General features: G+C 36.2%; 3 protein-coding genes across 3 annotated transcripts; all 3 read right to left on the bottom strand.

The window, feature by feature from the left end:
- Nucleotides 1–1375: 1375 nt before the first annotated feature.
- LOC139136343 (monocarboxylate transporter 13-like) lies at nucleotides 1376–10034 on the bottom strand. Its single transcript, XM_070704068.1, has 4 exons — nucleotides 9821–10034; nucleotides 9247–9390; nucleotides 5277–6104; nucleotides 1376–3460 (listed from the first exon to the last, which is right to left on the bottom strand). The coding sequence occupies exons 1-4, from the start codon at nucleotides 10032–10034 to the stop codon at nucleotides 3150–3152; spliced, it is 1497 nt and encodes a 498-aa protein (XP_070560169.1). The 3' UTR covers nucleotides 1376–3149.
- Nucleotides 10035–23493: 13459 nt separating this feature from the next.
- LOC139136342 (monocarboxylate transporter 12-like) lies at nucleotides 23494–51009 on the bottom strand. Its single transcript, XM_070704067.1, has 6 exons — nucleotides 50796–51009; nucleotides 47938–48081; nucleotides 46710–47234; nucleotides 44325–44537; nucleotides 27186–27480; nucleotides 23494–23572 (listed from the first exon to the last, which is right to left on the bottom strand). Exons 1-6 carry the CDS (start codon nucleotides 51007–51009, stop codon nucleotides 23494–23496), a joined length of 1470 nt encoding a protein of 489 aa, XP_070560168.1.
- Nucleotides 51010–65326: 14317 nt separating this feature from the next.
- Nucleotides 65327–67295, bottom strand: LOC139136341 (monocarboxylate transporter 12-like). Its single transcript, XM_070704066.1, has 2 exons — nucleotides 66662–67295; nucleotides 65327–65412 (listed from the first exon to the last, which is right to left on the bottom strand). Exons 1-2 carry the CDS (start codon nucleotides 67293–67295, stop codon nucleotides 65327–65329), a joined length of 720 nt encoding a protein of 239 aa, XP_070560167.1.
- Nucleotides 67296–71698: the final 4403 nt, after the last annotated feature.

Raw genomic sequence — 71698 nt, 5'->3', positions numbered from 1 at the left:
TGTACAAATGTGCTGATGACATGATCTTGCCAGTTGACTACGCTCATCACTATGCAGTCAAAATTCTGAGTGAAACATTATCCCATTCCTGACCCTATTTTTCGTTAGCAGCGCAGTGAGCAGCAGAAATGGGTCAGGGAACCGGACTACTTGTCCAGTTCCCTGCCCCTTTCTACCGCTGGCTGTGCTATGCTCACAAAAAGGGTTAGCTATGCGCAGGCGCCAGAAGTTGCAACTGTTAATGTCCAAGGGCCAGGGCTACCCTCAGGGCAGCTCAGAGCGGACCCAGTAAACATGCGCACAACATTCAATGACGTCACAAATTATTTGAAAATATTCCTAGTTCGCATACCAATCTGCCCTGAGTGCAGCAATATATCAGAGTTGCCCTCAGGGCAGACATAGATTTCCTATCCAAACTATTCATTTCCTATACAGCATTGCTCAGTGTATATCAGAGCTGCCCCCAGGGCAGACATACATTCATTATCCTATCTACCAATCTGCCCTGAGTGTAGCAATATTTCAGAGCTGCCCTCAGGGCAGACACACATTTTGTATCCTTACAGCATTGCATAAGTGTATATCTACCACAGGGAAGCAAGTAAAAACAAACAAACAAACAAATAAATTAATTAATTAATTAAAAATAAAAACAAACAGACAAATGAATAAACAAAAAGTATACAAACATACAAACAAGCGTACAAATACATAAATAACAAGCAAACATACAGACAAACATAAACAAACAAACTATATCATGAATAAATAATAAACATACAAACAGATAAACATCTCTCTCTCTCTGTATATATATTATATATATATATATATATATATATATATTATATATATATATATATATATATATATATATATATATATATATATATATGTAATAGACAACATCATATAAAAAAAGACTGAAATAATTGACTGAACCGCTCATGCCACATATTCCACCATGGCGGTAACACTCCTCCCTGTCTTCTACGTGGAAGTATAGGGAAGAGTGGTTCCTGCTTTCCACTATTTTGTTTATCTTTAAGTCCGATCACAAATAAAAACCAGTCACTGGTATGCAAACAGCAAACTGCCTCTGGTTTAGCAAGGTGTGAATGACGTCCCATACAGAGATACAACTATGGCAAAATTCTTCGCAAAGTCCAACTGAGAATGTTTGCACTTACAATGTTTACCAACTGAGTCTTTAGCTGTGTGAGAGGTCAGAAATTAATAGAATGCTGCCCTAGTCCACGTCTGTGCATTTCAATCTGCCCTCTCAATCTTCACCAATATTCTGTGCTCATGTTCTATGCCTACAATTCTATACTTTTGATCACTAAAAAACTCACATTTGCAAAACTGTTTGTCAGTGATGTTAGTATTTTTCTTTATTTCATTTGTCAATATGAAATAATTTGATATGTTAAAACAACAAAAATGGCATAATAATTCAATACTGACAGTTTTTCCAATATTTGCATACATCTAAGATCATTAGGTCGCACTACAAATGAGCGCAAAGCTCAACATCTGGTCTTCAAGCCATCAACCCTGGTTTCAAACATCGGCCTTGATTGGCCATTCAAATGGATGACAACACTCGTGTCCAATTTTTCATTTCTGCCATTAACCAATCATTCTCAAAACAACTGTATTTTAAAATCATTTAGTCCCTATGTTGACAGATATGAATCAGTGTGCCTTTAGGATTATTCTTTGTTACAGTATAGGAAGTTAATGTAAAGTTTTACATAATTTATAAAAAATGTAGCATATCTAATTAAAACTTATAATTTGTCTTGATCTCTTAATCATGAAAACAATTCATAAAATAAATTCACCTTTCAATTATCACACAAAATATAGAGCTTGTACAAAGGTGAGATGATATTAACACAAGAATAAAGACTCTATTATAAAAATTTCCCAACATATATACCATATTTTTGTAGTATATTCAAAAATGTCACATGAGATGTTTTGATAGTTCAAAAAGGATTGAAGCCTGTATATATCATCTAAGTTGTTGCAAACGAATAGCAGGTTTAATATTTTCCCGTCACTGAGGAAAATGTTGCTTGTTTTCTGTGATTTTATCAAGTCACAACTTGAAGACAAGGATTTTTCCATTAGACAAAACAGCAGAAGACTATTTTTCATTGTAAGGAATAATTTGATGTTAACTATGAGATCACACTAGGGTCTGTGTTGTATGCGTTGTACATTCAGCAAAAAAATTCTGCTAGTTTTTAAACATTTTGAATCTACAAACATTTTCTCGCCACAGAAATTTGGTCTGTGTTTATATTTCACCAGTTTTGTCACTTTCAAATCATTACAAGACTTTGCTAAATAAATGCTTCAACAATGATCATCAGTTGCGGTACTGCCACCATTTTAAAATTTTTGATACACACAAGGGATGTTGGGATACATTGTGCATACATATCAACAGATCTGCTGTATGGGTCATCCATAGATGGGCACAAACCCCTCCCTTTATTGCTTCCCAATACATGTATCTGTGGTTAAAAAAATTCAAAATATCAAGACACAGAAAAGTAAGAATACACAAAATTTTCAAGCCTAATAATGGCGTTTTTGAGTAAATAAAATTTTTAATTATAACAAGAAAATTCAGTCTCGCCAATTGCGAGGAATAACATTCAGGTGGAACCTATGGATGATTAAATATTTGGGCAAGGAATGGCAAGAATGCACAGTGCCTGCAGTTAGAATAATTATTATTTAATGATTACTTGAACGGTAGTTTTGAAATTTTAATTGAAATATCTTAACTGACTTTTACTATGCAAAGTAAAACAATATTTTAGATGCTTCATATCACTGCATTTATCTGGACCAGAAAACAGAAAAGTTATTGGCAAACAAACCGTCATCAATGCAAATCAAACAAGATTGTATGTACTTTTATGTTCTGTGCCTTTAATTCCAAGAATTGTTTGCCAGCAAAGCGCAGCTTATTGGTGTCCGACTAACTGTTACATGCAGGTCTGATAACCACATACCTTATGGCTCAGATTGCCACACTGTTATCCGTGAACAAGATGCTCATTGTCTGCAGGCTGAACTTGCCACATTTGCATACTTGCAAATATGACCAGTTTAAGAATTTCTTTTTAATTATCTGTATGCCTCTCACTGATGAAGGGTGAATCTAGAATCCAATTTGTGTTTGTGTTATTATCATCAACAAAATCACTGATAAATGTCTGACTAGTAGCATCTTTCATCACAAAACCATCATGCATTGGATCTACGATCGCCTGGTCATCCACTTGGCTGGTAGATTTATCTCCTCCTGTAAGCTTCTTGTTCCTGTGCCAAGTGATACATCGTCCGAGGATGCAAATGAACGCACCAAGTAAATGAAAGCCACCCATGGTGAAAAACGAGTAGTCATAATTACCGGTGACGTCATATATCCATCCTGTCAGGGAAGAAATTAATCAGGGTATTGCGAAAATGCTCAGCACAAGTCTGTTCGTGGAAAATAATGTTTATTTCAACAATGGCCCCATTGCGAGAAGATGTAGATGAAATCTGTGTAAAAGCACAAAATGTAGGACTAGCTTACCTTTTCCTGCCAGACAGTATTACTTCCCCATCAGCCAAGTCAGTAAAAAGCGGTATTGAGCCAAAACACAACGCATTTTCACCCACTTGGCTTCGTATGTTATAGCATCTTTAGTCCAAAAAATCAAGTTTACAGTATTTTTGTTTTCAACAGCCTTCAAATGTACAGTATTATGTTAATATATACACAATATGGAATATGTTGTGTTTCATTAATTTTGACCTGATGGTGAAATATGGACTTGGCAGGAAAAGGGAACATGTACCGTATTTCGAAAATCAAACTTGACTGTAAACCCATTTGTATGCTCACATGCCAATGTATTAATATGGAAGGGAGTATATTTGCATAGTTAAGGCACTTGCTGGATTTTGTGTTGTATTTTACGGAGTCGAGTCATGTTCAGACTTACAAGGCCAAAAATTGTGTATTTTTCTTTGATCTCTTTCCTCTTAGTCAGAAAAATGCTGACATTTCGGTTAAATACGGCCATTTACACTGTCAACAAATGCCCTGGACAAGTACCTCCAATGACTGAAATGTATCAGTCATTAAAGAATCGATAGTCATGGCTTGAGTTAATCCAACTCTGGCCCGCATGGCACTTGCTGAAGAGCACACTTAATGATGATCATACGAGAGTATGCAAATTGTGAATTCCTGAAGTGCCAAATAGTAAAATATTCAACATGGTGACCTACCGAACAAAAGTATATTTTCAAAAGTACAAGACATAATATAAACTTAGATGTACTAAAAAAACTTGATCGAAGCTAATTTGGGACATTTGGATGGTAAAGTAATGTCAGTTTCATCTGCAAATGTTAGCTCGTCTGCTTTTCTTTTTAAGTTAAACACTTGTTTTTATGAGTAATTTATAATATTGTAACATTCAGCTATAGGGCACCTGACACTTTTGAGAAATTTGAAAAACTGAAGATCCAATTATCCAGAATTAGTTCCTCTTGTGTTGTTTAACAAAGTCGATAACTCTGGAAGGGTAAAAAACCCATCAAATGTACATTTTAATCTCTGAACTTTTTGGTGTTATTATGACAAATTTGGTGAAAAATATGTAATTCCATTCAGTCACGCTTACTTTTGTGTTATTTTACGATGAGAATATGAAAATTTTATTCATTTCATGAACTTGAAATGAATGGTTTCACGTACTATTTTTAAATAATTTTCGGGTTAATCAGTGACTTTTATTTTTTGATTTGTAGAAAATTAAGCATGATGACCCATCCGGTTTTTAATATTTGATTATTTTGATATGCCAGAATTCAAAAGTCAGGGATACACTCAGTATCAAGTCTCCCGGTCTTCCATGTATCGCTCTCTGGCTGATCTTGTGTTCGAGTATAGTTCACTTTCATGAGCGTCATTTGACCAAAACTCTTCTTCCACTACATTAGAGTCAGAGCTAACACTGTTTCTGCCGGTATGCAGCTTTCACTTTCGTACTGGCATTTTTCACTCTAAACATCTCGAAAAGTATACATGTTTATTTTCTCATAATCAGTCTGTCTGCCACTCTTGTTCATTGATGCATTGTTTGTTTGAGATATTAGTCCACGCCCTCTCTTTGTATATTCTCATTCGGATTCATCAATTCTGTAATATATTTTGTAACGTTGTCTAGTAATTAGTGCAATTGAATACAAACCTGCCAGTGGCGGCCCTAAAAGGAAACCAATCCCTGCTGGAACATACAAAGTTGCCAAACCGATGAGCATGTTATTGATCCCGATGTATTCTCTCGTGCAAACAGCAGACATAGACATGTAGACTCCCGATCCCAATCCCATGACAAGGCTTAGTACAACAAAGCCACCATAGGTGTCCGCAAGTTGAGGTATGAGAAAAGCGACCCCAACGGCTAGGATGCTAAGGATGTATATGTTTGTGGCCGATATTAATCTATGTTGAACAAGGAAAGCGCCACCCACTCTACTTGCAATGCTCCCAATACCAACGATAGAGACAAGCCAAGCAGTTTGCTGTAGAGTTCCCACTCCTTCAACTTTTGCACGGGCTTGCATATGTACCGATCCGCCGAACATTCCCAAAGCCACGAAAAAGAAAGAGATGACGAGAATCGTGAATCTCAAATAGGTAAAGAAAGCAATATACATGAAATGAGAACAAGTAAACCTTCGCTTAGATGTTTTGTTCTCGTCCTGCTCGCCAATGGCATCTTGTGTGTCAGGAGGTGCCTGGGACAGATCACCATCCTCATGCTTTGCTTTGCCGGCCTTTCTAAGAGGTCGAAGTAGTGCACCACTGACGACAGAATGAGCGCAAAAGGCTGACATTATAAGCACAGAGCCCCGCCATCCATATCTGTCAATGCAGGCCTGAAGCAAGGGAGGTATTACAAATATACCCATGCCACTACCAAAAAATGCAATACCATTTACAAGTGAGTGCTTCTTTGGAAAGTATATCGCAAGCATTGTCAGAGCTGGGGTAACGCTTATCCCAAGTCCAGTCCCTGAACAAAAACAAAATCATAGAGAGATAAACAAATTATATAGACATGAACCGCCCTAAAGGCGCTTGAGATGTTGACTAGTTGCAATGCAAGTGTCAGCAATAGATATAAATTTCAATGTAAAGCAACATTTATTTCTTTAAATTGTTGATGTTTTTCATAACGTCTGTCAATAAAAACTGAGAGAATAAATGCCATCAAGCGTTAACAAAATGATGACGGAAAAATGATGGCAGGCCGGGTTGTTCACACAAATTTAGGCTGCATTCACAAACACCTATAGAGGGGGATTCCAAAAAGTTTTCTGATTTGTTCAAATACCCCCCTACAAACTCACAATTTCTTCAAGTCACCCTTTCTGACTTGCTATAATTTATAGTCCCCCTCAAAGGAAGTCAAAATGCAGCGTATATAATGCTTTGTCCAAAATATCAAATCATAATACGTAGGAGTCTATTGGGCAAGCTATTAACGTTTCCCCATGAAAACATGCTATATCTCTGAATTTGTGAGTTTGATAATTCATCTAAATGTACTTTGCTTGAAGTGGCAAGTAAAAAAGTGCAGGTGTGTACAAAAAAATAATTTTTGGATTTCATTGATAATGTTGATTCAAAAACATGGTGGTCCATGAGAAAATCATGCACGCGTATTTTCTAATAAAAAACCAGAAATATGTGTTCATCTATAGACGTTTGATAACTGATATAAATTGTACTTGATTAGCATGGTGTGTTTACAAGTGAATAAGAAATTTAATTTTCGAATTTTGCCGAAACTATTGATCCCCTATATATTGTTGTCGATGAAAAAAGCTATGAATAATTTTACGATAGAAAATTAGCAAAATATGTTTTTATAGACGTTTTATAATTGATATTAATGTACTTCATTAGAATAATATGTGTATTTACAGACGTTTGATGATTGATGTTAATGTAGTTTATTAGAATAATATGGTTACAAGTGCATGGGCCTGCAAGAAATATTTGAATTGCACTGAAATGTTGTTTCGCTATACATTGTAGTCTACGGGGAAACTACAAGTAGCACATAGGTGATAATCTCCCAAATTGTTATTAAAAGGTTGTTTGACCTGAAGCATCCAGTTGTAATTGATAAACTATATGCACCATCGAAATAATTTGTATTGAGTCAAAGTCCTAAATAAAATAAAAATGTACGAACGACAACATGAATCATCGACACTGACCTAGACCCAAAGTGTTGTCAATGGGAAAATGTTATCATATACGTTATCTCCCAAATTGTTATTGAAAAGTTAGGTTGGAACTTTCAGTCATTATAGAGGGCAGTTTTGCACAATAGTGGGGTTGGGTAAGTAATCATGGCAAGCTAAATCTTTTGCCTCAAGGTGGCTTCCAGGATCATCAATAAAGTGTTAAAACTTGGGCCCGAAGGGCGCGACGAAAATTGAAACGGCAGGAATTGAAAGTGCTAGAAATATTTGAAAAGGAATTTCATTTTCAATAAAGTTTCAAGTCCCCCTCCTTGAAATGTCAATTTTTCAGATCACCCTGGCTTGTTGTAAATCATTTCAAGTCCCCACCTGAAATCCCCTCCAGAGGTGATTGTGAATGCAATGTGATCGAGAGTGCACTGACCATCATCTTTAATCCGATTTTGCGCCAGATTTAATGACAAGTCTTCAAAAAAATATACAATGATATGGTCAATGAAGTTTTGATGTTGTCAACATTTGGAGGTTACTCATATAATGTCACCCGTTCCTGTGTCTTATAAGCATGATGATCATTTGTTCTCCGCCAGACACCAGATAAAGTCGAGTGTCTGACGCAACACAAATCACACGAATGCTGATATGACACAAAAACAGGCAACGTTGAGTAATAACATATTATATCATATACCCATGCTTAGAATTTTACAAATCACGGGGAAATTACAATTTTTTTTCTGGTTCTACTTTTACCTCATTAGATATAATATTCATAGATACCGAAGCGGGCCGACAAAGATTGCCGACAAAGATGGCCGCAAATTACATATAGCGGGGAAATTGTGCTTACTTTTATGCGGATTTGCAAGGAACTAGATAAAAATTTACAGTGCAATTTAATACTGAGTTAAAGGCATCATTTTGCTTGGGATGAATTATGTAACATCATTCCTTTTCAGTGATATTTGTGTAAACCGGCTTCATTCATAAATTTCCGAGTCCATTTCACTACGCCAGCAAACTCCTCATCATCGAACGGAAGAACTATTTACGGTCAAATAGAGTCCGACAAATTCTGTTCCTCTATAACTTTCCCCTGATTCAATATCTTCCTAATTTCGATTTCTCAGATACGCCAAACAGAGGAGAGATTGGCGGTCATTTTGTTACGTTTGTTCAGGGAAGTCGCCACGCAACCGGTATAGCACGACACTTCACTGTCACACCACATGCTAACAAACTGATAATATTTGCTTTTGACGGTACCTTGCAAACCGTAGAGTGTTTGCTTGAGCTTGTACACAACAAATGACAAGAACTTAAACTAAACTACGACAAAAGAGTAACATTAAAAGATTCAACCTATTGATCTTGTATTTGTATGTCTTCAACATTACATAGTAGGCAGAGTGGCGGCTGTTGTGTTGGTACTTTGTTTACATGCAAGTTGCGAAAAAAAACACACTCCAACACTGATGACGATAAACGTGCATATGTTGACATTGACCTAAAAAATACAGCTGGTATTTTACACGAAACGTCACCAGAATGGACTGGTTATGGGCATGGACGTATGATCATATCAATCAATCAATTCAACTTTATCCATCCCTTAAGGGCAATTCAGATTGGCGGACAACACACAAAATATCACAATAAACAACAAAACAAGACTAAAACTAAAAAAAAGTGACAACACACAACGACCGTTACGATACATCATTTAAAAACCGCTGTTTTTGCTGTGTAACTGAAAAGTTATGTCCATTTACCAGTCAACGGAAATCTTAATTCTACATCTTGATGAAACAAAACTACTTCGATGCAAAAGATTAGAGTTTCAACGTTAAATTCAAACTTTCCGTATTGTTAAGTACATTCAGCATAACAGAGAAAATATTTGAATTCGTGTCATTATCCGGAATGAAACCTCATACGTACCCACGAGGAAGCCTATGCTTCCATACAAGTAAACTAGGCTGGTTGCGAAGTAACTGATGAAGAATCCAGACGAAGCTAACAATCCACCGATCATTACAGCAAGACGATGTCCGAACAATTTTGCAGCGACTGCACCCAAAATACCTAAATAGTCAAAACCATAATAACAAACACAGGTTAAATATGGCCACTTGAGGTCATCGTTCTTTCTATGTCAAAATACAGAAAATGCAAAGTGATGAAGAGATATGAGAATGTTATAGAACTGACAGCCTACAGAGAAAGACTGTATCGAAGCCCATTACTTGGTAGTGGCATGTGATCGGAGTACTTCCTGAATTTAATTTTCAAAACAGGAAACAGTTTACCACTGTCCACAATACGTCAAGGATGGTAAATTCTTGCAAAACCCAAATAGAAAATCTTTGCTTGTTCTCGCTTTGCGAACAAGGAAGGGCGGGGCCTGTATCACGATACGCTGCTGGGCCGACTAAATCAAGTTGACATAACACGTGCCTCCATTAATAATGTGTTCGATCACCACGCCGAAGACGTTAGAAATAAAAATCCTTACTTGTGAAAAACGGCATCGCAAATGCGATAGAAAGTACCCATGATGTTTCGGCGGAGCTGGATCCAAAGTAACGTTTCATATCAATATATAGCGGGCTAAGTGACTGTAGTAAACCACCGCCCATGAACTTGACGACGAACCCAGCACCAACAACCAACCATCCCCATCCACCATCAGGTCCTGTGCGGTTTTGATCAGTTTCTCGACCATGCATATCTAAAACATTAAAACAATGTTTAATACTAAGGGTTTTCTGTAAGTTTTTTGAGAATATCACTTTCTGTTGATTTCAACCAAATGTGATGTGGCTGCCAGGTCAAGTGATGAATTGAAGGTCAATTATATATCAAGTATTGGTCCTTCTAATCCCGAACAAGATGTGAAGTTTCGTGATGTTATGAGCGGTAGTTTCTGAAATTGAAACTCGCTTTTTAAAGACCAGAAACAAACATCTTGCTAATCACCAGATCATTATCAATATCGCATTTCATCACGTCAAATGAATGGAAATTTTACCTGCGATAGGTATTTGCAACGTATAACAAATTAAAACAAACATTCAATTCACTTTCGTCCAAATAGAGTAGCGCATCTCGTGGCAGCAATTGTTCCGATGAAGAAATAATTTATTTCAGTCTGGTCGGACGAACGCATTATGAGGGACAGTCATGTGTACAAAAAGATGGCTGAAAAGACTTTGCAAATTGGGCTACATAGAACAGCCCTGCAGTGCCACCGGAAGATCAAGGCACTGAAACTCAAGTACAAGCTTCAGGAAGTTGTGGACAGCAACAGGCGAAATGGTAGCGGGAGAATGTCGTATCGTTTACATCTACCATCATGTTACATTGTTTCATGCTTGGTCATGTACACCTTTTGAACTCAAGAGAGCGATAGGGCCCAATCCCATTTGACGTTGGCCCCTTGGAAATCTTCTTCAGCAGAATCAACCAAAATAGGCAAGTAAGATACCACAATATTCGTTCAACTTTTGATGACCTCAGACCTGTAGACTGTCATGTAACTTAGTATCTGCAAGGGTGATATATTTTTTGTTTTTGTTGTACATTGGTCAGGTTTGGACCGTTTTTCTCCAACATCATGTAGGATTAACACGATTGGAACTAAATTGGGATAATTGGATAGGCAGAATTTCTCAAGAATTTTAGAAATTTCTCTAATTTTACACCATATTTGCTTACCATTTTTAAAATTTTATTCAAAATTTACGATGCTGTTGAAATGTTATGAGTAAGAATCAGTGCATGATAGTATCTAATGCAATATTGTTCAAAACATGTGAACAATATTCATATTTGAATGAAAATATGAGAGCTTGTCTGTAGTTTCTTCTTTACTGAAACACTAGTAATAATCTCAATTTGTCATTTTTCCTCGACCAAAATGAAGTTTATCGATTGATTTACAGTTAAGTCAGTCAGGGTCTTTCAAAATGTGCCCTGACTCAATTTAATGTTTATGAAGCCTTAAATTCATGAAAAAGTCAGGGACATTTCAAAAGTGCCCTGACTCAAAATTCGTCAATTAGAGAAATTTTAAGCATTTTGTCTCGTTTCTTCAGTACATTTACACAAAAATGAACTTATTTTCATAAAATTGAATCCGATGAAAGAGGTATGCAATAATCGTTGTATTTTCGTTGTTTTGTCCGATGAGAACAATATTTCAAATTTTACACTATTCTATCATTTTGTAAAATTTCAGCTGTAAAAATTTCGATTTCGTTACATTTTCCTAATAATTACTCTCATCCAATTTTCCCAAATTAGTTCCAATCGTGTTAATTACTTTTGGTGACCTTGACGAATTTTGATGTATTTTCAGTAAAGTCTTCATGGGATTTGAACATACTATGTGCGGCACCAAGTTACCTAGTGAGGACTTAGCTTTTGCACTGCACTGCACACTTGTCGCCCTTCGTTGCGACAGAAAGATTGACTCGTGTTATTTTTTCAAACTTTATTTATATGTGTTCTTGTGTGTCTTACATAGTGTACCGATTTTATCAAACTAATACTTACGCCGTAGCGTAGTACAGTGCAGGCTGTCATCGACAGTGTGTTCCGAATGCAAGAGTATCGACTAGTCTAGACTCCGGGTCTAGACTACAGTACAGTGGAGGTCACGCAACCGGGAGGTTGAAATTCTATGCACCACTAATCTCACCTCTGTATTATAGAACCAGCAAAAAAGAAAAGAAAAGCGAAGTCTAATGTCAGTCAACTTATGCTGACCGGACCGGCCGTGGTCGTATGCAGTGAAAACGTAATTTCAGATAGTTCATGAAGTTCCGCAAAGCATGAATACAAAATTCTTACTCTCTTCTGAGTATACATTTGACTTGCGTGAAATCAACCTCTTACAGCACAAATTGCTAGTTTCGGCACTTCTAGAAGTTACGGTTTCTTTTACGTTTAGGGTTGAGGTCGAGCTGTGTCTGCGGGTAATTGAAAAGTTCGGACAACGCAACTTTCCACAGAAATCATTTGTGCACTCTCGCATTTCACGTGTACTTTGACGTAATTTAATTTTTTGGTTATATTTGAAGAAAGAAAAGGCATGAAATAAAACGTTATTTCCATTTCATCTTGAAAATGAACAAATCGGCGAACCTCCTCTTGTTAATCTGCACTATGTGTGATGAACTCATGCACCCTGAGCAGACACGAGAAGGCTGCACGATAGAAAGATGAAATTCGGATTTCAAAATATACAACAAAGCACGATACTAACACCAAGCATGTACAGCCAGAGAGATAAAATTATCGCAACTAAGAGAAGTTTCATTTCGCTCAGGCTAATTGAATGTATAAATAAACGCAACTCAACTAAACTAAAACAAATTGTTAGGATGACCTATTTTCCTAATCGTAGCTTTTTTATATGAAGAGTGCTGAACCTTTGACACTTTTTTGTCCATTTGGCCTTTTCAGCTAGCGAATCATACGGCGACAATGAGTGCCCGTACTCAAACTTTTCGGTTGACCAGAGAAACAATATGATCGATTACACTTAGCGCATTGTGTTTGTGTATCTAGTCAGGTCAGTTTGATTTGACTAAAGTCTATGCCGCCCCTCAGAGTCATGCACAACGATCCAGTTGCAAGCACATGAGGCCATCAATGAAAGAAAAGCAATATTTATGGCCTCGGGGTCGAAGGAATCAGGCAGCTTACTCGAAAAATTGGAAGCTACAGGGGTTGCTCAAAATATGGAGAGGAAGAAGGGGTATTCCTTGTTTATGGAAAATGTACTGAAGCATTCAGAGCTTCTAGAGGGTGAAGAGAGTGAAATTACCATAGATAAATACTACCCGTATCACGAAAGCGGAGCGTTTCGACTGTTTTTAACAATCATAAATTGCATGCGTGTGAGTGTAAAAGTATCAACGTTTTAGTTGTTTTGACGATTAGCGCAGTGAGTGGCGACGAAAGGGGCTACAATGACAGTTTCTATATAAGGGAACGAGCACAATTAACGGCAGGGGGGCCGGAAGAGAAAATATGTGGTGCATATATTTTTTACAGCCCCCCCCCCCCTAACACCAGCAAAATTTTAGTGGCCCCCCCATCACCGGCAACAAAATTTTTGTGGCCCCCCCCTCCCAAAAAAGAAAGATTACATAGGTACAAAGTTGTACACATATATATAATCCTTATAACTTTTAATATATGCTTTAGTGAAAACAACATTCTTGCATTCTTGAAATAAATAATAAACAAATAAATATATAAATAATAAACAAATAAAATAACTTTACTTCAACTGAGTATCTGTATGATGTTTCAGATGTTGGGAAAAATGTATAACATGACCGTTGTGATATCAATGCACTTTCCACAACCCAGTGTCTGCCTTTCTATGACTACCCAAGATATTCAATGTTACTCCACTGTAATGACAGTCTGCCATTGGAATAGTCCTTCATGGGCTAACTATAAAAGACCCATTAATGCCATTTTTCCTCCCTTTTTTTCAGTATTTTTTTCCTGTGTGTCCACTACGTATTCTAGTTCTGAACTGGCTATTAGCCAGTCCACATTCCTGTGTGGAACAGGTTGAATGGTTATTTGAGGAAAAATAGGCAGTCCATAGCAGTCCAACCTGCCACATGCCAGTATTGGAAATATGACATGTTAAAATTTGAACATTCATCACTGGCTATGAATGTGAAATCAGACTCAGCCATGTGAAGTAACCATTCATTAGCAGTCCTATTGAATTCATGATAGAAGGGAAGATTGTCAATGGATTGAATGGTAGCTTACACATGTGACATGCATTATGATTAATAAACTCCAAGGACTGACTTGTTGTCAATTCTCATGTTTTCACATCCCTATTGTCTATTTAATTTAAATAAATTAGGCGGCACTCATGTGTAGAGTTGATTTTACTTGGGTTAAGTTTTTCAGGTGAAATTACTCATGTTTGCACTATAGAAATGCCACATGGGTCACATTTACCAGTTAAATTGTTCTCAGACTTAAATATTTAGTGGCTACAGAAGCAACGGTTTGCCATTTTAAAGTGACAGTATAAAGCTGTAAGTTTTTGATTTTGTTAATATTTTTGTTATGTATCAACTGCACTTACTTCATTGGTTTACAAATTTAAGTTGAATTAGCTCGTTGATATTATCAATACAACCAACATACACTTTGTGTGCATGTATATTATAAAAGTTCACTGTTATTGTGTTCAATTGAAGTTTAGTCCAGACCAAAATGTGTTTACCAACAATAACAATGCTGACTGTACATAATACAGGTTGTGAAGACTGGATATTTGAACGTGTTTTAGAAAATAGAATAACATTAGCAATACTGGCTAACATGATTTGAAAAGAGAGAAAAACCTGTAGTCGATGTACGAAGAACACAATTTCTGCCAAAATTATGAAGTTACAGCCTATCCCTTAAATATAATTAGCATTAGTTTCATTCATGTCCATTCAAAAAAACGAGACCAGATATTTTCAGTATAAACCAATGAATATGACAGAGGGAAGTCATGCAGATGGCTACAAACGTCTGTGAGCAGCCTCTAAATTAAATCAGCACAGATAAAATTTTAAACATCGTTTATTTTTATTTTCAAAATGTGCAATAATAAACACATGTTCACCGCTAATATTCCATATGATCGCCATATGATCGGAACCTGCATTCTATTGAAAGGTACTCACATTTCCAGACGTAATATGGTTGGATCTGTCATTAAATTTTTCTCATACGGTCCATGTTTTCGCGTACGTCCGTCAGCAACTGGCTATGATGTGCAGCCATGTACATGTACGTCAGATCATCACACAACGACGAACACACTTGCGACGGTTCTGCATCTGCCATTGTAAAACTTTCGCGATTACAACTTACATAAAACTTAATGGAAACGCAGTACAGGTACTGTTCATCCCCAAACCGTTCAAAAGTCGAGCCGGATGGACTAGCGGTTCTGACGATGTATGATGTCGTGACTTTGGAAAGAGTACGGGACGCAACGGGTATGAACGTAAGGGTCCCGTAAATGAGTACGCTTGGATTTAACGAGGCTGATCAGAATTGCAACAGGGTTCACTTAGTGTGTTGGACGTCCGTATTTTAACTGATCTCTTCATATAAAGTCAATTTTTGCTTATTGGAAAAATCTAAAGGAACAGTTTACGCGTACTTGAAATGTCAAAATTTGCGACGATCACGACCCTTGACCTGTCGAATTGACCAATGCTTTGTGTTCCCACACGATCGTTGTCGGATATCACATTGCATCTCTCAAATGAGATTGCGCAGAATTTTTGAAATAATGGCTGTTCAGACCAGCTGAATCTCACGAATTATGGCTGATTTCTCGGTCATTTCTTCCCCCAGTGACGACACATTTGAGTCAAAACAGCAAGTGAGTTAGGTCTAAGTGGTAATGTTTCAGTTGGCATGAAGGTAAAGTGTATTTCCCGCGACAGTGTTGGATGCAGTGACCGAGATAGCAAGTCGTCGTGGACGATAATTTTCCATTCATCCGGTAAGTATTTGAAATGCATATTTATAAAGGGCAATTACGAAATTAGTATGCCTTATAGAGAGGCTTTTCTCTGCACATTGATGTTTTCCTGGGAAGCTTGATTTTGTATATGGCCCGACATTTTTAACCTGAGCTTTAGGGGTGAAAAGAAAGTACGTATCTGTATACCTGGACAGGGCGGAGGGAGGTGTACAGTATGGCCATTAACGCAAAACAAAGCTGGGCTTGAACAACGCCTAAGCTTAGTTTGCGTCCATGGTCTCACTCAGTGCAAAAACACTGCTATAAAAAAAATAGGCGAAATGAAAATATTAAAAAAAAACCAAACTACCGGTAGATCGTAGGATGAACATGGCTATGTAAACTTATGATTGTTTGTACCACCCGGTCTTACTTGCATTTTTTACTTCTTTTGTACATGGTTACTTTTAAAATCCATTGTTAATATGATATTGCCAGGTAAGAAGCCTTGTATTGAAAGACAGAAAAAATGTTTAGAAATGTGATACGTCTTAATTTTCAAGGGACAGCAGCTGTAATTTTTATTGAGTTCAATAACTTGTTTGCCTCATGTATTAACATACTTTCTTGTATTGATTCAAATTATGAATTGTGATGCCCTCACTTTGTAAAGATGTACATAAATTAATCGGTATAGTGGCTGTGGCAACTAGTCAAGTCAATACAACGTACACAAGCACATTTCTAGACATATATGTTACATTTTCAATGTATTAATTTTGCACTCGCAAAGATGTATGTAAAAAATTCCTCTATGTGTATGTAACAAATCACACACATGTTCTGAAACTTTATTGTAAAGTTGTCGTCTTAATAAATGTTGCTAAGTTCATTCTCTCCTTTCTGTTTCATTTCAGTGTGCATGTCAGCCAAGGCCCAAGAGAAATTTGGCAAGAATAATCATGACTTACGTAAAGAAGTCTTCAATGTCAAATTTCAAAACAAAATAGGACATGAAAGACGAGACTTGGCCAGAGTTAAATGAACTCTTTTAAAAACTAATCTTTGACTAAATCACTTTTCACTGTGTCTATGAATTTGTTAAAGCCAAAAATTTATTAAATTGGTCATCAGACTTACAGATATGTTTTGTGCTTTTTATTTTGAACGTTTGGAAAGGTGAGTCTGCTTGTGTTTGCTGTGTTCAGGTGAGTCAGAGTTGCTTTTAACTCTGTTTGGCCTGTCTTAGTTTTAGGCCAAATATGGTTAAATTACATATCCAACCAATTGTATCTTATAATTCACCGTAAGGGGCTGTGTAAAAGTACTTGATTTTACTGAATTTGATTTCACTTATTTGATGTTTGCTTACACCTTGCAAACATGCAAATGTAACAATGTTTACCAAATTCATAACGGCAACATCAAAATAAGTGAAATCGGGTGTGAAATCAGTACTTGTCATGGTGCTCTTTTTCTGCCAGGATGACCCTGTCATTCATATGTGCATTCAAAATAACCATTGGTTCACATACATGTGAGTGGATTCAGAATAACCATTCATTCACATGTGTGTGAATGGCTAGCTCATTTAAATATTTCGGCCTATACACATGTTACCAACGTGCTTCTGAAATGAATGTGGATTGCCTGACTGCCTATTCCTATGCACATGCATTAAGTCATGCCAACTAGCCATGTGAATGCTAATTTCACATGGTACTGGCAGGCATTCCTGTTCTATAAGGGATTCCTATAGCATGATGAAATAACCAGTTTCAACCGAGCCTCTGTATCATTACCAACCATTATTACTGTTGACAAATGAAGTCAATTTTCAATAATAATATTGCTCATTTTACAAATAACAACTGCATTGTGAGGTTTAAGACTTGGTATTTCATTATGCTACAAGAACTTTAACAAGGAACTCCAGCTTCAACAGGGAACAAAAATGCTGAAAAATATTCTCTGTCTGTCATGGTGTAAAAAATTTTGGTGGCCCACCCCTTACTTTCCCTGGAATTTTCATGGCCCACCCCAAGAACACTCATTTTTTTTCGTGGCCCCCCCCCATTTTCTCTTCCGGCCCCCCCTGCCGTTAATTGTGCTCGGTCCCTAAACGCTGTTCACAATACCCAGGCCCCTCACACGAGTTCAAACAGACTCGTTTCACACACTCTGACAGAATGTTGCAGGTAAATTTGCTGGGTAGGGAATACCAATCAGGGAAACCTGTCAGTGAAGATCTAGATAGTAGGTTTTAAACCTCCTTGTGAACCACATCAGACAAAATGGTGGGGACAAATTTACTGGTAACGTGCCCAGAGGGCCGGTTGATTCAGGATACCGCCCAAAAAATCAAGTTTTCCAGGTACAGTGCATATGTAAAAAAGGATCTGGGATCGCTATGTAGAAAATGGAACCTGCACTGCCGTGAAGAAACAAGTCAGACGACATCGGAAACTTTTGGGAAATGACATCGCTTTCTTGGAGAATCTAGGAAATTCTGTCAATCACGTACAAAGCCATGAAACAGCAGCTACAGAGTTTTTCACCACAGTCGCCTTGACTATGACGATATGTAGGACGTCAAATCGAATGACTGAATTATCATGGGACAGTGGGTCGGCAGTGTTTTCCCGCGTGTGGTAAAGGCGATAGTGACATTTTTTGTTGGTGGAAAACGACTTGATTGAAAGCAAAGCACGGAGTAAAATTACAATATGTGCATCAATGGCTTTGGGCTAATCTTCAAAGCAACCAAATGTTGATACTTTTACACTCACTGCGTACAAAAGAAACTATTGTTGCAAACAGTCGAAACGCTCCGCTTTTGTGTTACGGGTAGTAATAACGTCAGTGACACTTTGCTCACATTTCGTTAGATGCGACAGTTCCGAGTGAGCGTATGGTTTTAGCTTGTAATATCATTATGTCAGATGCATCTGAACACATTTTGATATACAGTCCATCAGATGCCAAGGTGAAGTGGTAGGCAATTGTTGCAATTGACACATACATTTACAACACAATGCAGCCTGGTACATCGAAATTTGTGATACAATCTACCATACTTAAGTAAAGACGTCTTTTAGTAAAATTGGATTGCACAGAATTAAATAACAAGGTCCAGCGCCGTGGGCGCACAATAGGCAACGTCGAAATGACGTTGGTTGTTGGCAACACCGGGCGGGATGATTAAACACTGCCCTAGTCGTTGGCTTATCAGAGAAACATAAACTATCTGTTACACCATGAGCTACCGATTATTACCTTTGCCTGAATATTATGGAAGTGTGCTGGGTTCATACAATTCAAGCCTAGCTCATAAACAGGGTTTGTGGACTGGCCGAGGGGCTGTGATCTTGCCGACAGACGTTTCTCGACTGAGTCTTCGCTAGGTGACTGAGTCGTATGTTGCGTTGTGATTTCGAATTCCATCAAAATTTTAGTGAAATCAGACCACAGTCTTTTGTGGTTCGATACACGGCTATGGCTGCTGTGGTATGCAATAGGAATATAGGAAGTTGGGAAACGGAATGGCCCTTCGCACGTATCGGTGACCGAGTTCCCTCAGTTAATTCAATAAACCAGCAACGATGCATGGCTTTCAATACATCTCTGAATTCATATCTGCCATTGTTTAAACGCCTAAGTCGATCCTTGCATATTCCGTTGCGATTCCAACGGGACCCGACTTTCAACCCAGCCCGACTTTCAGCATTGAAACGACCACTTTCTTATGACAGCAGCGGGTGATTTGAATGTAGAGGCGCTGTGATGGAAGTCAATCGTAGAAATAGATATATTACAAGCTTCGGAAGGAAGGTGAGAATTGACTAAGTTCAGAAGAGAATTTCCTCGGGCACTGTATTGAGTTCAAATCTAGCGCTGAGCGTCTTGTGTTTGGTATAAAGCACGCACACTAGACGTAAACATATAGGGTAAAGTCTAGCAAATAATATAATACCTTAGGACGGAAGAAAATTGTGATCTTTGTTAAAGCAATCGTAAGTAACTGTTAGAACCTTCTACTATTTGTAGCTTTATCGCTCCTTTTGTAGGTAGTGATGTACATAATAGCCTATCACCGGTAAAAAACGAATAAACGAATGGGAAAAATGACAACTAAAAAACCTTGTGAATTTGGAAAAAATCTTCACCTATTCATATTTCACTGTAAGTTTAAGCTTAGGTATTTCCAAACAAGTTACAAAAAGAGTAAATTAATTTTGAGTAAAACTGATCTAAAACGTTACGATCCCCAGTTAGAGCTTGGCATACAACGGCATGACTCGAAATATAGTAAGCACAGGCTCCATATCTGGTTGCCTCGGAAGGGTAACGTCGGAAAACATCGACAACTGTTGGTAATATGCAAATGTCATCTGACTGAGACGTAGTGGAAAAGTTGTACGTAGATCCATAGATGAGCATGCTTATTTGAATACCATGTAGTTACTCTGTTTTTTTCACGTGTCAGCAAGAAATTGTCAAAAAGGAAACTAAATGATCAGCCGAAAATTTTGAAATACACTGGTAAAGATATTTAATTAGGCTGATGAGGCCCTCAGGACAGCTTTGCAGGACCGCAGCCGTCGTCGATGAATCTGGATCAAACAACGCAATGTTGACGTACGCAATGACAATGGTAACGGTGTAATCGATGCTGAAATTTCAAGTCCAGTCAGCTCAACTGAATTGAATCAACTGATATAAACAGAATTTTTGCCTTTTTACCAACTTAGCGTGTTTTTAACACTAACATGTTCATTTGAACAAGTCTACATCTCAACCCCTCTGTTCAAATGTACACAAAAATAAAAGATGGTAGATGTTGCGTTTTTTTAAATTCTTAATGTATACGGACATACATACTACATACAGACAGACAGACAGACAGACAGACAGACAGACAGATGCAACATAAGCAAGCGATGTAATCTTTGTATATCAAAAAAGCTGCACATTATCAATGCTGACAATACAATGTTAAACGAACGCTCTGAGCTGGTTTAAAATGTCGCCAAACAAATATTATCATTCAAATTTGAACGCCACATAGAATGGTACGTCCAAAAACAAAGTAAAACAGAGTGTGGGGCTAAGATTCCTTTCACTTTATCTGTCTGATGATTGTAGATTGCATGAAACTTAAGTAACATATTTTATTACTTTCTACTTGAAGAAATTTTGTTATTTGCTTAGCATCGAGCACGTAATTTCCCGTGAGGGCATATATATATATATATATATATATAATATATATATATATATATATATTATATATATATATATATATATATATATTATATATATATATATATATATATAATATATATATATATATATATACGTGTGTGTGTATTTGTGTGTGTGTTATTATTTTTATTATGATTATTATTATTATTATTATTATCTATACCCGGCATATCGACTGTCATCACGAAATGAGTAATTTTCCAGTAGTTCCTGATAGAAAATAAGTAAACTTGCCCGATCAAGCATGAGAAACTTCTACTTTAAATTGAACTGATCATGGGGACGAATTGTACAAAAAGCCAGTAAAACTAGAATATTAAAGGTCTTAACTTTTGCTATACCCATAAATTTATACAAATACATAGGTTGCATGGGGTGTTCAGTCCAAATTTCTGTGTCAGGAAGAGGGTAAGGCGCACCAAATTATGCTCTCACTTTTTTAAAATCAGTCAAGCCGAATGTGGTTCATAGTTTCAAATATAATGTTTGTGTCATATTGTTTTCCCCATGTGTTTTTAATGACTTCCTTATTGCGTTGTTGTGTACATATCATTTAAGGTTTTTTTTACTTTTTTCGTACATCAGCAATTATTGCACTTTTTACGCGAACTATTATAAGTGTGTGTATGTCAATAAGGTAAAGCAAACTCTTAATTTCAACGTAATATTTTAAGGAATATTTTACAATTGAGTATTAAAAGACATTTCTGTCCTTTTTTTTGTAATCATACTTTTCTTCTTTATTTCCTTCCGTTATTCCATCGAAGTCTTATTTCAAGTGAGAAAGGCAGTTTATTTTTACAATGTGACAGTTAATAGACTTGAAACACCACTACGTGCACTGTAGGGGGTTACTCAAATTCATCTGTGGGGGGGGTTAACTCGTTATTTATACCTAAGATCAGCCGGTTGTAACCACTGACAGCTCCTTAAGTCCCAAACAATTTCAGCTCATAAACGAAGTGTGAATACGACATAGCAGGTTACTGAAACCCATTCGACCTTTTCTTTAAAGACTTTAAATAGTCGATCGTCTTGAAACTACAAAATCACTGCATCAAACTGTAACTTACAGGCATATTTGCAGACAAAATTATGTACGCACATATTGTAACCATGATTTCGCAACAAACGATCGTGGCACAATCTAAAGCATAACTTGATTCTGTGTTGTGAAGCGTTTCAAGCACACTATCAAGTGTCACCTTAAGCTTCGTCTAACAAAGCGTGTGGACATTCTCACGCCTCATTAACAGTACTGTATTTTCAAAATGGCGACATGCCTTAGTCATCCACTTACCTCTGACCTTGTATTAACCATGAGTATAGACTGCCCTTCTAGTCACTATCCCTGTTTATGTATTCGCCTGAGAATTCGATAAACACCTGACACACCTATTGACTCGAGGTGAAAGCAATTTGACACGTGATCGTTACGCTCTAGTATTTCTGGAGGATACAAAGGTTGACACAAATAAGACATACAAAGCAGAGAAAATGGGTCAAGAGAAAAAAAATAGGTCTCGGGAAAGAAATAAAGCTGAGATATTCCTATGTAAATCTCAATTTTTCCGGATATCTTTAAGTAATCTGCATTTTCTATCTCAGAAGAAGGTAAAACGGTAAGTTTTCAGATGGCTGAGAGAACAACAGGAAATCTACTCCTTCTTCACTTCCGGGATATTTACTGGGATGAGTCAGTCACGACAAAAATTTCGAAGACAGTGGGAGCGTCTTTATAAAATTCCCGTTGCTCTAAGCACAATAAGAGTTTTGCAGTTATTATTGATAAAAAGATCAATTATGAAATATTGAAAACAAATAGTAGAAATCGTGGAAGAAATGTTGAACTTCTTATTAGTGAAACAAGATGCTTCGCAAAACCCTGATAGTAGTAAATAGACGACGATATGTTCCAAACCAACACAGTGATAGAGAAATCATTTTCACTTCATAACAAAGTTGGATTCTTAAAAATGGGAATTACACCTACAGCTATATTTCGTGGAGGTTAACTTTAACAACGATGCAAACTTATTACATACGCGTGGTGCAAAATCTCCTTCATGTACAGCGATTGTTGCAGAGGAGTGTAGCGCAGTGTGGCGATTGTAAAACGATGAAACCCTGGGTAGTGATGGAATTTCCACAGAAACACACACTGTGTTTCTGGATATTTTGAAAACAATACTACTAGATGTTTGCAAGAGGAATTTTTCGAGGAGAAGTTAGCATTGATAAATAAAACATTCAATTGGTCGAAAATACAAAAATGTAAACTTGTAGAGATAAGTCATTAGCAAGGGCACTCAACTAATTAACGGGTATGGGAAGTATTCGGATCTTATTTTTAGTGACAAAAAGGAAGTACTGAGATTGGAGACCTGGAAGAAGAAAGATAAGCTTTAATTCCTTGGCTTAAGAAACCTATCAAAGTCCTTTGGGTTTACTTTGGATATGAAGAGATGAAGTGTTACAGCTAAACTGAAAAATGAAATTCAAAAAAAAATCGAGAGTATGCCGAATGGGCAGAAAATGATATACCTTATTATATTTGGTGAAATAAGAATTTCCAAAAGCCCAGGACTGAAGATCACATATCTTTCATATTGACTTTTGAGACAAGAAAGTACGTAATTACATGTTTATACAGTTTATTTATGATTGAAATAGGGATAAAATCAAGAATGTATCGACATAGACAAACTTAAAAAGGGGAGACTCCTAATGATAGATGTTGAGTCAACAGTAAAGGCCATAAAATGCAGATGGGTCAGAAGACTCATAAATAGTGAAGATAAAACTTGAAAAATCAATTTTAGATGTTACTTTGAACGATCAATGGCATCGAATACAGTTTCACTTTGAACTTATTTTTGTATTACACTTTTAGTGCCACCAATGTGATGTAAATCCTACATTTACCAGCAAGCAATGAAATGTTATCATTATAGTAAGTTAAAATGTGTAATACGTGTGTTTATACGAGAATCAAAGATCTAGAAACGTCTTTGTCAAGTTCACTTCAATAATTTACAGTACGATTGGACACATTCTACAAGTATGCAGGTATTTTTGAGTACATTGTTTAAAACAGTTGAAAAAATTTCAGGCAGAGGGGCTACGCAGGAAAGTCAACAACACTGTGTTTTTCACGAAAACCATTGTGTTTAATAAGTTGAAAACCTCTCTTCATCTTCCGCAAGAAAGGCAGACCGTGGGAAGTAATTTTGGGGAACCTAAATTCTAATTCATCAAATGAAATCTTGACAGCTGATCTGCCCATCATCAGCAATATTTACAGGTCAACCCTTTTATACTCAATAGGGGAGGGGGTCAATGTGTTTTTGATTTAAGACACAGGCCCATACTCGCTTAAAATACATGGCACTAGCCACGAATCTCGTCATTCAGTTGTAGTTTAATGCACCATTCGGGCGTGTAAGTTTACTATATCAGATATATATCTGTATATCAGAGATGTCTGGATGTTTGTAGAATGAAAGTCTGTATTTTCATCTTAACTTTGTGTCCAAATTAATGGTGGGGGATATGTGATATGTGATTTCCAGAAATATTCTGTGTATACGGGTTATTGTAATCTTGTCAGTTAGTAAGGTATTGGTAAAAGTGTCCGTTAGACTCAGTATGTATTTCCAGCTTTGGGATTTTCAATCTGAAATTACCTCAATGGCAAATGTATGTGCAATTTTTGAATGATAAGCCTAGCTAGGCAGCAGCTAACCTGTGAAACGAGTAATTTTCCTGGCAGAATTTCACACAGTGCACATTGGTGTCACAATTCACTGCTTTCCAATGTTTTGTATGCCTTGAAGTCCGATCATAAATAAAAAAACAGTCACTGGTATGCACAGAGCATATTGCGTCAGGTTTATTAAAGTGTGAATGACGTGCCATACAGAGATACAACTTGGGCAAAATTCTGCACAAAGTCCAACTGACAATGTTTGTTCTCACAATGTTTACCAACTGAGTCTTTAGCTGTATGAGAGTTCAGAAATTAATAAACTGCTTCCCTAGGCAGCGTTTGTGCATTTGAATCTGCCTTATCAATCTTCACCACTACTCTGTGCTAGTGTTCTGTGCCAAAAATTCTATACTTCTGAACTCCAAAAAACTCATATTTGCAATACTGTTTGTTAGTGATGTTCGTATTTTTCTTTATTTCATTTGTTAATATGACATTATTTGATTTTTTAATATGACAAAATGGTACAATTATTCAATACTGACAGATATTCAGCTAATTGCGTACACCTAGGATTAGGTCACACTACATATGACTTCAAAACTCAATATTTGGTCTTCAAGCCATCAACCCTGATTTCAAACATTGGCCTTGATTGGTTATTCAAATGGATGATAACACCCATGTCCCATTTTTTACTTCTGCCATCAACCCATGATTCTCAAAACAACTGAATTGTAAAAACATTTAGTCACTATGTTGCCAGATATGAATCAATGTGCCTTTGGGATTACTCTTTGTTACAGTACAGGATGTCAGCGTAAAGTTTTACAAAATCTATAAAAAATGTAGCATATCGAATTAAAACATATTTTTTCTTGATCTTTTAATCTTGAAATAAATCATAACATAAATTCAACTTTCAATTATCACAAATATATTAAATTGAGCTTGACCAAGGTGAGATGATATTCACAGAAGAATAAACTCTCTATTATGACATTTTCCCAGTATCTGTTCACATATTTTCCCAGAATATTTAAAGATGTCACACGAGATGTTTTGAGATTTCAAAAAGGGTAAAAGCCTGTACATATGTGATACACCATTAATGGTCCTGCAAAGTTTCATGCTTGTATCAGAAAATGAAATATTTTGACAAAACAAATGACATTTATCTGCTCTACTTATATCATCTAAGTTATTGCAAAAAATCTGATATAATCTACAACTTGTCCCTAAACGTTGTTCACATATCAGCAAATAAATTGCAGATTTATTATTTTGTTTTCTATGATTTTATCAAGTCACAACTTGAAGATCAGGGTGTTTCCATTGGGCACAACAGCAAAGGAGTGTGTTTCATGGTAAGGAATATTTTGATGTTAACTATTGGATCTCACTGTTGTCAACGTTGTACATATATCAAAAGAAAGATTCTGTGAGTTTTTAAACATTTTGAACACTTAATCTATGAACATTTTCTACACAGAAATTTGATCTGTGTTCATATTTCACCAGTTTTGTCACTTTGAAATCACTACAAGACTTTGCCAAATAAACTTGGTTGTGTCCCTTCGTTTACATGAAGCTGCTTCAGCAATGATCATCAGTTACACTGCGGCCGCTATTTTAAATTTCGGGTACACACAAGGGATGATGGGATATGTTGTGCGTACATATCAACAGACCTGCTGTATGGTTCGTCTCGTATGTGCTGCCACAGATAGGACAACCCCCTCCCTTTATTGCTTATCTGTGGTTTAAAACGTTTCAAAGATCAAGACACAGAAAAGTAAGAATAGACAAATTTTGAAGTCTATAATGAAGTTGTAAGTGTATACAACTTATAATTACAACAAGGAAATCCAATCACACCAATTGCGAGAAGCAAACATTTAGGAGGAACCTATGTGAGATGTTCCTTTAAATATTTAGGCAAGGAATGGCAAGAATGCATAGTACCTGCAGCTAGAATAATTATTATTTGATGATTATTTGAACAGTAGTTTTGAAATTTCACTGAATATCTTAACGTACTTTTACTATGCACAGTAAAACAATATTTCAGATGCTTCATATCACTGTATTTATCTGGAGCAGAAAACAAAAAAGTTATTGGAAAACAAACTGTCAACAATGCAAATCAAACAAGATTGCATTTACTTTATTGTTATGTGCCTTTGAATTTTAAGAATTTGTCTACCAGCAAAGCGCAGCGTATTAGTGCCCGACTAGCTGTTACATGCAGGTCTGATAATCATATACCTTATGGCACTAATTGCCACACAGTTATCAGTGAACAAGATACTCATTATCTGCAGACTGAACTTGCCACACTTGCATACTTGCAAATATGACCAGTTTAGAACTTTTATATCTGCATACCTCTCACTGACGGAGGGTGAATCTAGAATCCAATTTGTGTTTGTGTTATTACCATAAACAAAATCACTGATAAATGTCTGACTCGTGGCATCTTTCATCACAAATTCATCTTGCAGTGGATCGACCATCGCCTGGTCGTCCACTTGGCTGGAAGATTTATCTTGTCCTTTCAGCTTCTTGTTCCTGTGCCAAGTGATACACTGTCCGAGGATGCAAATGAATGCACCAAGTAAATGAAAGCCACCCATGGCGTAAAATGAGTAGTCATAATTGCCAGTGACGTCATATATCCATCCTGTCAGGGAAGAAATTCATCAGGGTATTGTGAAAATGCTTAGCACAAAGTCTGTCCATGCAAAGTAATGCTTCTTTCAACAATGGCCCTATTGCAAGAGGGTGTAGATGAGATCTGAGTAAAAGCGCAATATATAGTACTAGCTTATTGCCAAAATCACACTTGAGTGTAAAGTCATTTTTATGCTCTAATGGCAAATGTAATGTGGAAGGGAGGATACTCGCATAGTAGACACTTGTGTTTGTTTCCCGTCCATCAACAGCAAAGGCTTTATCTTTATCTTGTGTTGAGATTATTGTTAAAGTTTTGTCTCTTTTTGTGAACTTTGTTTTGACAAGCTGTATCTTTTATGTTCTTGCTTCTTTTTGTGGGTTATTATTGGGTGGTTTGGGAAAAGGATTTTTAATGTTTCGTCCTTTTCAAGTTCCTGCCAGTATTTTGCAAGATTTTCTTTCAAGTCTTTTGTTTTAGTTTATGGCCTATAAGTTAAACTGATAAAGAGGTTGCCCCTTTAAGTATTCAAATGTGTAGTGTCCGTGAAGCTACTGAAATACAGATCACAATAATATGTAGGAAACCAAATGTTCAGTAAATCATTTATTGTTCACTTTATAGTGTTACTAGGACAGTTTTGTATAGCATTTTCTACATACCAGTTGTCATTGTCTACATACCAGTTATCTCAAGAATTTTTGCATTCAGTGTTGTATTTCTGATAAAATTTTCTGGTTATTGAAAAATACCAGTACTACAAATATTCTTTATGTCAAACTTCCTTAATGATATGTTTTTGATTTGTTTGAAATCAATTCTTGTCATAATTTTACTGTTTTTACAGGTTTACTGGTTATAATAAACAATAGTTTGTTTCACACACATATTCCTGAATGTGTAGTGTCCGTGACGCTTTTACCATACTACAAAAATGACTAGAAAACTAACAAAAATGAGCAAATTTTGCTGCAAATACTATTAATGTTTTCTAAAGACTTCAACAATTGCAGTAAAAAATAATTTAAATGTACTAAAGGGCAAATCTGTAAACTAGAGGAATCATAAGCTCATGGGGAGAAAAAATGAAAAATTCTTTTTTTTTCGTAACAAATCATTTTGCAGGAAATCATTATAAGTGTGTGTATGTCAATAAGGTAAAGCAAACTCTTAATTTCAACGTAATATTTTAAGGAATATTTTACAATTGAGTATTAAAAGACATTTCTGTCCTTTTTTTTGTAATCATTTTCTTCTTTATTTCCTTCCGTAATTCCATCGAAGTCTTATTTCAAGTGAGAAAGGCAGTTTATTTTTACACTGTGACAATTAATAGATTTGAAACACCACTGCGTGCACCGTAGGGGGTGAGTCAAATTCATCGATGTGGGCGGGGGTTCACTCGTTATTTCTACCGACGATCCCCCGGCCGTAACTACTGACAGCTCCCTAGGTCCCGTTTCAATTTCAACACATAAATTAAATGTGAATACGACATAGCAGGTTACTGAAAGCCATTCGACCTTTTCTTTCAAGACTTTCTATAGTCGATCGTCTTGAAACTACAAAGTCACTGCATTACCCTGTAATTTACAGTCATATTTGCAGACAAAATTATGTACGCACATATTGTAACCATGATTTCGCAACAAACGATCGTGGCACAATCTAAAGCATAACTTGATTCTGTGTTGTGAAGCGTTTCAAGCACACTATCAAGTGTCACCTTAAGCTTCGTCTAACAAAGCGTGTGGACATTCTCACGCCTCATTAACAGTACTGTATTTTCAAAATGGCGACATGCCTTAGTCATCCACTTACCTCTGACCTTGTATTAACCATGAGTATAGACTGCCCTTCTAGTCACTATCCCTGTTTATGTATTCGCCTGAGAATTCGGTAAACACGTGACAAACCTATTGACTCGAGGTGAAAGCATTTGACACGTGATCGTTACGCTCTAGTATTTCTGAAGGATACAAACGTTGACACAACGCACAAATAAGACATACAAAGCAGAGAAAATAAGTCAACAGAAAAAAAATTGGGAATCGGGAAAGTAATAAAGCTGAGAGAGTCCTATGCATATCTTAAATTTTTCCGCATATCTTTAAGTAATCTGCATTTTCTATCTCAGAAAAAGGTAAAACGGCAAGTTTTTAGATGGCTGAGACAACAACAGGCAATCTACTCCTTCTTCACTTCCGGGATATTTACTGGGATGAGTCAGTCATGACAAAAATTTCGAAGACAGTGGGAGCGTCTTTTATAAAATTCCCGTTGCTCTAAGCACAATAAGAGTTTTGCAGTTATTATTGATAAAAAGATCAATTATGAAATATTGAAAACAAATAGTAGAAATCGTGGAAGAAATGTTGAACTTCTTATTAGTGAAACAAGATGCTTCGCAAAACCTGATAGTAGTAAATAGACGACGATATGTTCCAAACCAACACAGTGATAGAGAAATCATTTTCACTTCATAACAAAGTTGGATTCTTAAAAATGGGAATTACACCTACAGCTATATTTCGTTGGAGGTTAACTTTAACAACGATGCAAACTTATTACATACGCGTGGTGCAAAATCTCCTTCATGTACAGCGATTGTTGCAGAGGAGTGTAGCGCAGTGTGGCGATTGTAAAACGATGAAACCCTGGGTAGTGATGGAATTTCCACAGAAACACACACTGTGTTTCTGGGATATTTTGAAAACAATACTACTAGATGTTTGCAAGAGGAATTTTTCGAGGAGAAGTTAGCATTGATAAATAAAACATTCAATTGGTCGAATATACACAAATTTAAATTTGTAGAGATAAGTCAATAGCAAGGGCACTCAACCTAATTAAAGAGTATGGGAAGTATTCTGATCTTAATTTTTAGTGACAAAACGGAAGTACTGAAATTGGGGACCTTGAAGAAGAAAGATAAGATTTAATATCCTTGGCCTAAGAAACCGATCAATGTCCTTTGGGTTTACTTTGGATATGAGGAGATAAAGTGTTATAGGTAAACTGAAAAATGAAATTCAAAAAAAACATTGAGAGTATGCTGAAAGGGCGAAAAAAAGATACGTTATTATATTTGGTAAAATAAGAATTTCGAAAAGTTCAGGACTGAAGATCACATATCTTTCATATTGACTTTTGAGACAACAAAGTACGTAATTACATGTTTATATAGTTTATTTTATGATTGAAATAGGGATAAAATCAAGAATGTATCGACATAGACAAACTTAAAAAGGGGAGACTCCTAATGATAGATGTTGAGTCAACAGTAAAGGCCATAAAATGCAGATGGGTCAGAAGACTCATAAATAGTGAAGATAAAACTTGAAAAATCAATTGTAGATGCTTTTTTGAACGATCAATGGCATCGATACAGTTTCACTTTGAACTTATTTTTGTATTACACTTTAGTGTCTACAATGTGATGTAAATCCTACATTTACAAACAAGCAATAAAATGTTATCATTTATAGTAAGATTAAATATGAAATACGTGTGTTTATACAAGAATCAAAGAAGATCTAGAAACGTCTTTGTCAAGTTCACTTCCATAATTTACAGTACGATGTGACACATTCTACATGTATGCAGACATTTTTAAGTACATTGTTTAAAACAATTGAAAAAAAATTGCAGGCAGAAGAGCTACGCAGTAAAGTCAACAACACTGTGTTTTCAGGAAAACCATCGTGTTTAATAAGTTGAAAACCTCTATTCATCTTCCGCAAGAAAGGCAGACCGTGGGAAGTAATTTTGGGGAACGTAAATTCTAATTCATCAAATGAAATCTTGACAGCTGATCTGCCCATCATCAGCAATATTTACAAGTCAACCCTTTTAAATACTCAATAGGGGAGGGGGTCAATGTGTTTTTGATTTAAGACACAGGCCCATACTCGCTTAAAATATATGGTACCAGCCACGAATCTCGTCATTCAGTTGTAGTTTAATGCACCATTCGGGCGTGCAAGTTTACTATATCAGATATATATCTGTACATCAGAGATGTCTGGATATATAGAATGAAAGTCCGTATTTTCATCTTAACCTTGTGTCCAAATTAATGGTGGGGAGATGTGATATGTTGTGATATGATTCCAGAAATATTCTGTTTATACAGGTTATTGTAATCTTGTCAGTTAGTAAGGTATTGGTAAAAGTGTCCGTTAGACTCAGTATGTATTTCCAGCTTTGGGATTTTCAATCTGAAATTACCTCAATGGCAAATGTATGTGCAATTTTTGAATGATAAGCCTAGCTAGGCAGCAGCTAACCTGTGAAACGAGTAATTTTCCTGGCAGAATTTCACACAGTGCACATTGGTGTCACAATTCACTGCTTTCCAATATTTTGTATATCTTTAAATCCGATCATAAATAAGAACCAGTCACTGGTATGCACAGAGCATATTGCGTCAGGTTTATCAAAGTGTGAATGACGTGCCATACAGAGATACAACTTGGGCAAAATTCTGCACAAAGTCCAACTGACAATGTTTGTTCTCACAATGTTTACCAACTGAGTCTTTAGCTGTATGAGAGTTCAGAAATTAATAAACTGCTTCCCTAGGCAGCGTTTGTGCATTTGAATCTGCCTTATCAATCTTCACCACTACTCTGTGCTCATGTTCTGTGCCAAAAATTCTATACTTTTGAACTCCAAAAAACTCATATTTCCAAAACCGTTTGTCAGTGATTTATTTTTCTTTATTTCATTTGTTAATATGATATTATTTCATTTGTTAATATGACAAAATGGTACAATTATTGAATACCGACAGATTTTAATGGAATTGCGTAAACCTAAAATTAGGTAACACTACATATGACTTCAAAACTCAATATTTGGTCTTCAAGCCATCAACCCTGATTTCAAACATTGGCCTTGACCGGCCATTCAAATGGATGACAACACTCATGTCCCATTTTCCATTCTGTCATCAACCCATGATTCTCAAAACAACTGCAAAATAAAAACATTTAGTCCTTATGTTGACAGATGTGAATCGGTGTGCCTTTGGGATTATTCTTTGTTGCAGTACAGTTAGTCGATGTAAACATTTACAAAATCTAAAAAATGTAGCGTGTCTAATTAAAACATAATTTGTCTTGATTTTTTAACCTTGAAATAACTTCATAAATAAATTCAACTTCAAATTATCACAAAAATATTAAATTGAGCTTGACCAAAGGTGGGATGATGTTCACACAAGAATAAACTCTCTATTATAAAATTTTCCCTGCATATGTTCCCATATTTTCCCAGCATATTTACTAATGTCAAATGGATGTTTTGAGATTTCAAACAGGATTAAACCCTGTACATATGTGATACACCATTAATGGTACTGCAAAGTTTCATGCTTGTATAATAAAATGAAATATAACACTTATCTGCTTTACTAATATCATCTATGTTGTTGCAAAAAATGTGATAATCTACAACTTGTCCCTCAACGTTGTTCACATATGAGCAAACAAATTGCACGTTTAATATTTTGTTTTCTGTGACTATATCAAGTCACACCTTGAAGACTAGGATGTTTCCATTGGGCTTAACAACAAAAGACTACTTTTCATTGTAAGGTCTATTTTGATGTTAACTTTAAGATCACACTGGGGTCTGTGTTGTGTACATCGTACATTCAGCGAAAAGAATGATTCTGTGACTTTTTAAACATCTTGAACACTTAATCTATGAACATTTTCTCCACAGAAATTTGACCTGTGTTCACATTTCACCATTTTTGTCACTTTGAAATCACTACAAGACTTGCCAAATAAACTTGGTTGTGTCCCTTCGTTTACATGAAGCTGCTTCAGCAATGATCATCAGTTTCGGGTACACACAAGGGATGATAGGATATGTTGTGCATATTTATAAACATATCTGCTGTATGGGTCGTCCCATATGTGCTGCCACAGATGGGACAACCCCCTCCCTTTATTGCTTCCTAATATCTGTGGTTAAAAAGTATCAAAGATCAAGACACAGAAAAGTAAGAATATACAAAATTTTCAAGTCTAATAATGAAGTTTTTAGTATATACAACTTATAATTACAACAAGGAAATCCAATCACACCAATTGCGAGAAGCAAACATTTAGGAGGAACCTATGGGGGATGCCCCTTTAAATATTTGGGCAAGGAATGGTAAGAATGCACCAAATGCACAGTACCTGCAGCTAGAATAATTATTATTTGATGATTATTTGAACAGTAGTTTTGAAATTTCCACTGAAATATCTTAACGTACTTTTACTATGCAAAGTAAAATAATATTTTAGATGCATCATATCACTGCATTTATCTGGAGCAGAAAACAGAAAAAAGTTATTTGAAAACCAACCGTCAACAATGCAAATCAAACAAGATTGCATTTGCTTTATTGTTATGTGCCTTTGAACTTCAAGAATTTATTTGCCAGCAAAGCGCAGCGTATTAGTGCCCGACTAGCTGTTACATGCAGGTCTGACAATCACATACCTTATGGCACTAATTGCCACACAGTTATCAGTGACCAAGATACTCATTATCTGCAGATAGAACTTGCCACATTTGCATACTTGTAAATATGACCACTTTAAGAACTTTTTTTATCTGTATGCCTCTCACTGATGGAGGGTGAATCTAGAATCCAATTTGTGTTTGTGTTATTACCATAAACAAAATCACTGATAAATGTCTGACTCGTGGCATCTTTCATCACAAATTCATCTTGCAGTGGATCGACCATCGCCTGGTCGTCCACTTGGCTGGAAGATTTATCTTGTCCTTTCAGCTTCTTGTTCCTGTGCCAAGTGATACACTGTCCGAGGATGCAAATGAATGCACCAAGTAAATGAAAGCCACCCATGGCGTAAAACGAATAGTCATAATTGCCATGACGTCATATATCCATCCTGTCGGGAAGAAATTAATCAGGGTATTGTGAAAGTGCTTAGCAGAAAGTCGCTTCAGGCAAAGTAATGTTTATTTCAACAATGGCCCTATTGCAAGAGGGTGTAGATGAGATCTGAGTAAAAGCGCAATATATAGTACTAGCTTATTGCCAAAATCACACTTGAGTGTAAAGTCATTTTTATGCTCTAATGGCAAATGTAATGTGGAAGGGAGGATACTCGCATAGTAGACACTTGTGTTTGTTTCCCGTCCATCAACAGCAAGGCTTTATCTTTATCTTGTGTTGAGATTATTGTTAACGTCTTGTCTCTTTTTGTGAATTTTGTTTTGACAAGTGTATCTCTTATGTTCTTGTTTCTTTTTGTGGGTTATTATGGGTGGTTTGGGAAAAGGATTTTTAATGTTTCGTCCTTTTCAAGTTCCTGCCAGTATTTTGCAAGACTTTCTTTCAAGTCTTTTGTTTTAGTTTATGGCCTATAAGTTAAAACTGATAAAGAAGTTGCCCCTTTAAGTATTCAAATGTGTAGTGTCCGTGAAGCTACTGAAATACAGATCACAATAATATGTTGGAAACCAAATGTTCAGTAAATCATTTATTGTTCACTTTATAGTGTTACTAGGACAGTTTTGTATTGTATAGCATTTTCTACATACCAGTTATCATTGTCTACATACCAGTTATCTCAAGAATTTTTGCATTCAGTGTTGTATTTCTGATAAAATTTTCTGGTTATTGAAAAATACCAGTACTACAAATATTCTTTATGTCAAACTTCCTTAATAATATGTTTTTGATTTGTTTGAAATCAATTCTTGTCATAATTTTACTGTTTTTACAGGTTTACTGGTTATAATAAACAATAGTTTGTTTCACACACATATTCCTGAATGTGTAGTGTCCGTGACGCTTTTACCATACTACAAAAATGACTAGAAAACTAACAAAAAATGAGCAAAATTTTGCTGCAAATACTATTAATGTTTTCTAAAGACTTCAACAATTGCAGTAAAAAATAATTTAAATGTACTAAAGGGCAAATCTGTAAACTAGAGGAATCATAAGCTCATGGGGAGAAAAAAATGAAAAATTCTTTTTTTTCGTAACAAATCATTTTGCAGGAAATCATGCAAAGCTGGGTAAAATCCTGATACATTCACCTTATTGTCTACAACAGATGTGTATTTTTCTGGTTAAACTTTTAAAAAGAATATTTGTACAAATGTTGTATAGTCTACTATGTTATTTCTCCATCAACCCATAATATTTTGTAGTGTCCGTGACGGTGTGTCAACACAATAAAGAACTGGTTGCCATGGAAATACTGAGAAAGTTTGGTTCACAACTTTTCAAGCAAATATGTACCACACCTTAAGCTTTGTGAATTTAGTAAATTTAGATATGTGTCTACAAGATATAATTTTGACAAGACAGCTTCTCAGCTTGTCAAAATCAATTGTAAATCATGAGATATGCATGATATTTGGTGGGGTGAGTGTAGGCATTTCACCACGCAGTAGAAAGGGAAGCCAGGAAACCAAAATAGTCAATATTCAAAACTATAGGAAGCTACTGAGGAGCAAGAAGACCATGTTTCAGAGGAAGATGTGTAATCTGAAAAAAATGCTCCCCAAGTGCCACCAAATAACACCATTTTAATCTCTATTTTTCAAAAAACTCCAACGGCAGGAGGGGGGACACCCCCCTCCTGACCTCCCCCCCGCAAAAATACTCCCCAAGTGCCACCAAATAACACCATTTTAATCTCTATTTTTCAAAAGCTCCAACGGTAGGGGGAACACCCCCTCCTGACCTCCCCCTGACCGCTTGCGCGGCCGCTTGTGGTGCTTTGCACCACATCTTTGCCCTCTTTATCCTCAGACAGCCAATTATAAATCTGAAAATTTCCTCTGAAAAAAAATAAGCACAGCTAATCTCAATTGGAAAACAATTTTTTTTAGAAATTTACAATAGTAAAAAATTTTTTTACAATTTCATTGTGACCACCCCCCTACCAAGATCTAATGGTCCATCCTTAGAGTTGTATGAAAATTTTGATAGTCGTCATGACAACGACCACGACCTCGACCGAGACTAGACATACTGTAGCTGTGCTAAAAATAGACCATGGGCTTTTTGTAGGGAGGAGGCATATTGCCCGTGGTTGATACATTATGATCAAAATGCAATGAAAATGCGTTTTTGTTGACCATCACTTCCAGTGCGGCCTGTCATTAAATAGTCCAGTCAAAATAGGGTTAGACCCACCACAAATTGCAACAGAATTTTTTTCTTCAGAATGCATTTTAATGAGGTACCCATAGCAACATATTAAAAGTTTACTCGAATCCACCTTGGGGAAATATGTCTAATTTGCATAAATCAAATATGGCGGCCAACCATCCAACAAAATAACATAATTGGCTATATATCACATGTTAAACAAGCTATTTCAGTGATTTCAAAGTCTGACACTAGTTATTTGGCTCGGGGAATCATTTTGAAGGTATAATGTTTCATAAAGGTGCTTCATTAATTTGCATAATTCCAATATGGCGGCCAACATTACTACAAAAGACATTTTTGTCATATACCACGTGTTAAACAAGTTATTTCAGTGATTTTTAAAGTTAAAAGTATATTTCTTTGGCATGGACAAATGATTTTCGAGATGCAATGATTTGCATAGGAAATTTGTTAATTTACATAAATCCAATATGGTGGCCAACATTCCTACAAAGGACATTGTCGGTCATATACCACGCATTAAACAAGCTATTTCAGTGATTTTAAAGTTTTAATATTTTTATCGGGTATGAAGAAACACTTTAAGTGGCTCAATTTTTACAAAGGCGGTTTGATAATTTGCATAAATTAAATAGGCTGACATATTAATGCCCTATGGCTTAATAGCTTCTAATATAAATAAGGGTTTGGTATAGTTTTTAGCACTAGGAAACTATCAAGAAGAAACTGTTAAGTTCTTGGACTTCATTTTTTAAATTCTGATATTTCTGTATATGACGACTGTTAATGATTATTAGTCTTCTGAATGATATATTCTCTTTCTAAATATAACATTGAATTCATCTATGTGCGGCATTTTCGTAATTTGTAAGGGTTGTAACACTCTACAGTGCCAAATCATGTAATCTGTAATGTTTAATGTTAAAAAGACGTGTTGAAATCTTTAGGTATTAATTTAAACTGAACCCCCTTCTTATGGATGGGTGCATCTTTATAAGATCCCCTAAATGATAGGCAACAAACAAATAACAGCAAAATACAATAAACACAACAAAGCTAAAAAACAGAAAAAATGATATGACCAAAATAAAAAATGCCATAATACACAAATTGAAACTTGGCACTATTGCAAACAATGTCAGATTCATAAAAACTTTATGGACACACAAACTCAAAAAAATCTGAAAACTGCACGCTTTAGCAAAGACTTACAATTAATCCAAACACAGAGTTCCAACTATTACACAATACAAACAAGTACATCTTGAGTCATTTTTCCGAGTGTCATTTTTCCAGATGTACATGTTTGTATCGTGTAACAGTTTGGATTCTGTTGGGCTGTTATTTTAAGCCTTTGCTAAGCATGCAATTTTCAATTTTTGTGAGTTTGTGTGTTGATCAAGTTTTAAGAGTCTGACATTGTTTGCATCAGCGCTAAGTTTTAATTTGTCTCTATTGTGGCATGTGTTATTTTTGGTCACATTATTTTATTTTCTGCGTTTTTATTATCTTTGTTGTGTTTATTGTATTTTTGCTGTTATATGTGATGACTTCTTGCCTATCGTCTAGGGCATGTACCAAAGATGCACTCGCCATAAGGAGGGGTTCAGTGTAAATTAGAAACTAAAGATTTTGTCCACGACTTTTTTAAAACAGTAAACATTAAAGATTACCTTTTTTAACACTGTAGAGTATGAAGCACCTATAAAATCACAAATAATGCTGTACACAGATGAATCGAAAGTTATATTCAGAAAGAGATCATTATAAGATGACTAACAATCATTAACGGTTATCATATTTAGAAAAATCACAAAATAATTAAAATTGCATGACTTTCTTACATCTCAATAGTAAACGCGCATCAACATATACGTATTTTAATCCAATAGGAAGTCATATATGTAAGTCTACCAAATTTGCTTTAACATTCTTTCAAAATACAATATATTTATGGGGTATTTTTAACGAATTCAGGGTTCACAGTCACCTATTAAAATAAACTTTCATCCGTAAATGGATCGTTATTGTAAGTAAATTTATTGTATATTTTCCACATTTTTAAAAATAAATGTTCAAGGACTTAAGGTGGAGCTGAACGTTGTCAACACAGTTTTTTCGAAGGATATTTCTCATCTAAGATGACAAGAAACCGTACAAACTATTTTGTGAAATGTAATATTTCACTTGAAACAAGAGTATATCCTCATTCTAAAATGGCATGGGCTGAACGACTGACACTCAAAAAAGTGCTTAAAATCATGGTTAGCAAAATAAAAATGCCTCTAATTCAAAATGTAAGAATTTTATTGCAAAACAAAATAGTTGTTTTGTTATATAGCATTTAAAAACATAATGTGAAAATTTCAGAAAATTTGACCCAGCCAGACTAGAGTTATATTCTTTGGAAATCTTGAAATTCGGATAAAAGGGAAGCAGGAAATCGGGTGATTTGCATACATTTGCATACATTAACCCTTCTATATTACGCAACTTACGACGACTGCTTGCCATGCTAAAAGGTGAACCTAAAAAAAATTAAATCTTGGGTTAACGAATTCATCAAAATTGGACGAATATTTGCAAAAAACATATTTAAGCAAAATACACTCGTTGGGTGCAGTGCCCTCTAAACAGTTTTTTCTTGATATTCCTATTGCTAAAAACTCTACCAGAACCTTATTTATATTAGAAGCTATTTGGGCATTAATTTGGCAGCCATATTTAATTTCTGAAAATCATCAAGTGTCTTTTAAAAACAATGAACCGCAAAAGGTGTTTCTTTATGCTCAAGAAATATAATTAAACTTCAAAATGGCTGAAATAGATTGTTCAATACATGACATATGACGTCAGAAAATGTCTTTTGTAGTATATTGGCCGCCTATGGATTTATGCAAATCAACAAAGTGCCAACGCCAATCATTGCACCTCAAAAATCATTTGTCCATGCCAAAGAAATATACTTTTAACTTTGAAATCACAGAAATAGCTAACCCTTCGACTGCTGTAATTTTTACACCAAATTTTACTGCAATATTTTACAAATTTTTGTGAACATTTCTGTAAGTTTTTTTCATTATTTTGGACCAAATGGATATCATTTTTCAGCAGCTACAGTTTTTTATCAAACTTTTGGCAAAAAGCAGAAAAATTGACTGTTGTTCATTTTATAAAGTTGACAAAAATAGACTTTGGCGCCCAAAGGGTTAATACATGGTATATGACAGAAAATGTCTTTGTAGGTATGTTGGCAAACCTATTGGATTTATGCAAATTAACGAAGTACCTATGCAAATCATTGCATCTCGAAAATTGTTTGTCCATGCCAAAGATAATACTTTTAACTTTGAAATCACAGAAATGGCTTGTTTACCGTTTGACTGCTGTAGTTTTTTACACCACAATTTTAATGCAATATTTTACCAATGTCTGTGAAATATTCTGTGCGGTTTTTTCATAATTTTGGACCAAATGGATATCATTTCTCTTGAGCTATATGTTTTAATCAATGTTTGGCAAAAAGCAGAAAATTGACTGTTGTACATTTTATAAACTTGACAAAATTAGATTTTGCCGCCCAAAGGGTTAATACGTGGTATATGACAGAAAATGTATTTTGTAGGTATGTTGGCCACCATATTGGATTTATGCAAATTAACAAATTACCTATGCAAATCATGCATCTCGAAAATCGTTTGTCCATGCCAAAGAAATATACTTTTAACTTTAAAATCACTGAAATAGCTTGTTTAATACGTGGTATATGACCGAAAAGTGTCTTTTGTAGAAATGTTGGCCGCCATATTGGAATTATGCAAATTAATGAGGTGCCTATATGAAACAGTATACCTCCAAAATGATTCCCTGAGCCAAATTACTAGTGTCAGACTTTGAAATCACTGAAATAGTTTGTTTACATGTGATATAGAGCCAATTATGTTATTTTGTCGGATGTTTGGCCGCCATATTTGATTTATGCAAATTAGACATATTTCCCCAAGGTGGATTCGAGTAAACTTTTAATATGTTGCTATGGGTACCTCATTAAAATGCATTCTGAAGAAAAAAATTCTGTTGCAATTTGTGGTGGGTTAGGTGCCAAAATCTCGTAGATTGACTGGACTAATGAAGTACGTCAGTTCAGATATTTGACTATGCACACCAAACTGACTGAATTTTGTCCTGGTCTTTGATAGTCCATGTGGGCTACCATTTCATGGATTTTGGTAGCCCCAGGGAAAAGTTGGCAGTCTGTGGACGCGGGACTACCGCTAATTTCGAGCCCTGTTTCACCACTAAATACCATCATAGAAGAACAGAGTCAGAGACTTAAAAGTGAAGCTGTGCAAACAACTTCAACGTTCGATGTTCCGTCATCTAATTTCGAACTTGCCACTTTGTACAGATGTGCTGATGACATGATCTTGTCAGGTGACTGCGCTCATTAATATGCAATCAAACTTCTGACTGAAACATTAGCCCATACCTGACCCTATTTTCGTTAGCAGCGCAGCCAGCGGTAGAAATGGGTCAGAGGACCAGACTTTTTGTCTGGTTCCCTGCCCCTTTCTACCACTGGCTGCGCTGTGCTCACGAAAAGAGTCAGGTATGCGCCAGTCATTTTTCCCAGATTTGGGGCAAATGGCGTGGCGTGTGATATCAGGCAGGGATGTTCGAAATGACTGCGCCCTTGGCAGTCACTCAGCAACAAGGCAAGTCAGTCACCATCAACACAAGCCTTCAAAACAATCTGTTGCAGTATGAAAACGTATGAAGTGAAGTGTGTCAGCAATTAACCTTTCTGGAGTCCCAAAGTGTATACTTCATCAGAAATGAGTAAATCGAGTTTTTTTCGAACAGCATAATGACAATGCGGCAGACACAGGGGCAGACTACACCAATGAAACTTTTGTTAGCCAATCATCATGCTCAACAGTGTCGTCCAATGATAGCCGTGGATAGAATGGCGCATACCTGACCCATTTCGTAGAAAGCGGACTGGTAACCAGACTACCTGAGAATACGATAAACACGTGACCCACCCAGTGACTCAAGGTGAAACCAATCTGACACGTGATCGTCATGCTCTAGTATTTCTGAAGGATAAATACGAGCAAAGCAGACAAAATAAGTCAAGAGAAGAAAACAGGAAGAAAAATAAAGAATCGAGTAAGAGTTTAAGCTGAGAAAGTCATGTGGCTATATCAGATTTTCCACATGTCTTTAAGCAATCTGAACTCTCTATCCCTGAATTTGAGAGGTTAACAGAAGTAAGTAAAACGTTTAAGGAAAGTTTGCAGATGACACAGAGAACAAAAGGCAATCTACTTTTTTTCCGAGTCCAAGATATTTACTAGCATGAGTCAGTCACAACAAAATTTCCAAGACAGTTGAAGGAGCTTTTATAGAATTTCCACGGCTCTAAGCATGATAAAGTTTTTGCAATGATTATTGACGAAAAGATCGATTTGAAGAAAGTGTGGAAATGGTGGGAGGGACGTTCTTATTTTAGTGAAAATAGACGACGACCAGTACATAAGTAAATGTATATGTTCCAAACCAACACAAAGATAGAGATCTCATTTTCACTTCATTACAAAGTTGGATTCATAAAAATTAGAATTATACTGACGGCTATGTTTCGTCGGAGGATAACTTTAACACAGCATCCGATCCAAACTGACATACACGTTCTGTAAAATCTCTTTCATGTACATCGATTGTTGCAGAGGAGTGTAGAGCAATTTGGCGATTGAAAAGCAACGAACCCCGGGTCCTGACGGAATTCGCATAGAAATATACAGTGTTTCTGGGATATTTTGAAAGTGATTTGGCGATTGAAAAGCAACGAACCCCGGGTCCTGATGGAATTCGCATAGAAATATACAGTGTTTCTGGGATATTTTGAAAGCGATAGTACTAGATGCTTGTGACACGGAGTTTGTCGAGGGGAAACTGGCCTTGAAAACAAAAACATTGAAAAACAAAACGATAAAAATACTCAATTCGTCGAATATACGTAAATGTAAATTTGTAGAGATAAGTCATTAGCAAGGGCACTCAACCTAATTGGCGAGTATGGGAAGTATCCGGGTCTTAAATTTATAAGTGACAAAACGGAAGTACTGAGATTGAGGACCTGGAAAGAGAAAGATAAGATTTAATTCTTTGGCCTAAGAAACTTATCAAAGCCCTTAGGGTTTACTTTGGATATGAAGAGAATGATAAACTTTAAGGCAAGAAAAATGGATTATAAATAACAACAATCAAGAAAGCGATTCTTAATCAATGGAAACTGTGTAAACTGTTAAATAGTAGTATAATTGTCAGTAAACAAAGAAAGCCAATTATGAGAATTAGCAGGGTTAAAATTCAGATTCATATGATTTTGTCATATAAAGGATTTTTATTTGATTTACATAGCAAAACACACCGATCATTCAAAAGCAAAGTTTGTTAAAGAAAAGAAAGTCAATTCTTGACTGATTCTTGTATTCATATGAAGCTGAGTTCGTGCACGGAGCCTATACGAGTCGGTGAAACGATTGCCAGGTGTTTATATTTTCAGCACACATATCGACATACATTTGCCTTCCATGTATACACACAAAACTAGTAAATCGGAATTAAACATAGCTGAGATAACGTGACCACAAGAATCAGATCTCTGTCATGAATTTAAAAAAAATAAAACAAAGATTTTGGTACACGAAATGTCCTATTTTTCCAATTTATCCGCAAATACATGTCATATAATTTGGTTCAGACAAGATAAAATTTTTATCATCAAAGCTTTTGTAAACATTGAGATAAATGAAAGGTACGTAATCTACAGCTTGTCCCTGATCTTTGTTCTCGTATCAACGAATGAATGGCGAATGCAATGTTTTCTAGTCAGGACATTGTTGTTGTTCTTTTTCTGTGACCATATCAAATCACAACTTAAAGACTAGAATAATTACATCAGGCGAAACAGCAAAAGACTACAGAGTTCACTGAAAGAAAGACACTTTCCTTTTGATTGCAGGAAATACTTCGATGTTAACTATAATATAAAACTTGTGTATGTGCTGTGTGCTTTCTTTGTTCATTAAAAAAGAAAGGCTCCGAGAGTTTTTAGAAATTTTGAACACTCTTGATGCTTCCAAATATTCGAGGTTACACGAGTTTCTTAGATTACGACAATCAAAAGTAAGAACATGCTAAAGACGTTTGAGCAATAAATATAAATTAAAATAGGAAATCCAATGACACAATTGCAAGAAATAAGCATTCAGGATAAACCTATGCACCGATGCATCGTTAAATATTTGGGCAAAGGATGGTAATATTGTGCATTACGTGCTGCTAGGATCATCTCTTGATGATTACTTTAGCAGTAGTTTTGAAATTGCGAGATTTTTTTGTTTGCCAACGAAGTGTAACTCATCAGTATCTGACTAGCTGTCACACACAGGTCTGACAATCATATATCCTAGCGCAGAGACATTGCTACACAGTCACCTATGAACAAGATGCTGCACACTGTACTCGCCACCCCGAGGAAGCTCACATTTGTATACTTGCAGATATGACCAGTTTGACAATTTCTTCTATCTGTATGACTCTCACTGGGTGGAGGGTGAATCTAAAATCCAATTAGAGATTTTGTTATTGTCATCAACAAAATCACTGATAAATGTCTGACTTGTGGCATCTTTCATAACCAAATCGTCGTACACTGAATTCACGATTGTCTGGTCATCCAGTTGGCTGGTAGCATTATCTTTTTCGGTCAACTTCCTGTTCCTGTTCCAGGTTATACACTGTCCGATGATGCAAATGAAGCCACCGAGTAAATGAAAGCCGCCAAGTGCGTAAAACGAGTAGTCGTAATTGCCGGTGACGTCATATATCCACCCTGTCAGGCAAGAAAAATCACAGCGTTGTGAAAATGCTCATCACAAAACCTCTGGATGTAAAGTAATCAGTTTATTATAGCAATGGCTCAATGACTCAATTTGATATAGTTCGCTCAATAGACCACAAACCGCTTGTGTAATAAACCTTTCGGTAGGGGAGCTTGCTGCCAAAACATTATTTTCACATCAGTGCGTCTGATATTTAGAGTTGAGTTCTCTGTGGTTCAGCATCCATTAAAGGAGAAAGCAGGACTGGTGTAAAAGTTAACGACGTTCATCGAACTTAAATTCAGCGCCATGGACCAAGCATTGCACGTGCCGATTAGAAATGTTCAGTCCTTTTATTCATTGTAAAAACAAGCAAAAGAAATAAAACAAACATTACAATTCTACCTATCGAAGTTTTAAATGAGCTTTTTAAACAGGTATCGTAAGATAAAGGTAACATTAATATTAATGAAAGGCCACAAACAAAAGGATATATAAAGGGATTTTCAAATAGTTAATAGGGAGAAGGTGGTTTTCGAATAGTTACTGGAGGGCAGTTATGAACAGCTTCACTTTCATTCTGGCATTTTCTACACAAAACATCTTTGTAAGTATACATGTACTTACAATCCCCAGTGCCAGTTTCTCAACATCGGGTTGTCTGCTATACTTTGCCTTTGAGTTAGTATTGGTTAATCTAAGATTAAAACGATTGGAAATATTTTGGGTTTATAGGATTTTGAAAAGTTTGTCAAAAATTATTGAAAAAATAAGGCACCAGACCATATTTGTTGCTACAGACTAAGGTAAATTTCTTAATTTTGTTCAATCTACTTGGCAACAAAGTTAAGTTAACTGCTTTTTACTAAATCTAGTCAAATTTGCTTTTTTTGCAAATGTAAATACAGTGAAATAAACAAAAATTTTGCAAACTGTACTTATCATATAATTCTGCAGAATGTTTTGAATCTTACAAATTTTGATCCTTTACCTGTTTTTGATATATCACGGTTGTCAAATTGCGATTTTTCGAACAGTTATAACCACTACTTTGTTTGACTGCTGATAGTACATTGTAAACTCTCCTATTTTGCTAAACTGTCATTTTCATTGTGTGGTAGATGTTCAGGAAACTAAGGTATTTCATACTTTTGATGTTAGTACCTCAATAAGGCAAAGTAAAATAGTTAAAATTGTATTTTTTTATTCTATCTACTTAAAAATACAAGGAGTTCAAGTAGCTGGTGAAATATTTGTATTAAAAAGATATTTTGAAATTGAAAAGTTGAAAATGTCTAAAAATTGTTCATGACAACACTACCTTATATTTTCAAGGCCACCTTGAACATGACCCTCTATTTTTCAAGGCCACCTTGGACATGACCCTCTATTTTTCAAGGCCACCTTGGACATGACCCTCTATTTTTCAAGGCCACCTTGAACATGACCCTCTATTTTTCAAGGCCACCTTGGACATGACCCTCTATTTTTCAAGGCCACCTTGGACATGACCCTCTATTTTCTCAAATTACCAAAACTTGGGGAATGGACAAAACAATAATGACAATTTCAAAGAAAACAATAGGATCTGTCATTTTGAAATGGTAGAAATCTATTTATTGTGCAAATTTATCAAAAGTGTCGGGTACCCTATAGCTGAAAGTTACAATATTACAAATTACCCTTAAAACATGTGAATTGCAAAAACAGAAGAGTAGATGAGCTTAAATTTACTGAATAAACCAATATTACTACAATATCCTATTATCCCAAAATATTTCCAATCGTGTTGATTCTGTTTTTATATGTTCATTTATTATAATGATACACTTGGCATAACTATGTGTACTGAGTAGTAAGACTGATTACAAACCTGCCAGTGGCGGTCCTAAAAGGAAACAAATCCCTGATGGAAAAATTAGAATTTTCAAAGTGATGTTGTTGTTGGTGGTTCCGACGTATTCCCTTGTGCAAACAGTGGGTATGGAGAGGTAGACTGCCGATCCCAATCCCATGACAAGGCTCAGTACAACAAAGCCACCATAGGTGTACGCCAGTTGAGGTATGATAAAAGCTACCCCTACGGTGACGGTACTAAGGATGTATATGTTAGTAGCCGATATGACTTTATGGTGAACAAGAAAAGCTCCTCCTGCCCTACTTGCGATACCGCCAATTCCAACCATGGAAACAAGCCAAGCAGTTTTGTTGTAAGCTGCCCACTTCCTGAACCTTTGCGCGGGCTTGCATGTGAACTGATCCACCGAACATTCCTACAACCACGAACGCGAACGAAATGACGAGAAGTGTAAATCGTACATAGGTGAAGAACACCACACGCAAGTAATGGGAATAGTCACAGATTCTCTTTGAGGTTTGTTCCTCGTCCTTCTCATCAGTGGCATAGTTGCTCTCTGTTTCACAGGGTACCTGACATATGTCACTCTCTTTATCCTTTGCTGCGCCGTTCCTCGCTAGAGGTCTCATCAGTGTACCACTGATTACGATGTGAGCACACGTGGCAGACAGAATAAGCATAGAGCCCCGCCATCCATATTTGTCTATGCTAGCCTGAAGCAAGGGAGGCATTACAAATATACACACGCCGCTGCCAACCATCGCAATTCCGTTGACAAGTGAGTGCTTCTTTGGAAAATAAATTGCAAGCATTGTCAGATTAGGTGAAACACACATCCCAAGTCCGGCCCCTAGGGAGAGCACAGGCAAAAAGAGAAACGAAATAAATTCAACGATCCACTCTAAGGGAACCTTCATTTTTTTATGAGGAGGGGCGGGTGAGTTTTACAACATGGTTGATGGGTCAAACTTTACAATGGACAGTTTTAGGGGTATACAGTGATACAGTGATGGGTGTAGTTGAGGGAATTGAGGAAAGCTCTTACAAGGGGAGTGCCAAGTTAATTAAGGGTTCATTTGCATATTTAATTAACCTTGTAATTAGTGATATTACTCCAAAATTACAGCGTAAAACTTGATGAAACATGCCGCGTATGGTTGATCTGATTCATATCTAATTGTCCCATGACGCATTAAGCAGTGTCAAGTAAATTAACAGCTCATTTGCATATTAAATAAAGTTTTGTAATTAGTGATTTAACTCTGAGAGAACTGTGCAAAAGTTGATGAAACCTGCTACATATAATGACATAACATATATCTGATTGTTCTGTGAAGCGTACTATTATTAATGAACCTGTTGTAAAACACGTGAGCACATTTAGTTCACATCTTGTCATTGTTGATTTGGTAAGAAATTGGTTGAAAGTTTCATTTAGGAAGGTTTGAGCAAACGTTTAAGTCTTTCACTTTCGTGGCACATACTACCTTAACACAAGATGGTAAATAGTGAATTCGATCTCGTTATAATCTCGAACGAAATCTCACACGTACCCACAAGGACGCCAATACTTCCATACAAGTAATTAAGATTGGTTGCAAAGTAGCTGATAAGGAATCCAGATGAGGCCAACAGTCCACCGACAATTACTGCAAGACGATGTCCGAACAATTTTGCATTGACTGCACCCAAAATTCCTAAAAAGTATAAGCATAAAAATAAGCATAAAATATACACTGCCTCTCAGCATATTTATTTGTTATGAATAAGATTTGATGTAGATAGGCTATAAATTAACCAAACCAAGAAGTGATCATAGAATTCGGTTAAATGGTAAATGCACAGATGGAATCCGAAACTCCTGTTTGGAAAATTGCAGTATTTCTTACCAGTTCAGAAATAGTTTTGTACAACAATTCGCAAAAAGGCTTACTAGTTGCAACTTGATGAAGAGCTATTCAATTGATGTAGGTTAGTACTGTGAAAGGAAAACCTGCATCGGACGTCATTACTCAGTAACGGTATATAAGCAAAGTATTTCAACCATCCTCTTTAACATCAATACAATACAATACAATACAATACAATACAATACAATACAATACAATACGATACCATACCATACCATACAATACAATGATACAATACAATACAATACAATACAATACAATACAATACAATACAATACAATACAATACAATAGCTCTTTATTATCCCAAAACGTGGGCAATTCTTTGTACGACAGCGGACAAGTTAAAAAGTTACAAAGATAAGACATGTATAAAATATTTAAAAAAGGTCAGTGACGTTAAAACACATTAAAAGCAGAGATGACTAGTCGTTTCTGTTTGATTCAGTACAGAAATTGCAGTGGGAATGAACGAATGTTTTGATCTATTTGCTCTAGTTATTGGAACCCTATAACGCCGGCGAGATGGTAAAATATTGAATTCCTTGTAAAGTGGGTGGTGATGATTCCTGACTATAGAATTGGCTTTGTGTAAAACTTGTTTTTTATACAATGTACTGAGACTGGTTTGTTGTACTCCAATTATTTTACTACAGAATGTTTACTATTCTACAAGTTTGTTCTTGCACTGTACAGTGAGGTTTCCAAACCAGCAAATGAGTAAAAAACTTCAGACACTTTCAATACATGATCTGTAAAAAGCACAAGCATCCTTCTTTCAACTTCGAAGAAATTCAATTTCCTCAAGAAGAACAAATGCAGATGAAAATCAACAAATAGAAACCCGGGCATGTGTTTTATTTCCTTCAATGTGATTATAAATAAGTTAAGGAGGCATCCTCCACTCCTCTACCTGCTCTGTAAGCAAACTGCAAAGGATCTAACATATTCTGGGTTTTATCTTAAATATACCGTTTTATGATTTTGTATTTATGATCTTTATTTATTTTTATATTTACGAGTGATGTAAGGGCCACGGGTCTAAAATCATTTAGAACCTTTGGCGATACTTTCTTTGCATAGGTACTACAGTAGCTTGTTTCCACAAGTTAGGTATTTTCTGGAGATCAAGGGACCGTTGGAAAATAAAATGAAAAATATCACATAACTGATTGGCACATGATTTAAGGACATAACCGCTAATGTTGTCTCTGCCAGGGCTTTTTCTAGTTTTTGTATTTTTCAGGGACTTGCGCACATCATGTAATGTAATAAAACCTGCTCATTTGTAACAACAGTTTCCCTAATTCTCCTCTGTTCCCGATCAAAATCATGGACATCAAATCTTAAATAAAAATTTATTTAGTGCATCTGCAAACTCTTATCAGATTTATTTTCCCACTTAATATTATCTCCGTTCCCTTAGATTTTAGACCTGCCATAGTTTTTATCCCATCCCAGGCTGATTTCAAAGACCCTAAGCTTATATATTCTCAATTTTGTCTTTATAATTACCCTTGGCTTTCCTGATTTATATTTTCAAATCCCTCTGAACATCCCTATACTCACTTAGATTACCCTTTTTAAACAATTGTTTCTTCTTATTTAATATAATTTCTTCTTATTTAATCAGGAATAAAAAATCAGGGGACACAGTGCAAATTTCGATACAATAGAAAATTTACCTCAAATTTACCGATATTTGAAAATCAAAATGTTGCCATTCCTGTGATAGCTTTATGAGGAAAATAAAAATGTTGATTTTCAAACTAAGACGGTGACAAATATATTTACTGCAAGAGCTTTGAAATGAACCAAAACAAGCGACAGACAAGAAAAGCATTGAATAAATTTGAGCGCCCAATTATCTGTCCCCGATTTGCATTTTACCTCAAGGTAGATGTCTACCATGGGAATTATTAGCCAAATCAATTAACTGACAGTCATCATATCAATGAAGAATGCCCTTGTTATATTCACTGTTTATGACTTTCTAAAAAATGCGTACAAATGTATTGAAAATGTAGTGTCACCGTACTAGATTTCAAGGTAAACTGGCAAAACATATCGTTTCTGTGCGCTAGAACCTACAAAACGTGTTGATGTCATCATGCATCTTCATTTTTGTCATTGAACCCCCCCCCCCCTCCCCCTTGGTTCTCCAGAATCTGAAATCCATGTGTAGTGGAACACGTACACTGGAAGTAAACGATGATGCCTTAGCTTTAATAAGCTTCGTAATTTCTGAAGGCTGGACTTTGTCATAATGAAATGTGACGTATATAAATTTCTAATGGATATGTTGTATTTCTATCAAGATGTGCCTCCAAGTAAAATGGAAAATCCTTTTTTTTCTCATCAAGTTTTTCCCCTACTGACTGCTCACTGCTATCTTCAACTTACACAATTAAAATCAAATGACAGTATGTTTTTTTATGCAATCATCAATCTAATTGCATTAATAACCACAAGAATATGACATAACAGGACAAAATATCTCACCTGTGAAAAATAGTACCGCTGATGCCACGGAAAAGATCCACGAAGTCTCTTCGGCGCTGGATCCAAAATACCGTTTCATATCAATATAAAGGGGGCCAAGGGAATGTACTAAACCACCGGTCATGAACTGGACGATGAACCCGCCGAGAACAACCAGAAACGCCGAGTAGTTATCAGGTTCAGTCCGTTTTTCGACGGTTGTCTTGCCACTCATATCTAAAACATCAACAATCCGTATAAACTGATAAAGTGGCTTTCCGACAAATCAGGCCGTACATAAAAGTAGCAATTTGCATGAACTGTGAGTTAAGAATTTCACTCTGCCAGATCAAAAGATCTTTTTAAAATTGGTTCGATGGAAATTGCAATAAATGCTTGTACTACACGCAATATCACGAAATCCATTACAGATTGCAATTTTGTTTCTCCAAAAACTAGAATTTTTTTCGATCATATTTTAATACAGGTATGGTCTCATCTTTATAATCTTCCGTACAAGGCTACAATCGATACCAAACTTCGTGAATTCCAGTTTAAGATTCTACATATCATTCTGACTGACCAGTACGTTCTGTTTAAACTGACACCACCAAGAGTTCCTTTAAATAAATGCACTTTTTGTAAAGGAAGTTGAAACATTATTACATATTTTCTAGGATTGTGAATTTACAATAGAGTTCTGGGTGGTTTTTTCATTTTATGGGGTATTAAAGTTTGTCTTAATGTTTTCCTAGTGCCAAAGCATAATTGTTGATAAGAACCTCACCACATTGGTTGATTCTCTAACTTTGATTGCCAAACATTTATATGAAAGCTTGAAAATAAGAACTAAATAATTTGATTGCCAACAGAAAGTGAATATTGTATAGCGGTCAAAAGGAACAAATTGACGTAACACAGGAAATATCAGGAAAATTACGGTATTCTAAAATAATGATAATGATAAAATAATGATAAAGTGTTGTAACCCCATATCGATGGCCAACTGTACTCCTTTCAGCTGAAAAATGACAGCTTAATCACACACGCACAAAGTCAATTCAGACTGCAGATCTACAGTACCCGTTTACGTGGACAAGGTGGAGCATGGAATTGTGGCCGTGGCGCGATGCACGGTAGAGGCCAAAACCGCACGACCCAGCTGCAGCCCACCAAGGCTACAAATATTGCAGCTATCTTAGAGTGTGCATGTAATAATAGAATAATAGTTACAATATCACAGGGACACAGCGTAAACAGTGTCACTTTTCGCCAACGTACTCCATCGTCCCGCTTTGTTTGTTCTTTGCCTTGCATGCATGTATCAACAGTCCGGGTCAGCTCCAAAATGGAGACGCTATACCATAATATTTCCCCCTCTCATTAGCCAATCAGCGGCCAGCGCGCCATCAGTAAAAATTGTATTTCCTGGCAACCTCCACATGCGTCCTTCGTTACGTACGCCATACTGTGTCGAACTCCCGCGCCGTATTCTGTCATAATGTCGAACAGTTGTGTGGCCACTCTGTCAAAACACAATTTCAAAATCGCGTACCAGTTTTATTCTGGCTAAGACAACCAAACCCCACATATCGCTGTGATTCCTAGACTCTGGCTTGAAGTCCTGCGAAATATAAATCGCGTACCTACACAGATCGTTCAGAATACCCCATTTGTATCGGAGATGGCAGCGATACAAATTCTACCGTATGGGGAACAGTTGTGTGGCCACTCTGTCAACACATTTTCAAAATCGCGTACCATTTTTAGTCTGCGTTTGACAATACAAAACAGTTATCGTTTTAAAGCTCTGACATTGCTCTTCTTTCTTGCAAAATGTTATACGCGTACCTACACAAATAACCTTTATAACAGTATTTCTAATAGAGATGACGAACATCCACAAAATGATTCTCGGTACTTGAGCGAAATCGATAAACTGGGGGTAGAAATGAATCGTCAATATTTCGAATATTTGTTCACTAATCGGACTCCTTGTTGGACATGACCTTCTGCAGAACACGTGGATTATGTTGACTGTCGAAATTCGTCGAAATTCACAAGACAGGGGCTTAATAAGCGGCCCAAAACTGCCGATCACACTTGGTGGGTAATTTGTGACCCAGCGTGACCTGTACTTTATTAATGATGTAATCTAGTCGATGATTGGCTGAATGCCAGAATACTATTAATGAGTCTCCAATTTGGAGTGACCCGGAACTTTGATCAATCTTCAGAAACAGTATTCAACGTACAACTATTAGAATGAGACGTCATGTCAAAATGAATGTCCTTCACTACTGCCACAATACAAAAAATCAACAGGGCACTCATTGAACTCAATTCAACACTACACTGAACACCAAAATACATCAATGAAATACATAAGTGTCAGAATATTTTGCCAGTGCCCGACCTCATTTCCAGCTATACACGTTTGCAAACATTTCTTGGATGTAACAGATGAATTTAAATTAGTATGTGGTATTAGTAAATTATTTCACACAAACAAAGATGAAAATACAATTCAAAACCAAGAATAATATACTCAAAATTTACTCGTCTACTGATACAGAGTACGATGAATTGTTGAAAGTACTTGTACAAGTGTTCACTCAGTGTAGCGATATGGTTCACTGCTGTTGACCTTGTGACCTTGCATGCTGTACAAATTCAATGGATGCCATGTAAATGAGAGAAACGGTGTGTATGGCTTCATTTAAAACAAGAGTAATGCACAGAATATTTAACAGCTCCTTACGCTGTAATTTTTGTCCAGTATTTTGGTCCAAGTGTAAAATACGTTTCTCTTGTTCCACTCCCAAAATGATCGGTGAATTGATTACTCGGTGTTCAAGTTGTTGTTAAACTAAACAGATTATGTGTGTGTGTAATTTCAGATGTTACTGTGAATGTTATTGTAAACAGCCTGGGCCTGGGTATTAAAGTCCTAACAAATGTTAACAATAACGCCGAATATTGTTCAAAATAATATTGAGTAGGCATGGCCAAGCCGCGTACTTCTAATATAATGTGTAAAATAAATTGTCTTAAGGAGTTTAAGTCATAAAACATTATCAAAACTGTCAAAACACGAAACTAGGTCAACAATACCCCTAAACTGCGCATGACTGTACACACTGCGAAATTGCAAGAGCGTGTTTGTCAGAGCTGACTGAGAACGTATTAACACGCTGTTAAAGTACATGTTGGAAGTTGGTGCCACTGTCGTCCTGTGACCGACATGCTTGCTGAAATGGCCAAATTAAATGTTAAACGAAATGTTCTGTGATGCGTTCATCGGGATGCTTAACACAAATCAAGTTCCTTGCCTCAATTGTCCACTGGCAAACATTGTATCAGTATGGACTACTACATATCGAAAGAAATTTGGGAAATTTAATGAGCGAAAGTGTAGAGGTAGTAAATGAGACGTAAGGTAACGAGCTTTTGTGAAAAACAATCTGTTGGTCCCGTTTTAAGGGAAAGATTTTCTTGGGGATTAACTTTTCAATATCACCCAAGAAACTTCACGTGAAATCCTTGTGCTTGACGTAGGTCTATTCAGTTTGTGATCCCTACGTACAAGATTGACAAACAGTGCGATCCATTTACGTGCCAAGTATTGAATTCATGCCATTTCGATTACCTTGCATAGACGTAATTCTCAGTCGTCATGCAAAACGTGTCACGAGAAAGCCAGCGATTGACGCATAAATCTATTATTTACGCTGAATATTAAACACATCTTTAACGTTTTAGACGTATGATATAACAGTATACTGAAATTATATTTTCATTCAATCTGTTTACTGAACAATTGCCTTGAAACCACAGTCTTATTCCCTCTTGCAAGTATTTTTAAAGACAATTTATATATCTACAAATAATAGATCCTCTCAGAGTGCAAGAACTTTGTCGGAAGGGCGATAAAAAGAATACTGTGGTTATTTGGCGATTCCAGCTTATTAAAGAGTGAACAGATATGTTAACTTAATCTTCACTTCATACAAAAAGGTGACAGTGTATAGTATGATTGATATTACATCGTTGCCCATGTGGTTACAGGCGTAAAGCTTGTCTCATGGACTTACCTCGTCATGTAGTAATATCAAATACATTAAAATCGTCCTGATGCTCAGGTATTGTGTTTGTATCCAAGTGCAGTAAAGACGAAGGGTAACTTGTTGGATCGAGTTCAAAGTAATTTGATACATTGCCTTAATACTCTGTCAACTCGACAAACTTAAACAATTCATGGACTAAAGGTAAGGTAACTTTATCAACATCTGTGTTTGTAAGACTAGACGAGGAACTTTGTACGCAGGAGAAACGGTCATGTAGATCAATAGACTTTATTGTTTGACCTATCGCAGTGAACACTTGTGTGTCTCAAATTCACCTTAACATTTGCCGCGCATTCCAAACTTGACACTGAGTTACAGGTAAAATGCAAGCTACTTAAAAGTATTATTCGGAGTAAATAACTTCTTTACGTAGTACTTTTCATTGGGTTTAATTAAGAGATATCAGTCATATTATTTAACTTTTCTCATTACACTACTGATAAATGTAGATTATCGGTATATTCAGAAACGGAGAAACTGAAGCAGTTAGAAAACCCCTCACTCCAAGCAAGAACAATAAGAGCGGTTATAGAGGTAACACACCTGGTTTGTTTTTCAATGGTCATTGGATACAACCGAAATCTTTGTCCTAGACATGTACGACCTATATTTGTGCAGATGATGTCGTCATATTTCTGGCCCCGTTTGAAATTTACAGATCTTTACCGAAATTCTTTACAAGTTTTGTACAAAGTGGCGAATGACAGTGAATTGAGATAAGACCATAATTGTTGTATTCCGCAGAGGAGGCCACAATGCTCGAATTGAAAAGTGGCACTTTTGGAACACTAAATTGATATTGTTTCCTATTACAAATATCGCTTATTACGGTCTACGAACAACACCTGGTTTAAAGCGGTCCTAACACTAGCTAACCAAGTGAGCAAATCTTTGAATTTACTAGCCGTTGCCCGATGGAAGCTAGTGGAGCATTTTCCGTTTTTAGTGTCTTTTTGAATGTTTGGAGCGATGATACCACTCATTGTGTGTTACGGTCCGAGATTAAGGGCTTCAAGTATTTTGATACCATATAAAAAGTTTAACTTCAAGATTACGGAGTAAGGAACTTTTACGTGTCCCAAACTATACAGCAAATGAAACATAAAGTGATTCATTCAATTGTATTACTCACACATTTGACAATATAAGACCAACCCTTATGGGCGTTGCACACTAGCATGGTACGCTGAACCGTTTAAGACACTTGGTTCGTACCACCACTTACCACAAGTGTTTTAATACAGTCGAACTTAAAGGTATACAGTCATCTGTAATCTAAATATGTCCATATATGGTCAAAGGGGTGTTCCTTTGTATTCAAAATGCCCATGTGAGGGCGCTGTTTTAAAAAGCGGCCACCCGCTTAATATCTGTGATTGGTTAGATTTTCTCTTTCCATGGTAACTGTGGCAAAATCGGTGCAGGCTACAGTATACCTTTAATAGTATGGGGTTATTACGAAAATACCGCAAAGGATGCACGAGGACATTGGCTCTGCGTATCGCGGAGGGCGATGTGCGGCGCCAAGTCCGAGTGCATCCTTTGTGGTATTTTCGTGATAACCTTATTATTATACATCTTACATTCGTGGCTGATATGAGGCATCGAATAGTTAGAATAGTGACCGCTTTCGTGCATTGTCAACAATTTTCCTTCCGGTTTATAACGCAAGTGTGGAATGCTATTTCCAATGCGCTTCTGCAAGTTCTGGATAGTGTTTGTGCACTGCACACGTTCGTACAGAGCGCGCCCTAGACATGTTGTGGCAATCGTGCAATGGGTCTCTTTGAAACCGTTCAACAGTGAACTCGTAGATACATCTGCAGGGGCTGGGGCGCCTGGAAACCGTACGTGTTACGGAACGAGCGTTCCGTACGGCTTTTTTAGCGCACGCAAAATTCTATTGTTCTCGACGGTAGATGTATAATAATGTTAATTATAATTATTTCATCTCACGTGTTATTCGATTATCGTTATTGGATAAGACCTATCCTAGTGGCATATTGAAAAGTGATAAAACATGGTTAAGGAGACTCTTGCCCGCTCAATGAAGTGATCTTGACTACTATGAATGACCTGAGCTCAGTGCGCATCGTTCTGTACGCCTGACGATGTGTCCTGACAGCTGCAGAGGCACCTGAGTTTAATGCGCATCTTTCTGCGCTTAAATTGTCGTGCACTGGTTGCGCAAGTCAGCACCATCCCTTGTATTGGCAAAGATCGCGATATTTCCCTTCTATCGAGCATTATTATTTAATTATTACACCTCATGTATTATACAGTTAACATCATCGGCTGAGACTCATTTAATTGACATAGAACAACAAGTGATAAAAATGGCTTTGATTTGATTAATAAATTGGTTTATTAGTAATACTTAGGCACATGGTTCCAAAACAAATCCTTATTATGCTCTGTAATGTTTTTATTCTTCCTGTTATTTCATACTGTCTAGAGAAAAGGGGAAGTACATACCATACTGCTGAACTCCCTATCTACAAACTTTTGAAAAAGGTAGTTACCCGACTAGTTCGTTGAGAACTATTTCTTTGACCTCACCAGATCGGAGATTACTTTTGTCTTCTCTTTCGCACACGTATATATTTTGTCTACATATTTCTGGTGAAATAAAATTCACTTCACTTCAGATTTCATTTCACCTTTAAGTCACGCACTACTCCCAGTGAACAGATTATAAAGGAGTTGAATATTTTGAACATCTACAATCAGTTTGAATATGAGATTGGGGTTTTCATTCATGACCCTTTGTCAAGTGATCTACCCCACAGTGTCAATGACTATTTTTCCTTTCCTACTCACATACTAGATCAGTTTCTACCTAGTCCTTTCTATTACCAAAATGCAAACTTCGCCTCGGTCAATTCTCTTTCAGTTATCATGGCGCTAAATTCTGGAATAGGCTTCGACTTTCCATCAGGAACATTTCACATCGAACACAGTTCAAGCCTGCTCTGTAAATCTGGATTTCCTTGTCTTAGTTTTACTGTCTATACTTTCTTTATTTGTATAAAAGACTAAGTTATTGTTCTTTCGGGAGCCAGATTCACATTACCTTCACATAAGATATTTCTAGCTCTCCGTCAAATCTCTGACCTATGAACATATAAAACTTGGTTACATTTATTTTAGTTTGCTTCTGTTGTTAGCTTGTTTATTTATGTTTATCAAGAATTTTATTATTGATGATTCATAATATAAAGAATTGCATCTACAACAATCTAGTAAAGACAATGGAATTTTACAGGAAATGTGGCAAATAAAAAAATTATTTTGCCCTGTCGCGTGCACGGATATAGCCAGCCCGCTTAGGTATTCTGGAGTACAGTGCGTCTTTCTGTGGGTAACACATTGTTTTAGTATTTTCTGTCTAACCAAAGCTTCAAATGAGTTATTTCCAGTTAAATTGGACGAGAATTAAGTATAATTGTAAACTTAGTACACGAAAAAAGCCACAAACAACACTGCCTCCATTTGTTAACATCATTTCGAATATACCATCAACTCAATGTATATGGTGAACCAGAAATACAGCGTTCAATTATGGAGACTTTCGACACTTGACAACATTTTTCGCTAAGTTTCGGAAACAAAAGTGCGTGTTCTGTGTAATAAAATTCAAAAACACATGGTACCATGGGTGAGATCAGGATTTGTTGCCCACACTCTGGCTGGTACTCATGGCCGAAATATTGCAAAAATTAAAACATCAAGAAACTAACTTTAACTTAAAATACATGAAATGTTATTTTTCACGACGAATACATTGTTGTTAGCAAATATTACATCAGTGTTTTGTATGCATTTGAGTAAAAAATTATCCAATAAAATGGTTTTATTTTATCCGACTAACGTTGTTTTTTTATTTTATTTTATTTTTTTATAATATTCATCCACACGTGGACACGATACGTTACCGACATAGGATAGGATGACTGAAACAGGTTGCGAACCACCTATACAAAGCCAGTCCACCCAATGAAATGAATAAATTGTACAAATGAAAAAAGCAAACAGCAATAACATACAGGAGGATAAAAAATGAAGAAAGTCTAAAACAAATCAAATAAAATCTACATAGGTCTACACCTGCTACACAGACAACGAGAAATCCACGTACAAGTGTTGTCTGGATCAAAACAGTTATAAAATTTATCCCAATACCATTTCGTCAATGTTACTCTAAATGTACAAAGTGAAGCAGTGGTTCTAATTGTCGCCGGTAAATTGTTCCAGAGAATGACAATTCTATTAAAGAGAAGGTGTTGGAAAGTGACAGTTTTACAATGGTTTCTATCCAGTGCATTTGTATCAGCACTAGAACGTGTATTAATTTTAGATGAGTGAGTTTTGACATACTTATGACAAGTTTAAAGAGTATTTCCCAGTATGCATTTATAAAAGAAAATCAGATCAAGAATCTCCCTGCGAAATGACAACGGTAAAAGGTTTACAGCAACTAATCTTTGTTTATAATCAATGTCAGTGTCAGTTGTGCTTATATAAAAGCAAATTTTTCTTTCAGAATCAAAAACATCCCTTATATTTAACTAGTTTCGTTTGTCCACATGACTCTCACGAGTGAAGGGTGAATCTAAAATCCAATTGTTCTTGTTATTATCATCAACAAAATCACTGATAACTGTCTGACTTGTGGCATCTCTCATCACCAAATCGTCGTATACAGGATTCACGATTGTCTGGTCATCCAGTTGGTTTATAGCGTGATCTCTTTTGGTCAACTTCCTGTTCCTGTTCCAGGTTATACACTGTCCGATGATGCAAATGAAGCCACCGAGTAAATGAAAGCCGCCAAGTGCGTAAAACGAGTAGTCGTAATTACCAGTGACATCATATATCCATCCTGTGCAGAGACGAAAATCAGGCAATTGTTAGGCGGCTGCGCAGTTATCTCATTGAATGTGCAAAGTCACCTGTGCTTGTGAATCAATGAGTTTGTTTCAGCAATTGCCCTAAACCCCTTAGGGTACCAGTATGCATGAGATTTGGTACAACGGGCAATATATAGCACATGCGTACAGAAGTACAAATAGTATTTGAGCACATGAAGTTTTGCACCAGACTCAAGGATATTCAATGCAGGCTGTTTTCAACGATAGAAGTAAGTGATTCTTGGCTTTTAAGACGCTAACCAATTAGAAATGAACCAAAAACCATACTTCTTAAAGTCTGCATTACCATAACAACCCGCGCTACCTGTATTCCAAGTGCTATATGAAGCGCATATAATCTGTTACATTTTGTCACGTACGCAAGCTTCTAAAATACACATCCGCATTACATATGTTTTGGAATAAAGGGCTGAATTGACGCACATATTGTATCTTCTCTAACAATCTTGCCAATTGTTAACTCAGCCTTTCAAAACCATTGAGTCCATAATGTCACATATATCATTGGAGAGGGGAACTAAATCCTTTCTGCTCTAGTATTTCTAATGTTTAATGGAATCATACACATCATACTTTAACTGCGTCATTAAAGCATATTTACATTATTGAATATATATATATATATATATATATATATATATATATATATATATATATATATATATATATATATATATATATATATATATATATATATATATATATCATTCACCACTATATTTCATATAAAAAAATCGTATGTGTGAGTCATTTCAAATTTACCCTTCTCTGGCTTGCATCATTCATAAGATTGATCCTCATTACCAATAACTGATACCTAAGTTGATGACTTGTGTGCGAGGCCCTGTAGAATCCCGCGGGATCCTTAGGTTGAAAGGTTAGGTGATGAGTTTAGCCGCCTTACTCATCATCAACGCACAACGAATGAAAAACCCCATCTAAGAGTCAGGACCGCCCACATTGAACCGACTGATCCATTAGCTCAGTCGTTAGAGCATCCGTAATGTCTACGGGGGTGTGGGTTCGAGTCCCGCATGGTCACTTTTCATTCACCACCATATTTCATATATATATATATATATATATAATATATAATATATATTATATATATATATATATATTATATATATATATATATATATATATATATATATATATATATATATATATATATATATATACTTCTTAATTAAAGTGCATGGGCGAGACACAATAAGCAGCGCTGATGTATCACCTATTCACAAAAAAGCAATGTAGCTCCGCCTTGGCAATATATTACCAGCGCGAATAACGCTCATTTTATATTGAAATCGTGCTATTAACAAATCCGCACAGACACTTGGTAGTACACAGTGTAATTCCGTACGTTATGGTTCATGGATGTTGAAATTTCAATGGTTTTGCTGTCAGAGTTTTAAAATAATTTCTGAATGTGTAAGTACAATTGACAATCGGTGCAAAGCTATCATTCAATACATGGTTACTTGTGACTGTGAACATCCTTTTTATGATAGATTTTGGGCCCCCTTTACACACCACACAAAAATGTGATGCACGTTCTTACTTTAACAGCATTGTTCCATTATGGAGCCAGTTGCAAGCCATATCAAATTTTAAGATCTCTTTAAGTCAAAAGTGAATTCATTTTACCAGCAGAACTTTATAACTCAATCATAGTTGTCATCCAACGTAGTCATTTTAGTAGCTTCTGGTGTGACGTTTTATCGAATATACGGTGTTTTTCAATCAGGTTTGAACTATCTTCTCTGTTTTCATTATGTGAATGTTTAAAAATGAATCCTGTGTAATGTATGGCGGGATAGTGTTATAGGTGTTCGACAACTGTTTATCTCTACCTTTTACTTGCTACTTTTATAGTTTTATCATTTTCTTCTTCAACTGTTGTACTTAGAGATTATTCTTAAAGTCTGGTCGCTTATAGATTTTTAAGTCTCTTTTCCCTTTTTCTATGTGTAATCCATTTATGACAGTGAGTAAGGCAATCTTTCAGTGGTTGGATACAGCTTTCACCTCATTCTATGAGGAGAAGAAAACGATACAAGCAAATTTTATTGATTAGATTGAAGTGAACTGGTAAACATGTCCTTGTGAGTCATTCAATATATATTATAACCTTCAGTGGAAATCTGATCAATGTGACAGTATCAAACCGTGACCTGTGACATCATAACGTCTTCCTGTGACCTTTGAACTGACCTGCCTCTGATATCATTTCATACCTATAAGATTCTTAGCTCTATGAACCTACCGATAAGGAAGGATTTGCCCACATCATTATACTAAGAAGTTGGAGATTTCTGCTGCACTCAAAATGGTCAGATATACTATTATTTTAAACAAAATAATATGTTTAAGACTGGCAGTATTAAAGTCTTCAGTGTATTTACTTGACAATGTATCTTTTCAAAAAAATCAACTTCACTATTCCATAACTTGTTTCCTTCTGCATAGAATTGAATAGTCATAACTTTCGTATCTCTGCCTATTTTAATGAAAATAGAATAATTGACTGTATTTTGTGATTTGTGAATTGTGCAAACGAGACCGTTGTATTCTTCCTCTGTTGCTAATTTTGTGCACCTGATAAAAGTGTATGATTCTTAAAATTTTCAGCTGTTTATTGGTTGTCTGTAAAGTGAATACAGCTGACTCATTCCCCACTGCCCTCAGCCCAATTGGTTTGAATTTTTATCCCAAAAAGACCTTGCTGGGCCACCACTAGCAATGTGTATGCAATAATTCGCCCTAGAGTTTATCCATTTCAATCGTGTCTTCTCTGCTTTCATGATTGTCATAAAAGGATTGATAAATATGTAAACAGAGTAATATATTATGAGGATTCTCTGGCATAAGCCATTGTCAAAATCAGCTAACTTATATGTGACATTACTATCGAAATGTAATCTACATTTGGCATCCCTGGTAATGCATTTACACCGCCTAAAATTGCACATCCTAATACATCTACACAGTACATTATATGGTCTACATTTCTATCTGGTTTTATCCCATTTAAGAGCAAAGGGCATGGGGTCACCTGTAGCCTTTGTGGAGGCTATACTTTCATCTTCATCAAATTACCTATAAAGCTCTAGAGAATGATTACGATCTTGACTGGTGGCAGTAGCTAAGACAAACTGTTTTTTCCCATCTTTATATCAAAAGACTTAATCCTTAACCCGTTACAGTTAATTTTTGCCAAAGTTTAGCAAAATTCGACTCTTACAATGTACGCTTTATAACTCGTGGTACAACATAACATTGATAAATAATGTAATAAATATCAAGAAAGCAGCCAACAAAGAAGACCAACCCATTATGTCCAGGTAGCAACGATATTGATATACCTTCAATCGGGCGATCGGGATACCACAAAAACCATATTCGAAAAAGTTATACCAGCAGGTTGCATTTATCTAAGACTGGCAAAAGATTAGATAGACTTTTTTAATGCTACAGGTAACTTCACCGACCTCGTCTTATTTGCAGAAACCCTGTGGAAAAACACATGTATTAAGAGACTTCATTCCAAGTGCAAGTAGGTCGAACATAGCATTAAAAGCACATACAGTCTCACAAGCATGAAGAAGTTTGTAGAGTTCTTGAGTAAGACCTACGAATGTTCCAAGTGTTCTTGATTAGGTAGATAATATGCATTCTCAAGTCCCCCTCTTCCGTGACATCATCTAACAAAAATCCTTGACTGCCGCCATTGCATAAGCTGCACTACACAATTCAACCAGATATGCACTGAATGTGCTCACGTGTTTTACAACTGGTTCATTAATAGTAGTACGCTTAACAAAATGTTGGATATCCAGTAAACAGACCAGAAAATTTTAGCATTTACTCAACAGAACAACTTGACCTACTAATATGACCCCTGAATGGAAGGAATGACTTTGAGTTTGACAAATTTACAAACTTAGTCATCAAGCATTGCAATTGACTGCTGATGACTCGAAATGTATTGACATTTATCAGACACTACTGGACGCATTAAATAATACAGTATGGCATGAATTACTGCATACTTTTTGACTGTTATGAAGTTGTGTAAAACAATTGTACCTTTGACCTGTCTCATATTAAAGTGACAAAACAACGAGCAAGGAGATATTACGCAACATTAATTTTAATTACTAACCAAAACACAAGAACAAGGACAGACGTTGTATATTCTGACAGCACTAGAGACAGACTTCTGATAAGACTTGGCGTGTATACGGTCTATTGCCAGATTATCTATCTCTGATGAGGATTTATAGTATTATGTTTTTCAATATTCCTGTCAATAAACCAAATTCATACCAATATAATCGACACCCGCGTGAGGCGTGTAATAAGAACAGTCAGATTATCTGTTATATCATTATATGTAACAGGTTTCATCAACTGTCGCACAGTACTCTCAAAGTTAAATCACCGATTACAAAACTTTATTTAATATGTAAATGAGCTAATTATTAACTTAACACGCCCAATGCTTCTCGGTACAATTTAATATCTATCAGATCAATATCTGTAGCAAGTTTCATCAAATGTAATGCTGTACTTTTGGAGTAATATCACTAATTACAAAGTAAATTACATATGCAAATGAACCCTTCATTAACTCCATACAACTAAATGTTCTACACCACAGTTAGATATCAGTCAGTATCTGCAGCATAATTCATCAAATTTGGTGCAGTTATATCGGAGATATACGACTAATTATAAAACTTCATAAAATATGCAAATGAGCTATTAACTAACTTGACAGTGCCCAATGCTTCTAAGTATAATTAGATATATATCAGATCAATATTTGTCTCTCATATCATCAAGTTTGGAGCAGGAATTTCAGAGTTATATCACTAATAACAAAAGTTCATTAAATATGCAAATGATCAGATAATTGACATGATACTCACAGTATTTTCATGTTCTGAGATTGTCATCTGTGAAAAGTTTCATGAAATTTTGAGCTGTATTTCTTGATATATGTCTACACTGTCATTACCGTATCTGTAAGTAAACCATTGCCACGCTAACCAAAATCTAATCAGTTCTTGCAAGTAGCATTTGGTACCTGTGTACCAAATGTGACTTGAATCTGTTGAGGCGTTTTTGTGTAAACGTTGTTGTCTGTGAACAGACAAACACACACATTATACGCACACACACACACACATTCTCACACACAAACACACGGACAGACAGACAGACAGACATCGCTATGACATAAGCCCTCGTGTGAACACGTGAGCTAAAAATCAAAACCCCAAGGGGAATTTGTTGGGACGACTATCTCTGTTCGATTGTTGGATAAAGCGTATTCTATAGACGGGACGTTGACAGTGGATCACGAATAACAAAACAGGGAAATCTGACAAATTTCTGAGGAAGTGCGCTGGAACTTCTTATGTATCTTTTCTTGTTCGTCTACAACCCCTATGGTCAGGCCAAGAATATTTTCCCTGCAATAGTCCTAAGGCATATCTGTGAATATGATAACGTAACTATCCAAATCATCAAAGGCTAACTCTATAATTATCTCTTCTCCAGCTGTTGTGCCTGTAATTCGACAAAACATCGGATGTTGAATTATGCTTAAGTCACAAATGTAGTTTGCGGTAATGTCTGCGACAGCCGTCAAGGTGTGCAGCAAACTAATAAGACTATGTTCTATTAACTTATTCTGAAATTCATCACTTTCTATTTTTCCCTCGTAAAATTGACAAAATTCATCACGTACTGGTATACCAGTAAATAAATTAATACATTTTTTGTTTGTGCGACATATTTAATGCATAATAACTCTTACTACTTCCAATTGGACCATATTTAAATATATGTGACATTTTGTGATATCTAAATCATAGAATATTTTCTTTTAAAATTGTTGTTAGTACAGATATATAATGATAAACAATGGCCATCCTTGCTATTTGTGATGCAATAAAACTAAAGGAAAGCTGTGAGCTTAAGATATATGAGGGTAAGATAAAATTTCATAAATTGATCAACTTTGAAAAATATGAAAATCCTGTTATTGTTGTAGACAACCTAGGATGAGTTATTCGAGTCAGGCCTAAATATTGTTCCGAAGATCCCGCCACATGTGATGAAATGTGTGTATCATGGAATGAAACTCTTTAAAAGTTTACTGATTTCATTTGACACAAGGAACTGCAAGTATCCAGAAATGTTTGTAGTAAACAATGCCAGCGGTATCACTGCACTTAGACTTGGTCCAAGTCAGTGTATGAAAAATAATTTGGTGAATGAGGTGTATAAGAGAAAATGTGAGTATTTTTCTGACCGCGACATAGTCGAGTTATTGCTTGTTCAACGTTTGGTACTTTCATGGAGAAACTTACTGTCGATCGCCATCACTTCCCGCACGTGCAAATCCACCACAGGTTCAGATGTAAAGACAGCGTAGTTCTTATTTACTGCGATCAAATTCACTCAACAGCGTTTCAAACAATAAAGTATCATCAAAGCATCACAAACTGCTGAAATGACACTACACTTAAATGGAGGGAGACAAAAACATGATATTTTTTTCTCTATAGAGAGGAGTTGAATGCATACAGTTGGCATCTAGTTAGGGCTTGTGGCAACGTTTTAAAAACACAAACGGATACACTTCTGGTACTAGCAATGCATGTGAGGGACAATGTTTCTCGAACGCATCCACTATGTGGAATGGTGTGACACCATGGAAGTCAGTTTTCTAATGTCTTTTTTTCGCTGAACCACGTGTGTCGCAATTTATCAGATATACAATTCTTTTCGTATCCAGAAATTGAGTACAAACCTGCCAGTGGGGGTCCTAAAAGGAAACCAATCCCTGATGGAAACATTACTATTCCCAGAGCGACGATCATGTTGTTTGTTCCGACGTATTCCCTCGTGCAAACAGGAAGTATGGAGAGGGAGACTCCAGATCCCATTCCCATGACAAGGCTCAGTACAACAAAGCCGCCATAGGTGTCCGCCAGTTGAGGTATGACAAAAGCGACTCCCACGGCAAGGGTGCTAAGGAGGTATATGTTAGTGGCCGATATGAATCTATGTTGAACTAGAAAGGCGCCACCCGCTCTACTTGCAATGCTACCAATGCCAGCAATAGAAACAAGCCAAGCGGTTTGCTGTAGACTTCCCACTCCTTGAACCTTTGCACGGGCTTGCATAAATACCGATCCGCCAAAAATACCCACAGCCACGAAAAAGAAAGAGATGACGAGAATCGTGCATCTCAAATAGGTAAAGAAGGCAACATGCATGTAATGAGAGCAATCACACCTTCGCTTGGATTTTTTGTTCACGCCCTGCTTACCACCAACATTTTCGCCGTCAGTCTCACTGGGTGCCTGAGAGAAGTTATCACTCTCATTCCTTTCTCTACTGTTCCGTATTAAAGGTCTCATCAGCGCACCACTGATGACCATATGAGCGCAAATAGCCGACAAAATTAGCATACAGCCCCTCCATCCGTATTTGTCTATGCTAGCCTGAATCAAGGGAGGCATTACAAACACACACACGCCGCTTCCAACCATTGCAATACCATTAACAAGTGAGTGCTTCTTAGGAAAATAAATTGCAAGCATTGTAAGATTTGGAGAAATGCACATCCCAAAGCCAGTCCCTGAAATAGAAGAGAGAGAAAAATACAGAGACACAATTTAGAAATGCAACGAATCCACCAAAACTTAAATTTTGCGATCTTTCTTAAGATGTCTGCAAGTTGAAATGCAAGCATCGCGGATCGATATCACTTTGACTGAAAAGCAATTGGTTTCTTCAAACATGGTTGACGTTTACTTATTTATTCATCTGTGAACAAAAAATTTTGAATTGTCTTGAACTGTAACCATGTCTTGATTTCAAAAGTTTTACGTTGCATCACACTGTGAGTAGTGATGTTACTGAAGACAGGGAACAGCATACCTTCAACTTCAGGCCAGACCATGAACAATTGAACGCCAACTTTTTCTCTGCCGACAGCGTTACGAATATATAACTTTAACAAGATCAAAACCAATGCGAAAACGTTTTTATGTTGTTCCTCAGTAGAAATATTCTAAGTTACACAGTGTACACATTTTCTAATGTGCATGAAGATTAAGAGAATTATATGGAATGAAACCTGGAATACGTACCCGCGACAATGCCTATACTTCCATACAAGAAAACAACATTGGTTGCGAAGTAACTGATGAAGAATCCAGATGAAGCAAGCATTCCACTGACCATTACTGCAAGACGATGTCCTATTAATTTCGCGACGACTGCACCCAAAATTCCTAAATAACCAAAACAGCAAGAAGAAATAAAAAATGACCACTCAAAAAATTTAAAAATTACTTCTACTATCTTGCTTTGTCAAAATCAAGATAGTCTTACAAGAAATAAGCAAAAATCCTGCAAGTGATAAAAAAGGCATGACATTGGTTGTATATTTTGCACCAGTAAAAGAGATCGAATGCTATTACTTTGTAGCTGTGTGATCTGAGTATTGCCACATTCTAATTTTAAACGATGAGAGAGCACAACTGTCCTGTCAGTAAAAAATTCAGAACTACGAATGGGATTTTACCCCGTCACTTTGCGGAATAATACAAGGAATATGGTTGCTTGGCCCTTGTGTTCAAACTTTACATGATGGTCTTCTAAATTGATGGAAACACATCGATATTATAATTGACCATTAATGCGTTATATCGTTACAATTAAATGGCATAACAAATAAAAACACTTTCACACCGCTGAAAAACAACATCGCTGATGAGATAGAAAAAATCCATGATGTATCTTCAGCACTGGATCCAAAGTACCGCTTTATGTCAATATACAGAGGACTTAGAGACTGTATTAAACCGCCGCCTATGAACTGGACGATGAACCCTGCCACAACGACCATCCATCCCCAGCCGCCATCAGGTCCTGTCCGAATATGGTCAGCTGCCTTACCACTCATCTGAACCACAAACATTGAATAAAAACAGATACTATTATTATCCGACAAATCAGCGTATCATTAAGTAGTGATCTTTTTAGAACCTTTGAGTAGGAGTGCGGAGAGTGTGCAAAGGGTAGTTAGGCATAAGCAGGGTAACGCGGTTAAAATCGACAGAGTTTATGTACTTATAATTGCATAGACAACAATATTGAAAAGAAATGAAACAACATTAACAATTAAAATCCTTCTATTATATTGGTTGGGACCCAACAAAGGACAAGAACTTAACATGAAACTGTCCATTCTGTAAAAGAAAGGCGTATAAATTTGCGCGATCACAGCCAAAATTGTCTTCAGTTTTCTGATATCAAGTGCTTCATTATCTTGCATGAAATAGAAGAAAACGCCGGTCCATGATCTGGGTCGCCATGTTTTTGAAATACTCATAGGGGCCAGTGGGTTTTTTTGAATTAGGACACGGGCTCACAATCGCATGCGATTGTGAGCCCGTGTCCTAAACACGGGTTCACAATCGCATATATTCATCATACAAGCCACAAATGGGTGACAAAAACCTGATGCTTGACTGTTTTCTCGGTGAAAACTCAGTGTCATGAAGGAACATAAACTAATATTAATACGATTACATATTTAACAATGGGAAATAAAAGGATCATCGAATCGAAAGGGAAAGGGAAACTAGTATCCTACCTTTGTCAGATTTCTAAATAAAAGGTGCCTTTCTCTTGAGTAAAATTTTATCAACCAAAGGCTGTTTTTGTCATAATGGTTGTGTTTTTATGGTTTGAGCCTCTCAGACTCTGTGCACATCGGATTTGAAACCAGCCATAAAACTAACTCTCCAGGGCTTATCAGTTGACAAAGGTTATGAACCTGTCATTCAACAAGTAACAGGGTAAACCAAGATAGAATAATTCATATCAAATGCTATAAAAGCTAGTACAAGCCTGGACATCTGTGAAAGTAAAGTGTCATAGAACTGAAATAATGCAGTTTAACTAAAAATAAATTTAATCCAAATTATCATCAACAGTCAGAGTTAAACCAATCTTGTCTTAATCACCCTTTTAGGGGGAATAGCTGCAATTCATGACATACAACTTCATTATTTTATTCTGTAATGTCAAACACAGTGTTTTGTACTCTCTGAACATTTCACTCTCATTTTTCTCGAGAAAGGTCCAACATGATGGTGAAAGGGTTAAAGATACATTGGAATGCCCAGTGCTTAAGCCTGTTGAAATCGCCTGCACATTTGTAGGCAAAATGTAAATTCTCAGTCTCATATTCTCATATGTATACTATGTTGACAAACTAAAATCTGGGCATTTATGTCGTTATGTACACAACAAAAAATAAGTAAAAATTGTCGGCAGATACAGCTTCTGTCAATTAATATGTAAAATTATTACTAACACATGAGTAGAACAGACTTTCAAAGAGCAAAGAATAGGTTCATTAACACTTAATGTGACGGTTGGTAACATTCGTATTGCCACCTGAAGTTTTTGATTTACTCGTGTTCTCTCTTTGTTATTAATGATTAAAATAGATTATTGACAACATCGGAAACATGCATTTGCCAATTTCTCAATACAGTACAAGTCAAGACAAGCCACTGTTCGCAGGGGCTGCAGTGGCATGGACTTTCTTCTTGTGGGGCCGACACAAGGTGTGTCTTGTGGCGTGTTTGGGCCCCACAAGATTGGGGCAAGATTAAATGAGTTACCTATGTAGGTGAATTCTTTGTTAGACTGTTAATTGGTCACCCATTTTGTGGCCCACTTTATGTATTTCACAGTTATGAGCATGTTAATCATTGTAAGGAAATTTGTTTGTGTGTCAGTTTATTGGTCACCAATTTTGTGGCACAATTGATGTATCTCACCTTTACAACTTTAATTTTATCACACGTATAAGTAGGTTAGTTACTGTAAGGTCACACGTTTTGTACTATGTGTGTCATCAATTAGTGGCCTGTTTGATGTATTTTACAGTTACAGTTTTTCATTAAATGGTCACCCATTTGGTGGCCCATTTCACCCACAAAGACATGAGTTGGGTGTTCCTTGATTTTGCCGGTGTTGTAGCTGGCAAGGGCACAGCATCACTACCAGTGATATGGGGCCTTGTCCAGCATTGACAGCGTTTGCAGGGGATAAAATGCAGTTTAACTAAAAATAAATTTAATCTAAATTATCATCAACAGTCGGAGTTAAACCGATCTTGTCTTAATTATCCTTTTAGGGGGAATAGCTGCAATTCATGACATACGACTTCCTTATTTTATTCTGTAATGTCAAACACAGTGTCTTGTACTCTCTGAACATTTCACCCTCATTTTGCTCGAGGAAGGTCCAACATGATGGTGAAAGGGTTAAAGATACATTGGAATGCCCAGTGTTTAAGCTTGTTGAAATTGCTTGCACATTTGTAGGCAAAATGTAAATTCTCAGTCTCATATTCTCATATGTGTACTAAGTTGACAAACTAAAATTTTGGCATTTATGCCGATATATACACAACAAAAATATGTAAAAATTGTCGGCAGATACAGCTTCTGTCAATTAATATGTAAAATTATTACTAACACATGAGGAGAACAGACTTTCAAAGAGCAAAGAATAGGTTCATTAACACTTAATGTGACGGTTGGTAACATTCGTATTGCCACCTGAAGTTTTTGATTTACTGGTGTTCTCTCTTTGTTATTAATGATTAAAATAAATTATGGATAACATTTCTAGATATATGGTTATACACAGAATCTGTGAAATACATCCATCATTCAAAATACTGTATTCACACTTCAACAAATTTTCTGACACACAAACATAATATCGCTTGCTTCAGTTACATTATGTTATT

The sequence above is a fragment of the Ptychodera flava genome, chromosome 7 (assembly GCF_041260155.1).
Source record: "Ptychodera flava strain L36383 chromosome 7, AS_Pfla_20210202, whole genome shotgun sequence".
Taxonomy (NCBI): Eukaryota; Metazoa; Hemichordata; class Enteropneusta; family Ptychoderidae; genus Ptychodera; species Ptychodera flava.
The sequence above is the reverse complement of the archived record's forward strand: the minus strand, read 5'-3'. Positions and strand labels throughout refer to the sequence as shown.

Excerpts from the sequence above, each read along its gene's own strand:
- LOC139136343 (XM_070704068.1), bottom strand. The coding sequence starts at position 10,034 with ATGCATGGTCGAGAAACTGATCAAAACCGCACAGGACCTGATGGTGGA. Across the intron at positions 9,391-9,820 it reads TGCGATGCCGTTTTTCACAA|GTATTTTGGGTGCAGTCGCT; the intron begins GTAAGGATTTTT and ends TTGACTATTTAG. Across the intron at positions 3,461-5,276 it reads TTTAGGGCCGCCACTGGCAG|GATGGATATATGACGTCACC; the intron begins GTTTGTATTCAA and ends CTTCCCTGACAG.
- LOC139136342 (XM_070704067.1), bottom strand. The coding sequence starts at position 51,009 with ATGAGTGGCAAGACAACCGTCGAAAAACGGACTGAACCTGATAACTAC. Across the intron at positions 48,082-50,795 it reads AGCGGTACTATTTTTCACAG|GAATTTTGGGTGCAGTCAAT; the intron begins GTGAGATATTTT and ends TATACTTTTTAG. Across the intron at positions 27,481-44,324 it reads GGTTATGAAAGATGCCACAA|GATGGATATATGACGTCACT; the intron begins GTCAGACATTTA and ends CTTCCCTGACAG.
- LOC139136341 (XM_070704066.1), bottom strand. The coding sequence starts at position 67,295 with ATGGTCATCAGTGGTGCGCTGATGAGACCTTTAATACGGAACAGTAGA. Across the intron at positions 65,413-66,661 it reads TTTAGGACCCCCACTGGCAG|GCACAACAGCTGGAGAAGAG; the intron begins GTTTGTACTCAA and ends GTCGAATTACAG.